Below are 72,089 nucleotides of genomic sequence, written 5' to 3'. Positions count from 1 at the left end.
CGCTTATTCCCTTCCGATGCTGACGGTGGATCAAGGAGACCAGCGCATAGGCTGCAGGCCCGGATATACTGTCTACATTGGCTGTCTCTCACCCTTTACCCATCCCTGTTGCTTGTCATGTGTTTCTTTGGTGTATTAAGAGGTTTTTTTTTCATGTGCTATGTGTTATCTTACCTCATGTGGTGCATTTTCCATTGTTATACCTCTCTGACCTGTCTTCCCCATGTGATGTTTTTGTGTAATGTATGTATGGTCGGAGGGAGGGTAAGATGGCGCTGCCATTGCGTACAATAGGTCGGCAGCCTTAACATGAAATTTCCCCTTGTGGGACTAATAAAGGTACTCTGCAAAAACAGCTATAATTGAAACAAGCCAAATATTATCAAATCTGACAAAATTTTCTTGGTTTGAGGAAAAAAATCTGCCAATGGGGTAAGCAAAAGTTGCTTGATTAGAATTCTTAAAACTAGCAAATTAATCTAACTGCTGTATGCCTTTTAACTACACAAAACTGTCTAACATGTATGCTTAATTGAAGAAAATGTGACTTTGATATTTAGAAAATCTGTACCTAAATTGAGTATTGTGCTTTCTTGAACAAGCTATTTTCAAGAATTATTTGCTTACTTTAAGATTCTACACCTAATGTAGATTTTCCACTTAACAAAAAAAAAACCCCTTACTATAGGACAATTTTTCTTAAAACTGAATTGTTTCTTTCTTGATTGAGCTAACTATTAGAAATATATTTCGCCTCTGAGAACAGTAATGTCAGCCGGTGATCGGCTGTGATCAGCTGATCACGGGGCCGGGGTTAAAAGAGAGACGCCACCCACCTGTTCGCCGCTCAGACATCAGTATCCTCGTGTCAGGAGCTCCGAAACTCTGCCGACGTCAGTCTCCGCCTGATTCAGCAACTGTGAGTTACAATCCCTTTCAATCCTTTTTCTCTTCCCGGCTCCGCTCGCTCTCTGTCTGTAACGACCGTTCCGAAGCCACGCTTCGTGCTCAGGTCATTACTAGAATAACTGCGTGTCTGCTCCAAACCCACCGCTAGCCTTCGCCGCGCTTGGGTCTAGCCAGCACGCCACACGGGCACGCCGAATTACTGTGTGCGATCCGCCCGGCCGTGACAAGTAATTAGCAAAAATTCCTGAGAATAAGACACCAACTCTTCAAAAAGCTACTAAAAATAAGGGACTTCATCTTAAATTAAGACAGCAGACGCACTCTTAGTTTTTGCGCTTTTATTGACACAGCAATGGGTCAGTAACTCAATTTTAACAGTATTGAGGTCTGTTCCAGGAGAATCATGTCTAACATTATCTACATTTCAGCAGGGTACTGTGTAACATTGTCAATATAAAAAGTGCATATTCCAGATACTCTTAACAGGAATAATATCAGTATAACACACTCATGGCTTGTATCAAAAATAAATTTAGCTGCAGCTCAAAACAATCAGCATTTGAAATCCTATATTACATAAGTTTTTAGAAGAACAAGTTGAAAGATTACACAAACAAACATGTGTTTTACATTTGAACAACTTTTCTAGAGAATAAAAACAACCTCACGGACCAACACTGAGTCTGATAAACAAGGCAGATGGAGTCTGTCATCTGAGAGACTCACTCAATGAAGGACTTCCACTCACTGAACGCCTTCCTGTAAGCTATCATGCAGTTGCCTTCAGAGACAAGCAGAACTGGACAAGCCAGGGGTCGCTGACGCAGGTTTTCAGGCCTTCAGGGTCTTCTGACGTCTACATGACAGAAAAGAAAGAAGATGAGAACAAGACCTTAAGAAACACCATTTTTTAATTTGCATTACAGTTTAAAATAGATCAAATTTCTTTGTAGGTTTTATTAACATCAACATGTTATGGGGATCGGAATTTTAAGAATATTTAGACCGACTCCACAGTGAAATATATAAAAGGAAAGCATGAGTAACTGCAAAATACAACAATATATACACATAGAATATTGCAGCCTTATCTTTAGGACATGGAAAAAGCCTCACTACAGACGCCCAGTTTGTTAGGTGGTACTGTGCTGGAAGGGAAAAGCACGGGAAGGGCTCTGAACACAGCTGCTGCATGTTCCACTGGTTTGAAAAAAGAAAAATAAGACAGGGCAAAACCATTCAGCATTGCAAATAATGTAATCTGCAAAGCATAAACGTAGACAAATCATGATACTGTAGCATTACCTCCATTCAAAGTTTTTGGCAGCTTCATAACTTTCTTCATGGCACCATAGAACTGCACCTTCGAGTAGAAGATTTCCCATCTATCTTTCATCTCAGAAATGTATTTCGAGCTGGATGGTTGAATAATTCTCTGCAGCTCATCAAGGACCTGAAAAATACAGACAGGTACCCAACTAAGAGATCTATCTAGCTCTGTGTGAGGTCTTGACAATAGGTGATAACAATTTAAACACGAGGGCCAGTATTTAAGAAATTTGAAAATCATATCAAAATGTCCCCAAAGGAATATGGTAAATGGCCTGTATTTATATAGCGCTTTACTAGTCCCTAAGGACCCCAAAGCGCTTTACATATCCAGTCATCCACCCATTCACACACTGGTGATGGCAAGCTACATTGTAGCCACAGCCACCCTGGGGCGCACTGACAGAGGCGAGGCTGCCGGACACTGGCGCCACCGGGCCCTCTGACCACCACCAGTAGGTAACGGGTGAAGTGTCTTGCCCAAGGACACAACGACCGAGACTGTCCAAGCCGGGGCTTTAACCGGCAACCTTCCAATTACAAGGCAAGCTCCCAACTCTTGAGCCACGATCGCCCAGAATAACAGAATGGCTAAAAGAAATAAGTGCTACTTACATGATTCAGTTCTCTGAAACAAAGGTAGGCCTCTAGTATCTTCACCGCTCTGTCCTGCTCCTTTACAGCATTGGTTTGGTTTGGTTTTTGGGTCTTGTATATTTCTTGAAGTGTCATGTAGTGTCTTGCCTGGGTGTTTTGGCTGTCAAAGAAGTCAGCTGAACCAGCTAAACACACAGAGCAGAGGTGTGTAAATTATTTATTGCAACAGTAAGGCTTTATATATCTGTCATTAGTGCAAAACAATAAAACAAAAATACCAAAATATATCTGTAAATTAGATCAACAAATTAACAAACCACGTTGAAGGAAAAAATGTCCATCCCGGTTTTCCCTCCAAGGCACGAGCGATAAGCAGAGTTCTGTCCTTTCCTTCTAAGATTCCTAATTATTTAAAGTAACACTCAGGTATGCCATTCAGCTGGGTTAGTTACGACGTCGGGAGCAGCTTGGGAGAACAAGGAAACACAGACTGCTTCAGGTTGTCTTCCCAAATCGACTCAAAGGTTTATTTAGTACATAACAGCTTATATAGAGGAAAAAAAGGTTCGTGTGTCAGCAAGTTCTCAGTTCAAACCGGTACAGACCAAATAAGGAAACGTCTTCCTGCCTTGTGAGCAAAGAAGTATCCTGTGTGTAGTTTATCAGTTCAGCTACAATTTATGATCATCCCAGCAAAATACACTCCTAGACATAGAATACAGAGTTCTTTCATTAGTGAATTCTGAAACAAACCACCTGGCCTTTAACGAGCCTTTTTCTAAGAGATAAAGAAAAAGGGAGGATGGGAGTAAGGAAGTGGTCTCGTCTCTGTGGTATTTTCGACCTTGGGGTACCAGCCTGTGAGTCTTACACATTAATTCTTGGGTCACAGAGAAAGAGAAAAACAACTATTAAATGGGCCTTATTGAGTAACTCTTTTCTGTATAATATCACAATAAAACAATATCCTGTAAATGCTACCATGGTATCAAAATATCACAACAGTTCTCTCCTTTTATCATGAAATGATAACATAGTATAAAGACAGAATGTAATAACATAATATAAAGACAAATCATAACTGTAACTGGTCCTTCGAGCAAGCTTAATATCAAAAATTCTGAGAGCGTATACATGGTATCACACAACAGACAATAATCATCGAAAACAAAATAATACATGCTGCAACGGTTACAAAGGCTACAATTAGTTCCTTCCATTTTCCAAACGTGTCCTGTAGCCACTTATGTAGCCACTGACCGTGACCTGCATTGGCAATTAGTTCTATCTTCAATGCTTCAAGTCTATTCATAGCTTGTGTGAATGAACCGTTAGGAGCGGTGTTATTGGGAATGAAAGTACAGCATACATCAACGGTCACTAGACCACAGGTACCGGTCCAATTAACAGGTAAAGCTAATCTAAGGGTATTATTGCACAACCAATAAGCGTTAGGGATTGCTCTAGTTAGGCGCGTGACCATATGTGATTTAACTAACTCCCCCCAGTCAGTATCATTTAAGACACCCTCTGGGGGAACAATGATCGATTCTCCGCTCGAACTTGAACTGTGTGTGTGTTCCTCCAGATATGATACAACTTCAGCCACAGAGACAGCTAGCCATGTCTCATTACAGCGTGCACCTGGGGAGTCAGAGAAAAATGTATAGTTATCCTTTGTATAATCTATGTGTGTGTCTGGGCCAGTTAACTTTAGTCTGCGCAGACATATTATACTAGTATTAAAATGGAGAGGGATCTGTCCTAAGGGCAGTGAGGGCTTTAACCTATTCTTGGGGCGTTTCATTGGGCGCAGGTCCCTGCGGTGTCATTAGATAACTTCAATAATTCGCCTAATGGAGTCTCAGGGTTAGTTGGTGTGTGTGTGTGTCTAAGTAAGCAGTCGAGAGGGCTCAGAGTCAACTGTAAAGCGTCTTTAAAGAGAGCATTATCTCCGCCGATTTTCTCTAGTCCCTCAGTGAGGGGGAAACCGGATATGGGGTATCCTACTATTACCTGTTCTGGATTAGCCTTTGAACAGACATAACAGTTACTGTTTCCTAAATCACGAGCGGCTGTTCTGGCATTTTCATACCAGGCGTTAGCTCCTGCTCTAGAGGGTGCATAAAATGGTTTATTAGTGGCGTCTATGTTGTCATTTACTGATTTTAGGGAACGTGAGGAGTGCATTAAGTAGGTGTCTTGCAAAATGGAGCATGAGGTATCGTCAGCAAAATATGACCTGCAGAAATGTGAACATGGTTGCAGTCTACAATACAAAATAGCAAAGAAAAATCCTAAAGTTAATGCGATAGATATGATAAATAACCTAAATATATAAGAAAGACAGTTCTTCAGTTGTCTCCTGGCCTGGTCCCAGGTTCGAGAGACACAGAATAAGCGTCGTATGATGACAATGGGCATTTCATTTTCTCAATTATCAGGATGGAATGAGTCTAGCTTTATCAGGTTAGACATCATGTGGTACTTTTGGCTTTCTGTTCCTGCTGGATGTTTGAGTACCTTGTTGTTGTTCTTTCAGGCGTTGTGTGTTAATCAGTGATTGTGTGTGTGTATGTACATTGGATCCTGGCGCTGGCTCGCCGGAGATGTCGTCTACCCGTGTGTTTATTTGCTCTGGTTCCGGGCGTTGGCCCGCCGGAGATGTCATCTGCTTGATCCGACGCCTGAGATGGTCCGATTGGGCTGGTCTTAACCCTGCTGGCATGAATCCACTGAGGTTGTCCGTCTGTGAGGATGCTGGTTCTTCGTCACTGCCAGTACAGTCTGGGGCTGGAACACGCGCGGCCTCCCAGAGTGTCCTTGGTTTTAGCAACTTCTCCAACACGCATCTCCTTGTCTCCACTGGTGGAACTGTGGAGGGGAAAGGCTGAGAGAGACAAACTTTCTGATAGTTATTATTCAGTGTTTCTACCAGGTTGTGAACATCAGTGGACAATGCAATATACATCACCTTCTACTAGCGGTGCCCCTCTGGAAGCTGACCATGATGTTGGAAATAGTCTTATTTCAAATGGAAATAATTTGGTTACTGCAGATGGAGTCATAATGTATGAAATGGAAAATCTGGTTGTGGTAAATGCTGATGTTTTGCTTTTGAGCTACCTACATTAGTTCGCGCACATGTTAGACAGGTTGCTAATATGCTTTTTACTGCATGTGATATTTTCTCAATTACAAATCTTGATTTTATTGCCCCTATTACCCCTCTTTGTCCGACATGACTCACACAGCGAAAATGTCGGGCAAGGACTGGCATCAGGGAATATGGGAGGGCAATCAAACCCTTAAGATTTTGTATAAGCCATCTCTGTCATCTAAGGTACAGTCATTATTCTCCCAATAGGTGTAATCACATGCAGAGGCTTGCTCTTGTATGAATTTTAAATCAACATTTGTTTCTAAATAGTCTGGGAGTGTAACAAGTGGCAGCTGTAGGGGCACAGATAATACTTCCTGCGGAGGTGGGAGCTGTGATGCAGCTGCAGCCTTGGCTGTCACGTCTGCTAAGGCATTACCTGTTGCTTCGTCTGTGTCAGCTGTACTGTGTCCTTTCGTTTTTACAACTGCAACGGCCGATGGTAGCTGTATAGCCTGAAAAAGTCTTTGAACAAAATCAGAATTTAGCAATTTATTTTCCATCAGCAGATCTAAATCCTCTCTGTCTCCACAATGTGCCAAAGTCATGCACAACGCCAAATGCATAGCGGCTGTCTGCGTAAATTGTCACATGCTTATCCAAATGTAGCTCACAGGCGCGTATTAAAGCCATGAGCTCTGCTTTTTGTGCTGAGTGAAATGGTAATGAGTGAGCCTCTAGTATGATGTCAGGCACTGTTACCACTGAATAGCCACAAAGAAATGAGTTGTCACTCGGCCTTGAACAGGACCCGTCCACATAAACCGTGGCTGAGTCTGGGATAGGTGTTTGCTCTAAATCTGGACGTGGTGCTGTGGATTCCTGTATACGTGTCATGCAGTCATGATCGTCAAGCCTGTCTGAGCCATCCTGTCGGTCATAAGAACACAGCATAGGATCAATAAATGTTCTGGCGAATTGGGTGTGCTGCTCGCTTTTATGGTGAGATTTGCATATGTTGTGTAGTTATGTTTGCTAGAATGGTCGTGACCTGGTGATTGGTGTGTAGAATAGTGTCATGTGAGAGTGTGAGCTTCTCGCAGTCCCTTATCATGATAGAGCAAGCTGCTACTGCCCTCAGGCAGGCCGGCATCCCCTGAACTACTGCTGGCAGCACCTTTGAGTGGCGGAGGTCAGCACTCCCTTTAATGCATTGAAAGAGGCAGTCATTTCTGTGGATCACAGTATTCGAGGAGGCTTCTCTTTTTTACAACAGTCACGCAGAATGTGGTCATGAAAAGAACAGTCTGGTATCCACTGTCTGCAATAGTTCACCATGCCCAGGAAGGACAACATTTCCTTCTGTGTAGTGGGACGAGGGACGGAGGTCACAGCTTTGACCCTGTCTGCAGTCATGGAACGTTTTCCGTGAGACAGTGTGAATCCCAAATATTGAACAGAAGTCTGACAGTACTGCATTTTCTTTGCTGATGCTTTGTGGCCAGTCTTTTGGAGGTGCTGGAGAAGCATGTGTGTAGCAGTTTGACATAGTTTTTCACTTTCAGCACAGAGGAGGAGGTCATCCAGTACAGCCCTGGAGGAGTGAAGCTGTCCAGGGTAGCACAGACCACCATTGAGAAAGCAGCAGGGCTGTCTACCATGCCTTGGGGCAAACGAGTCCAAGTGTACTGCTTATTTCTATGTGTGAATGCAAATAACGGCTGTGTGTCTTCATGCATAGGTACTGAGAAAAAGGAGCGGAGCATAAATCCACCACGGTAAAATGTGTATGCAATGCATGTCAATATGCTGTGAACATCTGAAACGAGAGGTGGCAGAGGAATGTTGACTGCATTAATTTGCCTTAAGTCTTGTATGAAACGCCATACGCCAGGTTTGTTAGGCTTTGGCACAGGATTGACAGGAGTGTGGGCTTTATTACTCCTGTAGTCAATAAATCTCCTATCATGACATCTAGGGCTGAGGCTTTTTCGACAGAAATGGGACATTGCCTGACATATACTGGCTTGTTGTATTTAAGGTATAAAGTCAATATAAGGTAGGTTACATCTATGTGTCGACATATTTCGTAACCTATGTCTGAGTTATGTGACAAAATCACTGTTTGACCTTCACTTGTGTGAGCAGTTATCATGTTGTTGAACAGTGTGAGAGAAACAAAAGTGTGGCTTGTTGTATTTGTACACGTTTTTTTGGCACAGTGTGTGACATAGAGTACCGGACAAAAAGGATGTTGAGTTCATTCTCTGCTGAGGGTCCAGCTGACACAGAGGATGTTCCTTCTCCATCATGTCGATGCAAAGGGCAGAGAAAACATAAGCTGTTATCAGTGTCAGCAAACATTTCACACTTTGTGTTAAATGAAATACACAAATTCATTTTTGCTCTGGGTGTCTGCGGCTGCTGGAAAACTGAGCCACAATAAAAACACATATCTCTACTTTTATCCTTCCGTCCTCTGAAACTTCCTTGCTGTGCTGGAGCGGGTAATCCTGCATACATTAGTTTCTCACTTTCCTCTGAGCCTTCTACATCAAAATTCAACTTTATCTTAACACTTTTAGCTTTCGTGGTAGTATCTGCACTGGCCTTCAGTTTTACTGACCTGTTTTCTGGCGATAATCGTTCGGGATAGGGCTCCGGAAATAAATTAGAATGCATTGAACTTACAGTCCGTAAGTTGTAAACAAAGTCAGTCACATAAGCACTTCCGCATGTTCTGGATACGTGATCATGGACGTCTTCACCGATTCGCGGACGTAGGTTACACGTAACCGGAAATGGGAGTTGTACTGAGCCGTTATTTGAGACTTTATTTTGTATTTTATTAATTTTTGGTTTTACAGGTACTTTAGATTTTTTATCGGACCTGTCTGTGGTCTTTGAATTATTCTGACCCATGTTCAGTGATTTCCAGAGGGGTTTACACGCTAGGAGGGGATGAGTTCCTGCCCCAAGTGGAGGAGTTCAAGTATCTCGGGGTCTTGTTCGCGAGTGATGGGAGAAGGGAGCTGGAGATCGACAGACGGATTGGGGCTGCGGCTGCAGTAATGCGGACGCTGCACCGGTCAGTCGTGGTGAAGAGGGAGCTGAGTGTAAAAGCGAAGCTCTCAATTTACCGGTCGATCTACGTCCCTACCCTCACCTATGGCCACGAGCTGTGGGTAGTGACCGAAAGAACGAGATCGCGGATACAAGCGGCGGAAATGAGCTTCCTCCGAAGGGTGGCTGGCCTCTCCCTTAGAGATAGGGTGAGAAGTTCGGCCATCCGGGAGGGGCTCAGAGTAGAGCAGCTGCTGCTCCACATCGAAAGGAGCCAGCTGAGGTGGTTCGGGCATCTGGCAAGGATGCCCCCTGGGCGCCTCCTGGGCGAGGTGTTCCAGGCATGTCCCACCGGGAGGAGGCCCCGGGGCAGACCCAGGACACGCTGGAGAGATTATATCTCTCGGCTGGCCTGGGAACGCCTTGGTATTCCCCCGGACAAGCTGGAGGAGGTGGCTGGGGAGAGGGAGGTCTGGACCTCTTTGCTTAGGCTGCTACCCCCGCGACCCGACCTCGGATAAGCGGATGAAGATGGATGGATGGATGGAACACAAAGATTCCAAAATAAACAGTGAAATAGATGGGTTCTATTGTTAGTGGAATTTTTAAGAAAACAAAAAAAGTATCCTTTAAACTACATTTACACTCATGGTGTATTAAGAGGGTGCATTACATCATACTTACATTCTTCATCACTGCCATCCTGGTGGTGCACTGGGATGCCCATGGATCTAACTGGTGATTTATCTAGAATAATAGTTGATGCACTGGACTCCCCACTGCTGTCACTTTTTGCAACGCTTTCATTCCCATCCTTTCTTGGCTTCTTCGCAGGAGGTTTTTTGCCCTTCTTTGGACTTTTAACATTGGAGAGTCTCTTCATTAGCTTTTTAGCAACATGCTCCTAACAGGTACAAACAGTAAGAATTAAGCGATGATAACATACATCACCCATGATTAACACAGAGTGATAGTGAGCAAATGCTACTTACCCAGTCACCCCACGTTTCTTTAAGCATTGGGTAGTACTCCATCAATCGCTTTGCCATGGCATCAACCTCATGTTTGCTGGGGTATCTGGAGTCCTCAGCTGCTCTTGCTATCGAAATCATGTTTGTCATGGTGTTTCTTATGAGTCGACAAAAGAGTTCCTTTTAAAAAGGTTCAGCACACTCTGTCCCAGCTGCTTCTGTTCAAAGTAGGAACATCGAGCTTGCTCAAGTTCACTGTTTGTGAAGACCATGTACTCTGGGTTGGACATAGTTACAAACTTAGGAGTGCTGGGTTCCTCTCTGGAGAAGTCACCATCTCCAGTGGTTGTTAGCGTGTTTTCAGCAGCAGTCTTGTTCTAAAATACAGTGTACATAGGGCTAATTTTCACATAAAATTGCACAAGAACTTTAGGTCTCTACACATGAAAGAAAATACAACACAATATCAGTATCACCAAGTGTTGAATAATAACAAATATGTATATTTAATAAATATGTAGGCCACTTGATTTAAGTCAAAACTAAAGAAGATGATCAGCATCTCTTCTACTTTCTGTTAAGTGAGTATTGGTGGAATTACTTGAAACTGCATAAAACAAGCTGGTGTGTTCTCAGTTTTGTCACACAGCGATAGGACATATCTTACCTCTTCACATTTGTGCACTGCAAGCCATAGAGCCCGACGTCTGAGGAAATGTTCAGGACCAGCATTTCCAACATTTGCTTCTGCAATAGGAGTTTCCAATTATCACTACATTGCATTATCCTCGTGTGCAAGCCAGCTGACAGCTTTGCTTGTGTAACAGACAGGATACATAGGAAACACAATTCAATATTTATCATTTAAAACCATGACTATTCCATTATTCTCCCTCCTCACTGCGCCACAGGTTCTAAATTACCTTCCTCCTATTAACTGGTAAAAGTAATATATTTGTGATACATCAATTAAATACATGTATACATATAAATGTATTTTTTTTTTTGCTTCCTGGGCTAAAGTATATAATGAAACTAGAAAGCGAAAATTTCTGAAGAACTTTTAAGTGTGCCTATGCCGCTGCCAATGAGTGTAGTTTGCCATTCATACGGCTCCAGAAAAAAATACAAATAAGGGTAGACAGGCCGTACTACTGCTGGCATACCACTAGAGTGAGCCAACACACCACAAATTAAGTTTCACTTTCGTTTCAAGTTAAGTTTCACTTTCCTTCCCATTCCTTTCAATGGGCAAAAACTTGCATTAAAATATTCATATTTAAAAAACTATAGAAGTAATAAACACCAAAAGTGATAGCACACCATTCCAGCTCCAGCCGCACAAAATGATATAACATATGTGAACCTTGTCTCAAAACTGTGGGGCGGGTTACGCGGCGAAATTTCAGGCAAATTTGCACTAAAATCTAAATATTTAAAAAACTATAAAAGTTATAAACACCAAAAGTCATAGCATACTAGTCCAGTCCCAGCCGCACAAAATGATATAACATATGTAACCCTTGTGTCAAAACTGTGCGACACATAAGCGCGGGAAAATTTTCACTAAAATATTAATATTTAAAAAACTATAAAAGTCATAAACACCAAAAGTCATACCACACCATTCCAGATCCAGCCGCACAAAATGATATAACATATATGAACCTTGTCTGAAAACTGTGGGGTGAGTTACGCGGCGAAATTTCAGGCGGAAGATGGAGAATAATAACTAGAAAAATTTGCATTTCCTGCGAAAATGCTGTGTGGATGCCTTAACGTTGAAGATGTCGGCTGAAAAAAGCTGAAAAAGTTGAAAAAACAAAAAACATTGCCCTGAGCAGGATTTGAACCTGGCCCTTCTGGTCTAAAGTCAGCGACTCACCTCACTGCACCAAACTCATTCGCATAAAGAAGAGGTGGAGAGACTGACAATTCTGGTGAAATTAGCAGAAGCTGCTTAGAATTGTGCTGATAAGAGGTGAAAAGGCTAAACATTTGGCAGAAAAGAGGTGAATCAGAAGAATTTCTGCTGAAAAGAGGTAAAGAAGCAAAAAGATGAGCTGAAAAGAGGTGTAGAAGCAGAAGTGCTTGCTGAAGATGGCTGTATGTGTAATGACACACTGGAGAGTGTCAAAAAAGCAGAGCGCATGCAAGCAGGGAACATGTGTAACAACTGTCACAGGTAGGATTTGAACCTCCGCCATGTTAGTGATGTGGCTGGGCTGGATGTGTTTGTCGCCGATGTGTTTGCTGCAGTAGGAGCGGAAGATGGCCAGCTTTTCCTTATAATCCGCTGGAAGTTGCTGCGCTACCGTAGTCCTGGATGGAAAAATGGCACCGTTTCATAAAAAGTGAAAGTGAAACTGCTTTTAGCCGAATGGTCAAAACGCTTCTCCCGCTCGTTCTTTGCTCGATGATCCACCGCTCGAGTCTTTCCTTCAACTCGGCCACACTTCACCCTCTAGCGTTCTCATGGTGTTCTCTACTACGTCCTCATTACAACACACAGGGCGCACTGCGCTATAGGGCACGCCGTACTTTTTGAAGAAAGTCTAAGACTTTTAAGTGCGCCTTATGGTCGTGAAAATACGGTATTCAGCACATATATTATAAAATAACAGAAATATTATGATTTGGCCCCAAAACAATGATTTTGCAAAAATACTATGATTTAGCAGAAATACTATGATTTGGCAAAAGTACAAAGATGTAGTAGAAGTACTTTGCTTTAGCAGAAATACTATGATTGAGGAGTTGTTAGAGTTTGTATTGTTGATTGTTATTTATGCTTAGAAATATTTAACCATAGATGCTTAGAGGTGTATAATCAATTGTGTAGTGATAAGTTGTGTGATCTTTAACAGGCTACAGAGGCTTGGTGTGCATTCCACACCTACATCCTGGGAGCATGAGAGAGGTCATACCTTCTCTTATTGTTTTATGGTAGGATTAACGTAGCTACGTCTGTTTTAGTCTAAGTGCTTTTCTGTTTAGATGAACTGCTGGACTTCCTCACCGGGGGGGGTCTAGTCTACCCTCTTCCTGACCAAGGATGTTTGACCCTTTGATCAGCAACATACACACACACACACACACACACACACACACACACACACAGGCAAGGTACTCTTTGTTTGTATGTAGACGTCGTATGTTAATGAACCTATGCATATTCATGTAACCTCAATAAAAGGATAGTGTATGGGAGGACGGACGAGAGCTACTGGGGTCAAGCGAAGGAACGGTGCCTGTCCGGTTCTCTCCCGTGCACGAGTACCATGAAGAAGTTTGCCTACTTGTGTCTTGCTTGCAGTGTAATTATATTGTCTTAACGTTCCAGCGAATAGGTTTATGCTACAAACCTAACATTAATTGGTCCTTCGATGCCGGAGCCCTGGAATCGCATTCACCGAGGGGAGGAGAGGCACGCTGAAAGACTGACGTCAGCCAGGAAGTTCCTGTGGATTTGCTGTATGTCTTTTCTCCTCGATGAATGGCGATTGGCGGGATTCGAGGCTGATATTACACGCTAAGCAACACCGAGTAAGTTTAGAGTCCAACTCTATAACTGTACGTCTTCGCCGCTCAGTGGGGCGTTGTCCGTGGCCGCTCAGTGGGGCTAAAATTCGCCGTCTAAGTGGGGCGATGTACAAAGCCGCTCAGTGGGGTTTTTTGTACAGAAGCATTAAGTCGCAGAGTTGCGCAGTTCGAACTTTTTTTGGTTCGCCGTCTTAGTGGGGCGAAATACAGACCGCTGTGTGGGGTACTGTAGTGAGTTCTCCACCGCTCAGTGGGGTGTTGAGAAGTTCCGCGGGGTCCAGATTGTGCTGGACAGTAGGCCTATTTTGTGTTGTTTTTGTTGTCGTCGTCGTCGTCGTTGTTGTTGTGTGGGTGTGTGCGGAGCAGAACATGTGGTCTGTGACACCGACTGTTGTTGTTATCATGGGTTTCTATGCAACCAAGAGTGAGTCGGAGGGAGACAGACGTTTGTGCTGGACTTTGCTCCTGGCAGCACAAAGTATTTATGTAAAAAAAAAGAGAGAGCGACTGCTCCACAGCTGCGCGGGTTCACGCGAGCGCGGTCACGCGGGTTTCACGTGGACCTGAGCCGTGCGGTTAATCGCAGGCTTATAAATGGAAGAGATTAAGATGTTAAGAAGTTTTCAGAAAACACACCAGCCTTGAAGAGCGTGTGGAGAAGGCCAGCCCACATCAGCAGCTATGCTCTGGTGGGTGGCTGTCCCCCCACCCCTTGCTGACACAAAACGTTAACTCTTCAGCCTGTGTGCCAGACCATAGATTTAATTGAGGTGGATAGTTGTTAAAAGTAATCTACATTAAACTTGTGGTTGCTTAAATTCAGTACGATGACATGTGAGGTGAAGTGATATAGGTAAATATTTAAACTCATGAAGTGCATGGAGGCACTTGACCTGTGTGGAAGACTGTCGTCTTATTATGAACCATTGTTGAGATATACAGCACACCTGTGAAAACAACTAATATGCTCAACCCTGTATGAAACATCTAAAAGTACATGATGGAGGAGCTGTGTTGAATATGAAAGTGTAAGACTTTGTCGCTGTGGGCAGAGCATGCAACTACTGTGTGATGTTGCGTTGCAGTTTTTTTTCTGAGCTGATGAGCAAGCTACACGTTATCAGATCAAGAGCTGTCTGGGAACTACTCAAAGAGGGGGAAACAGGGAGTGTGCAGCGTTTCCGTGAGCAGTTTTCCTGCATCTTGACTTGTGTGTAGAGTGTTCATAACATCAGCATCATGTTTTTGTTTATTTGTTTTGTTGGGTTGAAAATAATTAAATAAATGTGTGATCATGCCTATGGATCACCATGGCACTTATCTCCAGCCATATGATTTATTTATGCAGATGAAAAAGTGAGTGTGAATGTGTCTGACATCACAGTGTTTTTGTGCACTGTGCAAAAGTGATTGCCTCTGATTGTGAGTGAGAGCGGTGATTTTGCAGACCACCAGCTATTGTGAAGAAGAAAAAAAAAAAGAGTGAAAAAGAGACAAATTACTACATTGTAGACGAAGAGAAATAATCATAGGAAAAAGGTTTTGTGTTGATCAGCCGAAAAACAACTACAATGTCATTTTCTGCTTTTAAGAAAGGATTGTTCACACAAATACAGACAGAGAGAGAGAGAGCGAGATGTGTGTTGATTAAGCAGTGATGATAATAATGAAATGTCTTAGTTTGTCACTTTCAGGTGAAAAGCAGACCTGAATCAATTTTCCACATGCAGCGGTCGGAAGAAAGTTATAGTTTAACATCATTGGAAACATGCAGGCCAAGTTTCTGGCTGACTTATTTAAAGTGCCATGTGTTTCTCAACCTCACAAGCGAGCTCACTCCTCCCTGAAGATAAGGAATGCAGCTCCAAAGCAATAACATGATAAAGAGACAGCATCAAGTCCTGAGCAAAAAAGTCCCAACAAGCAGCAGCAATGTGGATAAACAGCAGCAGAAGAAGAAAGCAAACCCATCTTCCTGTCTGATTGGTTGAATTTCACGGAGGGGCGAGCAAGATGGCAGCGTGAAGAGGAGTTTTTGTTTGAGTTCTCAGCACGAGACACTTATTTGACGTCTTTCTGGCTTTCGGGACTTTTTTGGAGATCAGCGCGCTAAGCTTGCTGGATCTGAGGCCAGGTTCTGCGGCGGCAGCATGTCGAAATGCTCAAAAAGGACTGAGTGACTCGGGCAAGCCACATGCGGCTAGCGACATGAAAGAAATGGACCCTTCATGATGCGTTCAACGTGCCAGCGCTGTGGTGGGAAAGGCTCCATCATAAACACGCCCTGCGCCCTGCGCCGAGGTTCAGGCCAAGAAGAAGAAGACGATGACTTCCAAGCCCAAGAAGGTCGGCCTCAGCGTGGGCGAGCTGATTGTGAAAGCCGTGGCCGCTTCCAAGGAGCGCAACGGCCTGTCTGTGGCCGCTCTCAAGAAGGCTCTGGCTGCCGGAGGCTACGATGTGGACAAGAACAAGGCCTGTGTCAAGACCGCCATCAAGAGCCTGGTGGCGAAGGGCACTCTGGTGCAGACCAAGGGCACCAGGACCTCCGGATCCTTCAAGATGAACAAGGCTACTGAGAGCAAAGCCAAGAAGCCCGCCGCGGCCAAAGCCAAGAAACCGGCAGCAGCTGCTAAGAAGTCGCCCAAGAAGGCAGCAGCAGCACTTCAGCTACTAGACAGGACAAAGCTGAAGGAGAACTGCCGGGACTGTTGAAGTGGGAGAGGACAAAAGAGTGAGAGGACAACAGAGTGAGAAGACTAGGTGAGAACACATAGGAATTATTTAATGTGGGAAATCAAAATTTGGGTTAGCAAACCTGGGGAAAAGAAAACTGACTGCTTAAGTTGGAAAATTGAGACGGAGTCTGAAACATTGCGAAAATAGAAACATATACAGAATCACACACACACAAGCAGAACATGCATTAACCCTACTAACAATTCCAAACACAAAATGACTCATGAAGACTCATAGCACATTAGTTAAGAAATGATTAAATAATAGCAGAGAAATGTGTAGGAAAGGCACAAACACCCATGCAATGAAAATTAGCTTGTTATCTTTCATCAGTGTTAAAATAGTGTCAATTTAGCAGACACTTGTTCTCAAATACTGAATTTATCCAATAAAAAAAAAAAAAATTTGACTCTCCAGGTTGCAGGACAACAGTTTAACTTTTGTGGGAAAAAAGATCCTGGTTTGACCAACCAGTGATCAGACAATAAATTTAGTTGTTAATATAGTAAATTGGGAGAAGCTTCCTGCTTGATTAATGCAGCACAAGTGATTTACTGTATGAGGGAAATTCTCTTTTGTGATACTATTTTGAACATGCTTTTCTGTCGTCCTGTCAACTTAGTGGGTTAATAGCTGATATGCAAATTAGTTGATCGGTTTTAGATTAATGAAAGGTGACTGAATTCTAGTATGAGTGAATGAGATGTGTTGGAGTTGTTGTGTGTTGAGTGGAGACTCTAAAACACTGAGTTTCCTGCTTTGATGTGCGAGTGAATCCTGTATTTAGATACACAACTCTGAATACGTCAGAACAGACTGTTTTGTGAAGTGCATGACAGCATGTCACATGTTTTATGATGAATGGAAAAGGAAAATTGAATAAAATAGATCTGTGGCCTAAATGAGTGAAGAACACAGACCTGGTGATTAAACTCATAAGTTAAAGAAGACATTAGGCTTATGTTGTGAGTGGTGCAGCTGATGGTTGGTTTGGAGTGAATCTAGCTGATGATTCTTCTCCTGTTGTGAAGTTGATGAGGAGTTTGTGTCATGACTTAGCAAGGCCTTTTTATTTTGATACTTTCACAGTGCACTGAAAGTTTTGTTCGATAATCTCTGTTCTTTAAGCAGATCTGCACGTCGGGAATTAAAAGCGCTACACGTCGTCGAGAAAATTGTGCCAAGTGAGTTCTCCACATTTAAATGGACTCTGGAGAAAGCCACTTATTTGGGACAATTATTAAATGACAGTCCCAGTCCAAAAGGATTCAGCGATGTAATCCAAACTAAAGTTCTTCTTTTTCTTTTTGAAATGACGTCATTTTGCTGAGAGTGGAAACTAAATGCGACGATAGGTTCCACTATCAGCAAAGGAAGAAAGAATGAATGCATGAATGAGTGAGTGAAAGGAAAACAAACTGACTGACTGGTAAAAGCTGACAAAAGCTGACAAGACTTTACTGATGTAACACGACTGTGTGAAGTTGACCCCCGCCTGGCAGGGGTGCAGATGAGTCTGTGTGTGCTTCCCTTTACAGAAGCAGAAAGATGACAGCAACACTCGAGGTTGCGTGATGATTTAACATTTTAAATGCCATTTTCTGTGTCTGTGAATTTACTATGTGTGTGTCATTCACTAGCTTGTGTGCTCACAGAGATAACTGTGACAAAGTATGCATACGCCTGCGCAAGCGCTAACATTTGCATTTTCGTTTTTACAGCATTACGGTTCTTCATGTGTTTGATCATGTGATTTATAGGAATACTGGCTAATGTTTCTCTACTACAAGATTTCTGGGTTTATGTGTGAAGAAAACTGTAGTTACAGGCTATATGTTGATGGAGAAATTAATATAGTTTGAGACATACTGTGATGAGACCAGTGTTACTTTTTCCACAGCGAGTGTTAACTTTACGGTGTTTTATGGCACCTCTGGAATGTGGATGGCCGACGCCTGCCCACCAGGATGGTCAATGTGTATTGCTAATGTTTGTTTTTCTGAGACTGCATTTAGAAGATTCAGCTGAAGCGGACAAGTGACATGAGTAAAACAAATAAGAGATTACGGTAATTATGGAATAGTTTATTATGGGCTCATTTGCTGGCCACTTTTGAACCCATAATAATAATATATGAGTGGAGTGACTTTGCTTAAGAGAAGTCACTGATTACATTAATGTTAACAGAGTACATGGGATAATCCATGTCTGAGGTGAATTAGGGTAATAGTTGTAGTTACTGATTTGAGAAAACCTGCACATGACACTTGTCTTGCTGATGTTGAATGCTTATTACTCTTATGATACAATTGTTTACAGGTATGAAGTTTGATTTCACTTCCAGATTTTGCTTTCCAGGCCGTGATGGTGTGTATGCAGGCTCCTGGGAGAGCCAGGTGTTAAGCAAACTTAATATGCAACACACGCTAACATCTTTTATTGCAGGGTTACGGAGCTACTCCGGAGGAGGTGCCCTGATGTTGCCTGGGACATGATCTAGCTAATCTTTTTCTTTAAGACAGGGATCCAGGTTTGGTGAGTTGACGCATGGGAATGTCCATGCGTCAAGAGGTGGAGTGCAAGGATTAACATTAAACAATGTTTACTATTATTGTTGCAGTGATTTGTGTGATTAGCTGTTTATTTACAAGTATTAAACCTATGCAAGTGGTGCATCCATGTTCAGATGAGGCTTTGATGGCCTATAAGTGAAGTTCACTGAACTAAAGAATGTGGTTTGATGATTGTTGACATGCTCTCCAAATAGAAGTTTTTCTTCTTAGCAAGGAAATACAGGTGCAGCAGTAATCTCCTGAGAAATCTTCAGAGGCCCAGTGAGAAGCGTGAACCATTCCAGGCATAGCTGACAGCCAGGCAGTGGTTGAGGTCAAAGGTCAAGCTGGTTGGGGCCCATCATGAGATCAGACCTTGGAGCCACAGCAAGGACCATGAAACTGCCTGCAAAATAGAGGAGAGGATCGTCCACAAGATGGGAGCTGAGGCCAGGAGAGAGGCTTCAGGAGGATCAGAGATCATCTTCAGCACAGCAGACATCACACAGAGAGCTGTGCTACTGAGCTTCCAGGAGATTTTAAATAAAATGAAAGATTCAATATTGACGCTGAGGAAGACAACTAAGGTGTACGACGTGCTCTGCCTTAAACCTTCAGCAGCGTTGGAACATGAAAACTCGTGGGATGAGGGGAGCGTGCCAAGCTCCATCGACAGCGTAGAAGCAGTTCGAGGATGACATCATGATTCTGTGAAAAGCACAGGAACCAGAAGCTATGGTGGTGATGACAGCAGTTTCCTATGAACATCACCTAATGCTGTGCCACTATACTGTGCATACGATGACACTCTGAAGGCTGCTGGGATCATAACAGCAGTAAGACAACTGAACCCTGCACCCTTTCCACAGAGGTGTTTCTCTGCAGAGCGTGGACAATGAAGGAGTCATAAATATCCCCCTCGCAGGATGAAGGCCTGAAGTGAGGTGATGGGAGGCCATAAAACTAGAGTGCTGAGAGGTCTGCAGCTTTGGAAATAGCTGAGACCCATGTTGACAAACAACAAAACCAACTGGTATGTTTGAATGTTTATTCTACATACATTTGGACTCTGGTCCTATGGACAACGATGGAAACAACTGGAAGAGACATTCATGACGCCCTGCAGAACTCAAACCACTCTGCAGAGAGACATGTGATTTGCACACCCGGAGGAAGCATCACCAAGCTGAGATGTTTTTGAAAATGTTATCTTCTTAGTTTCACTATTAAATTAACAATTTCTTTGGTTGCTCGTAAGATGCAGTTTGCCATGAGATGAGCTCAATGAATGGGGTAACTGCTAATACATTTATTAAACTGTAACTTTTACAGTAATTTAGGGTGATTTGACATATGCTGAGTAAAAAAATGTTTGCATTGAAACTGTCAGACATGAGGTATGCATAACTGGGAACTTTCTAGCATAAAGGTCAAAAACGGGGGAATGTTAGAGTTTGTATTGTTGATTGTTATTTATGCTTAGAAATATTTAACCATAGATGCTTAGAGGTGTATAATCAATTGTGTAGTGATAAGTTGTGTGATCTTTAACAGGCTACAGAGGCTTGGTGTGCATTCCACACCTACATCCTGGGAGCATGAGAGAGGTCATACCTTCTCTTATTGTTTTATGGTAGGATTAACGTAGCTACGTCTGTTTTAGTCTAAGTGCTTTTCTGTTTAGATGAACTGCTGGACTTCCTCACCGGGGGGGGTCTAGTCTACCCTCTTCCTGACCAAGGATGTTTGACCCTTTGATCAGCAACATACACACACACACACACACACACACACACACACACACACACACACACACACACACACAGGCAAGGTACTCTTTGTTTGTATGTAGACGTCGTATGTTAATGAACCTATGCATATTCATGTAACCTCAATAAAAGGATAGTGTATGGGAGGACGGACGAGAGCTACTGGGGTCAAGCGAAGGAACGGTGCCTGTCCGGTTCTCTCCCGTGCACGAGTACCATGAAGAAGTTTGCCTACTTGTGTCTTGCTTGCAGTGTAATTATATTGTCTTAACGTTCCAGCGAATAGGTTTATGCTACAAACCTAACAGGAGTAATACTTAAACATAGGAGAAATATTGATACACAGACACACATACACAGAGAGTAAAGGGAACAGGAGCTGTGGAGAGTCTGGGCTTGGTATATGTAGGTCAGTTAGAAGCATAATTCTTTTACTGGCTAAATCAGCGGACTTTGGTGTACTTTGACTGCGATTTTCATTGCTCTTTGTACATCCGTCTCTGAGATATGACGAGAGAGGAAACGGAAGTCCTCAGATATGATTGGCTGGCTGGGAAGCCGTGCAGGCCCTGATCTGTATATTTCAATGTCTCAGTCCTCACAGAGGATTGGCTGCCTGGCAGAAATATATAGAAATAGTATGATTAAGCATAAATACTACATTTAGCAGAAATACTATATTAAGCACAAATCCTATAAAAAGCAGAAATAGTATATTAAGCACAAATCTTATGAAATAGCAGAAATAGTATGATTTAGCACAATAGTAATAAGTTAAACAGAAAAAATGGAAAAGCAAAATGGACAGCTGAAAAAATGCTGAACATGCTGAGGGTCCCTCAAATATACTTGTTAAATGAAAAAAATCGGCAAAAAAATATATAACAGGCACACAATCACAAATATGTACACATAAGGAAACACACATGCACAGAGAGACACACACACAAGATCCAATTCAGTCAACCAGTCTAAATATATTGAATTTTAATCTTAGAATGAGATCATCCCATAAAAAGGCTTTCTCTCTCTCTCTCTCTCTCTCTGTCACACACACACACACACACACACACACACACACACACACACAGGGAGAGAGAAGTAAGTTTCTAGGTCAGCCTGTGAGCTGCTGAATTTGAATCCACCAATCAGAGAGGCTGTGTACTTTTTCCCGCCAAAGCAGGTGCCTGCAGCACACAGAGAGACACAGGATTTTTACAGTCTATTTCTCATAGTGAGGACTCCCCTCAAACAAATGACCATAAGTTCCTAACCGTAGGGGCTAGAGCGGTCATTCTTACACCGTTTTGTTCAGAAGAGATGGGGGAATCTTAAAGTGTTGACAATTGATCATTAAAATATGAATTTTTAGAGATATATGACATCGATGACTTGTTGGCTTAGAAGCCACGAAGGCCCCAATATGCAAATTTGAATGCCTAAACCCACATATATGATTGGCTGGCTGGGAAGCCGTGCAGGCCCTGATCTGTATATTTGAATGTCTCAGTCCTCACAGAGGATTGGCTGCCTGGCAGAAATATATAGAGATAGTATGATTAAGCATAAATACTACATTTAGCAGAAATACTATATTAAGCACAAATCCTATAAAAAGCAGAAACACTATATTTAGCACAAATCTTATGAAATAGCAGAAATAGTATGATTTAGCACAATAGTAATAACTTAAACAGAAAAAATGGAAAAGCAAAATGGACAGCTGAAAAAATGCTGAACATGCTGAGGGTCCCTCAAATATACTTGTTAAATGAAAAAAATCGTCAAAAAAAAATATAACAGCCACACAATCACAAATATGTACACATAAGGAAACACACATGCACAGAGAGACACACACACAAGATCCAATTCAGTCACCCAGTCTAAATATATTGAATTTGAATCTTACAATGAGATTATCCCATAAAAAGGCTCTCTCTGTTAAGGAAAAAGTTATTTTGTGGTTATAAAAGATTTTTGCAGTCTATTTCTCATAGTGAGGAATCCCCTCAAACAAATGACCATAATTTCCTAACCGTAGGGGCTAGAGCGGTCATTCTTACACCGTTTTGTTCAGAAGAGATGGGGGAATCACCCAGTGTTGACAATTTATTATTAAAATATTATTATTATTATTATTTCCATAGCCCTTTTACACACAATGAAACACATAAACATAGAACCACGAAAGACCTGCAACATACCTGAGTGGTGAATTCATTGCGATCTGTCTGTCTAGTGGATTGAGGAATTTCCCTGCGAATCCTGTTGACTGTGCCGAGGATGGTGGTTTTCCGTCTAAGAAGTTTTTGCGCAAGTGAAAGCGATGTGAAAAAATTGTCCGTGGTAACATTTCTGCCCTTGTCTAGGAATGGTTCCATCAGCCTCATTACTACATTTTCAGAAAGTCTCTCCCCACTGGGACGATTGGGGTCCTTGCCAAGATATGGGAAGACATTGCAAATGTACTTGGATTTTAGGTCGCAAGCCACCCAAAATTTGATCCCAAACTTGTCAGGTTTAATTGCAATATACTGCAGGAAACAGCACCGAGTCTTTGATGGGAAAAGCTGTTCATCAACGGTGATATGTAGACCAGGGTTGTAGCACGTGATGCAGTTGGTGACAAATGATCCCCACACACTGGAAATTGCAGCGAACTTATCAGTCTTTGCTCGATTTGCTCCATTGTGGCATCAATCAGACCACTGGTATAATGTTGAAAATGTTGAAATGTACTCACTCACTTTTTATTATTATTTGTAAATATGTGTACAAATGGTTGGATTTTTGTACTGTTTTTATCAATAAATCTCAGCAACAAAGGAAATACACCCATGTGTGTTGATTTCTCCCTAAGATGGAAAACTGAAACACTCCAAGTTGGTGACTTTTGGAGATTTATTTCCCTGGATGATTGAGAATGCATCAAGACGAACACAAAAGGAGGTTCACAGCTTTTAGCAGCTCCCCCACCCCCTCATTCACACCCCCACTCCCCTCCCTCCAGAATTCCCAAGTAACAACCTAATTTACATATGAATGACTAGCCAATTTAGCTTCCACTTGGCTGAAGCTAAAGCTTAGCTAAAAGCCATTTGGCTGGTAGGAGGGTTTTAAAGGTAGAAAAGCCAAATGGCTGCTCTCCGGGAGTTTAAGTTAAATAGAACATAGTAGTGTTGGATTAAGTGCAGGAAACACTAGTATAAGGTGTCTATAATAATGGATTGGATTTATATAACGCTTTTCTAGGCACCCAAAGCACTTTACAATACCACTATTCATTCACTCTCACACACTGGTGGAGGTAGCTACAGTTGTAGCCACAGCTGCCCTGGGGCAGACTGACAGAAGCAAGGCTGCCATATCGCGCCATCGGCCCCTCTGGCCAACACCAGTAGGCAAGTAGGGTAAAGTGTCTTGCCCAAGGACACAACGACCAGGACAGAGAGCACAGGGATCGAACCGGCGACCTTCCAGTTACAGATGCGATTCCCAACCCCCTGAGCCACGGTCACCCACAATGGAACAAATCTCCTTCAACATTTGCAATGACCAAAGTGAGGACTACAGACATTTCTCTCAGTTGATTAAGGGACTCCTCAGGAACTCTCTGCTGGAGGGGGAGATACAGGAGAGGTGGAGGAAGATCTCAGCCTGGGTGTCTATTGTCTCATTAGTCTGGAAGATGAGTGGATGGTGGGGTGGGTGCAGTTTTCTCTGTGGTGGGGTTGGGTGGACTGTCCCAGGCTCTGTGGGGCCGGGGGGCGCTGCTGTGCTGGGCCCCGGTCTGGATGGGCCTGGGCCCCCTTTCCCTGGCGGGTCGCGGAGTATGGGAGTGCCTACTGGGGTCAGTGGGGGAGCTGGCCCCAGGGAGGGGTCACTGCCCCTCCCTTCCTTCCCTCCCCATCTCCAGCTGCCTCCCTCTTCCTGCTCCACCACAACCACCCACACATGCAGGGCCTTGGAGTAGGGGTATGTCACCAGGGTGCAGAGGAGGCTACCCCCCCCCCCCCCCCTTCTGGCTGCCTCTGAATCAATTTTATCCCACAACTTAGACATTCACATTACTCACACCCTCATTACACATACATATAGGATCTTGGGGGTGGGCACGATACACGGAGTCCAAGTTACCATCAGGGTGTACACCTCACCCCTGGCATCGTTGCCCACCTCTCAATTTTAAATACACGTAGACATTGAGGGCTAGCAGGAGGGACTATGCGCTTACCTGCTGCTCTCTGGCAGGTAGCTCCATGCCCTCCTGGGTTTTAATTGCACCTTAGAGCACACATGCATCAACACTACAATGAGCGGGTGGAGGGAGGTTTGGAGTCTTCTCTCACCCCCATTCTCTGCGGCCTGCTGGAGCGGGGGGGCTAGGAGGAGTTGGCCGTCCGACTGCGGTCTGGGGTGTGGGGCCTCCCTGTGATCGTGTATACAGCGTCCCTTTATGTCTGTCTCCACGTCGGTTGAGTGTGAAGTACATATGAGAGCATGAGGGTGGGAATGGATGTTTGTGTCTGTGTGTGCCTGTATGTCTGTGTCTATATGTCAGGTTGGGTATCAGACGCCACCTCTCTGGGGACATCTCAGGCCCTCCAAGGTTTGGAGGCCTATCTCCACCCACCACCACTTCCCCTGCCGGTGGCGGACTCCCTCAGGTATCGGTGCGTTGGTGGTTCTTTGTATCTGGGGGTGGGCGTCCGGGTGCACACCGGCTCACTCCTTGGCGGCCGCTTATTGGGGCTCGCTCGGGCCACTTTGGAGGTGGGGTGCCCCCGGCCTCTTGACCTGGGGCTCGGTCACTCAGGCACAGCTGGCTGTCGGCGGAGCTCACGGGCGCGTCACTGCAACTCCCCCTGGCTTCTGCTCCGCGGCTGCTGAATGAGCCCTCATCTGGGACTCTCCTTAGCTCTTACTGGGACAGTGGCGCGGCTGCCCCTCTGTGGGTCTTCCTTGGTCTCTTGTGTTCTGGGGCCCTCTGGATGTCTGGAGTTTTGATCTCCTCCATACCTGCTTGATACCATAGAGGACAGGGCTGTGGCTCCCCACACTCCCTAGCAGATCATTACATGGAGAAACCTTTGGAATGCAAGCATGCTGATCCACACAGGTATGCACACAGGTGTACACATGGGTATTCACAGACGCGGACTACAGCTTTCTTGGCTGCTGCCTCAAAGCACATTGTGCGCTGTCTATCTTGCGTGCTGCACAATATTGTTTATTATTTAGTAACTACTGATATCTACTGCTAGCTAGTTTATTGTGATGGTGCTTTTTTTTTCTTATTATGTTGCTCTTTGTTGTTTGCTTTCTCTTCTGTTTTTTTTTTCTCCATACAGGTGACCCAGGTGTTTTTTTTTTTGTTTGTTTGTTTTTTTTTCTCTCTTCCCCCCCTTCTCACCGTCTCTTCTCCCCTTTGGTTTTCTTTCTCTCCCTCTCTTTCTTTCATTCTTTCTCCCTGTCCTATCGCACAGTCATGTCTGTCCCGTTTGTAGCAACTGAAAATAAAATAAATTCATAATTATAATAAAGGTTAATCAAATGGACCAATATGGCAAGGCCATGATGATCCACTTGGTAAAATAAATCCTTTTTTTTAATTCTTTTCTTTTCTTTTTTCTTTTTTTTCTTCTCTTTGCTTTTTTTTCTTTTTCTTTTCTTCTTTTTCACTTTTTTCTTTCTTTTTCTCTCTTTTTCATCGAGGGACCCAACAAAAACAGGAGTTATTTATTTTAGGGAGGGATATAAGAAGCAGGAAAATGATGAGAGATCCCCCTTTGAAAGCCCCGAGCCAGTCGCCGCGAGTTCATCCCAGCCTTCTCACTGCTGTGCACAGCAGATACAGTACACTGCAGCCAGCAAGTGTCCAGCCTCATTGTGTATTCACACTTCTTGGCATCAAAGTGACCCCTGAAACCAGTGGGTTGTAATGAACAGAGTTTAAACAAACATGAAAGCAGAGCAATGAATGAGAGGAGGAGGAAAACAGAAATAAGTGAAGTCATGTAGAAATGACGAATGACAGGCTTGATGTTGATGAATATACTGCAAGCATCTTTTGCTGCTGAAAGGCACACTACGCTAAAACTTGTGGATGACTCTATTATATACTGTGTGTGGGCAAAAGCCAAATGCCTCCAAATAATCCACTCTTTAAATGTATTTTTAAAAAATGTATACTTTTTTGCTTCATACCCAGCTATCGCATAAAAAGGTGAACCGCAGTCCTGAAGCGCAATAATAATAATAATAAAACCATCATCCATCGTAAGATCCTACATGGCGCAGCTGTTATTATTTTATGTTACACATGGCAAACCATACATAAAATAAATCCGCTTGGCATCTTTCTTGGCCTTAAGACAACAATTCTGATGGCTATAGATCCAAACGGGACACAAAAAATACAAAAAATAAAAAATAAATTCAAATGTGTGTTTGAGAGAGGTACCGGAGCTAACACAGCTGCTCACCATTTGTTAAATCTTAAGCAGGAAAGATGGAGTATGGAGGAATACTCGAGTTCTGGACACTGGCAGAAGAGACCAGGTGGGGGCAGCCGGCATTGATAAGTACTTTGTTGAACAATGTGTGTGATGAATTAAAGGGCGAATTGTTGATGAGAGAACAACCTGAAACTCTGTCTGATGTGATAACGTTGTGTGTAAAGGTGAACGAGCATCTACGAACGCGCAGCAGTTCCCAGAAGCCCCTGGGGCGCAGCAAAACAGCGTCGGGCGGAAGCGTGAGGAGCGGCGGAAGAGATTTGGAGTAGTACAATATGGAAGGAGGGTGAGCAACCCATGCAGTTGGGGCACTACTGTCTTTCGCCCGAGGAGCGGCACCGTCGGTGGAGAGCTGGTGAGTGTTTTATGCCCACAACAGTCTCACCTCCTCAGCCACCGAAGTGTCGCCCTTCGAAATGTCTCTGCGGTACCAACTACCTCTCTTTCCGGCCGTCGAAGGTGAGCACTTTGTCCCCTCTGTCCAGCAGCATCTTCGGAGGTGTCAGCGTGTCTGAACAGCCACCCGAGCCACCCTTCTTCGCACAGCGCATCACATCAAGCGCATGGCGGATCGCCACCGGACTCCTGCACCCGCCTACACCCCTGCACAAAAGGTTTGGCTATCTTCCAAATTTGTTCCTCTCAGATCTGAGTCCAAGAAACTGTCCCCCCCTTCATTGGCCCGTTTGTAATCGACTCTCTGGTTAACCCGGTCTCTGTCCGTCTCAAGTTGCCCCGGAATATGTGGATCCATAACGTGTGCCATGTGTCTCATGTAAAACCCTGCCTGTCTAGTCCTGGGAAAATGTAGATAAGAGGGGACCTAGTGGAAAGTTACTGAGACACTGTTGTTTAGACTACAATGAGAGAGCTTCTGTAATAAAACTGTTAGGGGCACACCACCATTTTGAGATCCGCGGCAGCGTGTCATGCAGGACGCATCTCCCTTCTAGAAGTAATAAAGTGTTAAATGGTCTACTGCACAGTGTTTTGTGTTCCATTGGATGCCTCTGAGGAATCAAAAGAACTCGGTGAAGTGTTGACATTTACAGTAATTAAATCTCGTTTCCTCGTCTACAGACCTCATGGATACCTTCCCTGTGTGAATCTTTGTGTCAAGTGGGTCTGTGTTTCTGAGTTTGGAGAGTTGGAGAACGTGTGACTACCCCTTTGGATTTCCCTGGAGGCCCATCCCCTACATAGCACTGCCCTGCACTTCCTATTGTTAAGGTTCAAAATTGAGGAGGGAGAGTACAAACCACCCATGGTCCAGAAGCTCTTGGTCAAACAATGATTTTAATGACTACACACGTGTGGGAAGACACTCTGTACGCAGATCGCAAGTAGTCTTCGACTTCCTCAAAGCATACACAGATTTTATACCGTCAGGGCTTGATTTACTGACGCCCCTTCATGCATCACAGACAGGATATATACACATACGTCAAATCAAAACCACAACGACTTTTAACACAGTTTAAAAAGAACATCGTCTTCTATCTTCATGGCTGGCACTTCCTGTCTACCTTTCAGTTCTTGTCTTGTTCCTCTTTCTTGCCGAGACGACAAGGACGGTTCCTCTTTTACCGAGACACTTTCGCAGTTCCAATCCAGACATGACTAATCTCTCTCTCCTCTAAATAAATCTAACTCATGTGTGTGTGTCACGACCTCACATGCTCTCTGTGTCACCTCTTCACCTGTTGCACTTCTGACCTTTCACTAGACCAGAGGCTCACTGAGACTATGTGTATGTCTTCTACTAAATAAATGTTTTAACCAAGAACCTCTACTAAAACCTTAATATGAAATGACCTGATATATAAGTGTTTTGTAAGCATGTATTGCAATTCCTTCTATGTTCTAGTTTTCCCTCAGCATGTATCACCTGAACAGTCACGTCAGTGAAGCTTAAGACCTTTAAAGAACCTGAACATCAACTCAAATAAGCACAGATATGCATTGTGTACACAATAGTTATAACTGCATCTGAAATACAAAATTAACATCATCATAAACATCTTAAGGCCATCTTAAAGCTATCTGTTACATTGTTAAAGCCTCGTCTTAGCCTGCTGCTCAAAATAACTTCCTGCTTCTGCAAACTCTCTGCAAGCCTGTTTCCTGTCAGCCTGTGACTTTTAGCCTTTCTGAAAGACACACACTGTTCAACCCCTGAATGCAATATAAACTCCAGATTATATTATTAATGCAATGGTAATAATGATGATTATTTAACAATAGCAGTAAAATAATTTCCCTGCTCCACACTCCCTCTCTCGACCTCTGGAACACCAGAGGTCGCAATACATTGTGTCCTCGCTCAGACCCTCTCTAGCCGTCCTCTGGCTCAACCAGCTCCCATTCGAGAACACTCCATGTGTAAGCTTAGGTTTTCTCGGTCCCTCTCTGGTGGTCTCGGACCTCCCTGTGGTCGTCGAGATCTTCTGCAAAGGAAACAAAACACCTTTTCCTGCACCTCCCTAACTTATCCTATTTGGGACTCTTTAATCAAAAGCATGATCCTAATTATGCTCTTAACTTATTGACTTGTATTTATATATATTCTTCAACATTCCTCATCACTTTAAAATTCTTTAAGCGCTGGTTTCACGTCCGGTTGCTCGCTCTATTTTTCCCTTATCTGATCATCAACATCCTGTGCACAAATTGTCGCTGCTGCAAGTTCCTCTACTCTAATCTTAAGTCACCTTTTTAACAAGAAAATCATCGTAAGCGCCTATTCTACTAAAAGATCCAAAAGAAAACAACCACTTTAATCAATTAAGTTTAAGCATATAAGCAACTACTCCTGTATACATTTCATCATAGCTAAATGCTGCCTAAAAACAACTCCTATGTGTTAACTTCATTTTAACCTCACATTTCCTATGTTATAACCCGTTTTTGGTATAGCCTTTTTATTTCATTTGCTACTTTTAATTTAACAATACCTTCTAATTCTAGTTTATCAGACTTAACCAAAATATATGCTTTCCTTCCTCTTTGGTCCTTCTTTAAGTTCAGTTAAAAGCTAAATGAATTTGAGGCCTTTTGCCTGGAATCAATACTGTCATGTGTGTTTCTGTGTAATATCTGTCTGTGTAAGCCTACATTATAACCACTTCTTCTAAAGATCAAAAAAGAAATCAAACCTGTTCTCCTCCTTCAACCCTCACTAATTTTCCCCAAAGGATATCTTTTTGTCAACGTGTCCCACAATTTCCCTCTAAGATTTGTACACAGCTTTAAAACCCTGGTATTGTATCTTCTAAACAGGATTCAGTTCTTTAATCCTTTAACCTTAACATAAAAATAACAGTTTCAGTTTTACCATACCCAAATGACCAAAAACCCCAAAAAGTCCTGAAATAATCCTAAATTATTAAACCCTAAATTCCCCCTTTTATTTTTTGACACATTTCATGTGTCAAAAATACTATACATCCACAATACTATACAAAACTTAAAATGCTCAGTTTTTCCCCACTCATGATCCAATCTATGTCATACCAATAAACTTAACACAGAACAATTATCAGTCATGTGTTTCTACAATTAATGGTAACTGAGTTATATCAGAAAATGCCTCCCCCGTAACATTTGGCCTTCTCCCAACAATATACTATAATCCCATAATCTAACCCCAGTCAACAAAACAAAACAGAAATTTTCTCTGGTAAAAACAAATTGTTTGTCCACATGTATTCATCCACACCTTCATCCAGTCACACATTCACTCACATGCAGTCACACCATATATTGCTAATAATGGAGCAAGTGATCAGATTCTCCACCCTCAGCAAAATGAGCTCAGTCATTTTTTATTTTCCATAGGAAAATATTTCTTTATGCTTTTGGACTGGATTGACTCGCATAAAATCCTTTTTACAGGGACTTGTAATCTGGAAAGCCCCCTTATATTTGCTCTTCCCGAGAATTTTCAGCGCCGTTATTCACTGTTGCAGGCCTCCTTAAAACAGAACTGAAAAAATAGAGCTGATTATTAGCTCATGAGAACACAAAACAAAATCACCTGACAGGTTTTCTTTAAGTGCACTGTTACAAAATAATGGGCCCAATTTTAGACATGTCGATGTTTCCTAAAACTCCCTCTATTAAAAACAAAAACAACAACCCAAACCTAACTGACAGAATCAACCCATCACCACAACCTCAACAACCTTAAACACACAAGTCTTGCCACCACATAATTTCACCTCCTCAATACACCGAAAGTCTCATTAAAACCACACAATTTGCACACAAAAATCACCCCCTTTAACATACTTAAATTCAGCATAAAACCCCCTTACGACAACATATAATCACTAAACTATAAACTATTTCCTACCCAAATCTGTACTTCTCTTGTCTGCCATGCTTCCTCTTCTGAAAGTCACTTCCTCAGTCACACACATACAGGAAACTCCTTCGTCACCACTCACTCCAACCAATTTGCATACTGAGTCATATCTCAAGAAGTTGCTGTAACAAGAGAAACATATGTTTAAACATTATCTCCTTATTAAATTATTTTATTTCTTTCTACAGTGATCACTAGTGTTGATCACTCAGTACGAGAGCACTCCTAAGTCACTCTTTTAAAACTACTTTAACCACCGTTTGTTTTCATAACTCACTCCCTTCGTCATATAACTTCTTTGAGTTTCTCAGCTTCAAACTCAAGTGTATTTCATTAACCATTCACACCATTCTACCACTCATACAAGTAGCAAGCTGATCTTCATTGCGTATCTTTGTGTTCTAAGCCAGGTTTAATCAGTATCTATATAAATAATCATCATGAGCTTGTCTTGTCTTTATAAGGTAAATGCATTTTCTGTTTGTGTATTTTTCTTTTGCAGTGTGTCAGACTCCTTCATAATTCTCCACTTAAGCCGTCAGTTTCTTTCCCAAATTTACTAACCCTCATTTTGATTTCCCCTTAAATAACAGCATTCCTTGTCCTCAGCCAGAAGTTAGGGCTCCACTTGCCACTCTCCCCCTCTGCCTCAGCCCAGCGGCTTTACCCTTAAGGTCCCGTCTTCTTCACTTCATCTCACCAGTGAGTCTGAGCTCACAGGGACTGAGTGAGGCCGAGTAATCGTGACTGTGCCTGCCTTAGGTTGTCCCAGGGTTTCGAGGTGGGATCTTACCCGTCATGGGGTATCCAGCCTTCCATACTCGCCTGATACGGGGCCCAAGTGGGCAGGGGTGGGAACACACTGGCTCTGGAAATTAAAGGAGTGTAAGCTGCTTCCTTCATTGCATCTTATATTAAACTATCTCACTTCTGATTCCTTCCTAGAATAATTTCACATATGGCACTTTGTGTATGTGTGTTTTCTATTCATTAATGTAATTGTCAGTTATTTTCTCTCTTCATTTTACCTTCTTTTGTTTGTTTGTGACGTTCTACTTTAGTTCTACTAAACCTTGATGTAAAAACAATACTCCCTTATTTCACGCACACACTCTGCATTTTGCCTACGCACACACTTCTCTCTCAGACTTCCTCTGTTCACACACCGCCTTGCACTCACTCTACTATCAACTTTCATAGTATTATTATTATTTAGTATTTTGTACACCTCACACCCAATCCCTCAAAGCCTACTACTCACAGCATTCACACACTTAGAATCACTCAAAATATGCTTTCCTAAAAGTATTTTAGACATGCTTGTCATAATCAAAAAGAGCAAGTCAAAAACAAAAAACAATTGAAACCCCTATTAATTCTCACAGCACACACAAGAAATTGAAAAAATAAAACACACCAGCAACTATTGCTTGAGAGAAGGTACTGAAAGTAACATGTTAATCTTAAATATACACAGTGCACTCTATATTTATCTATCTACATTCAAACTCAGTCAATTACTATACATCCACTACGTCAACTCAAAACTTTATTTATAACCCTCTAATGAACATAAATGGCATTTGAAACACACACTCAACAATGTTTGCAGCAGTATTTGTAAAACCAACTGTGGTTTAAACAGTTCACTGCTTACTCATTTGCATTTTCACTCACACACACACCGTCTAAAAATAGCTCCAGCATTGCCTCAGACTCTTTTCACACAGAGATCTCTTATTTTATATTACAAAGACATCTTATATTTACAACCACTGTCAGATCTGTCAGCTTTAGCGCCTACACAATTTAGACAAATTTAAAATAACCGCCCAGCGGATAAACTCCCTGAGTTTTTTGCGACCAATTAACCAGTATCAGACTTTAACTGTTTCTGGCCTCATCTCTAAAATCCCTAACTCAATTTAAAAGCGTCAACCAACCCAAACTTTGCCTGAAGCTCTATTTTTGGCATTACACAGCCAAGGCTTACCCCGAAGTTTTAAGTTAAAGTTACACGCCCGAAGTCCAACTTCTTCTGACCAAAAAAGCGCAGGTACCGTTCCAAACGATAAGGAGACTCTAACTCCTAGCTTCATTCCAGGATGCCCTGTACCCCACAGTTAAGCCAAACTGAACTAACCCTGTTCGCCGACAGGTCAATGTCGCGCGTCCACGACAAGGAGGGAGCATAACCTCCGGGCTCTGCGCTTCCTAGCAGACTTTAACTGCCGTTCTAGAATAATTTATAATACTTTGAAACAACAATCAACACCCCAACACAAGTGTATGACTGAGGCAGATCTACCCTGATGGACAATGGGGACTCTAACCCACAAAATGACCAACCAAGGTCTGACCGAATGACCAACCGGGACTTTAACCCACAAAATGACCAAATTTCCTACCAAACTACTTGAGACTCTAACTCAATTTCTTTGGGACTTCAACCCAGTATTTAAACTTTTCCTGGCAGACTCTAACTGCTTTAGCAGACTTTAACTGCTTTCATTTCTTCTTAGCAGAACTCTAACTGCTTCAACTCATGAGATTTTCATCAAAATCAAAACAGACATCCACCAGTAACTTCAGTGAGTAGACTTAAATTTTATCATGTCCAATTTGGCACACTTTGGAAATAATTCAACAGGTAGTGCCTTACCTTTGGATCAGCCGGCTTATGTCCACTCACTTTGACCACTGGAATTCATGTCTGCCTGTCAGACCACCTAAGACCAAATTTCTCCATCTACACCTCCAATTCTCTCCCCTCAACCACCGGACGAGCCCCCAAATGTTAAGGTTCAAAATTGAGGAGGGAGAGTACAAACCACCCATGGTCCAGAAGCTCTTGGTCAAACAATGATTTTAATGACTACACACGTGTGGGAAGACACTCTGTACGCAGATCGCAAGTAGTCTTCGACTTCCTCAAAGCATACACAGATTTTATACCGTCAGGGCTTGATTTACTGACGCCCCTTCATGCGTCACAGACAGGATATATACACATACGTCAAATCAAAACCACAACGACTTTTAACACAGTTTAAAAAGAACATCGTCTTCTATCTTCATGGCTGGCACTTCCTGTCTACCTTTCAGTTCTTGTCTTGTTCCTCTTTCTTGCCGAGACGACAAGGACGGTTCCTCTTTTACCGAGACACTTTCGCAGTTCCAATCCAGACATGACTAATCTCTCTCTCCTCTAAATAAATCTAACTCATGTGTGTGTGTCACGACCTCACATGCTCTCTGTGTCACCTCTTCACCTGTTGCACTTCTGACCTTTCACTAGACCAGAGGCTCACTGAGACTATGTGTATGTCTTCTACTAAATAAATGTTTTAACCAAGAACCTCTACTAAAACCTTAATATGAAATGACCTGATATATAAGTGTTTTGTAAGCATGTATTGCAATTCCTTCTATGTTCTAGTTTTCCCTCAGCATGTATCACCTGAACAGTCACGTCAGTGAAGCTTAAGACCTTTAAAGAACCTGAACATCAACTCAAATAAGCACAGATATGCATTGTGTACACAATAGTTATAACTGCATCTGAAATACAAAATTAACATCATCATAAACATCTTAAGGCCATCTTAAAGCTATCTGCTACATTGTTAAAGCCTCGTCTTAGCCTGCTGCTCAAAATAACTTCCTGCTTCTGCAAACTCTCTGCAAGCCTGTTTCCTGTCAGCCTGTGACTTTTAGCCTTTCTGAAAGACACACACTGTTCAACCCATGAATGCAATATAAACTCCAGATTATATTATTAATGCAATGGTAATAATGATGATTATTTAACAATAGCAGTAAAATAATTTCCCTGCTCCACACTATATATATATATATATATATATATATATATATATATATATATATATACACTTGGTGGATTCTGTAAATAAATTCTTTTGTACCGCTGATTCTGAAATCCTGTGCTTGGGTCCCCCACGTTGAACCGTAAGACTTATAGTACATGTCACCCCATTAGAGCACTTTGCTCTTACACTGCAGGCTTACTTGTTGTTGTCAAAGTATTTAAAAGTAGAATGGGTGGCAGAGCCTTCAGTTTTCGGACCCCTCATCTATGGAACCAGCTTCCAGTTGGGATTCGGGAGACAGACACTATCTTAAGTTTTAAGATTAGTCTTAAAAGTAGGCTTTATTTCCAGATTTTCTGGGTTGAATTCCAGGAATAAAGCCAGTAAAAGTACTGCAAGTGTGAGCAGTTGAGGAACGTTTACAAAATCATTTGGACAAAACAAAATTTAAAAAAGATCAGGTACTGGCTTTATTCCTGGATTTCAACCCAGAAAATCTGGGAATGCATTGCACAATACATTGAGTATTAACTTTTCAGTCACCTTTTTCACTCAGTATGTGTTAATAGACCTCTGCACTGATTCATACCACTATTAATTCTTTCTCATAACAGGGAGTTTTTTCTTCCGCCAAAGCATGCATGATGAGCATGCACCTCGCCAAAGTGCATACTCATAGTGAAGTGATGACATTGTTGGGTTTTTCTTCCTATGTATTATTGTAGGGTCTACCTTAAAATATAAAGTGCTTTGAGGCGACTGTTGTTGTGAATTGGCCCTATATAAATAAAATTGAATTGAAAGAACAGCTTTCCAGTCCAATATGATTTACGTCTATTGGCTGAAGAAGCTGACTGCACTCTGTCAGCATTTGACAGCACAATTACAGTTTCTTCTGAATGCTTAAACCCTAACTGTGATTCTTACAGCACAATTTCTAAAACTATTGATACTTATAGCAAAACCACTCACTGAGTTTGCAAAACTAAAAGCACAAACACTGCTTTGCACTCAGTTTGCCATTTTGTAACACACACTTTGCAAACCTGTAGCAACAATCCACTGCACAGCACCCTTTTTGCAGAACTGTAAACACAACTCACTCCTTTACACTCAATTTCCAAATGATCATTGCACTCCTAGCAAAACTATACACATTCATGGCCATTATTCACACTATTTTTCCAACTGTCTGGCACACTGTCACATGTGAAAACTTTTTTAGATAAATAGTTCACTTTGCCTAAGCACTATAATACAGGTAAGCTGTGTGTGTGGAGTACAATGGAGGGAGCAGAAAGAGTGAGAAGTAGAGGAGGCTGAGGAAGAGGACGTGGAGGTGAAGAAGTAGGATGAAGAGGATGACAAGGACAAGGAGGACCAAGAGGAGGACGAGGAGGGGGGAGAGGAGGATGAGGAGGGGGGAGAGGAAGGGTAAGAAGAGTAGGAAATAGAATTACTGATGACATCAGAGTTACAATAGTGGACCATGTGATCAACCATGGAATGACCCTGAGGGTAGCTGGCCAACGGGTCCAACCTAACTCGAGCCGCTACACTGTAGCAAGTACCATAAGGACATTTTGAAATGAGAATCGGTGAGTACAGTCACTTTGCACAAATATTTGTAGCACTGCCATATGCCAATGAGAAACACACCAATACCATTGATGTAAAAAGACTGAAATTGTTACTTTACAGAATTGCTAGATGACCAGATGCTGGGGGCAGAGGAAGCATGTTCACTGCAGACCAAGTAACCCATATAGTCATTATGGCGATTGCAAATAATCCTATACTTGGAAATAAACACTTGTGTTTGTTTTGATGTGTTTGAATAAACACCAGTGCTTGAAGTTTGGATCCCTCTATGCTTATGGATCTATGACAGAAGTATGAGCTCAAACTGACATAGCCTACCTTGTGCACAGAGAAAGCAAAAGCCAGATGTGTTTTGTATTCATACCATCAGTGTGCAGTTGGCGCATTGTGTGCTTAGTAGATGATGGCTTGTGTGTACTGTTTGATACGGAAACACCATTTTTACGAAGGTGTGAAGAGTTAATCTAGCTGTGTTTGCTTTTGCAAGAGAACTACAATGTTTTGATGATTGGGTGACAGGTTTTCTTATTTGTGTGTAGAGTTTTTCAAAATTAGCCAATAGTTACAAAAAATGTGCTTACAGTTTTTTCTGATTGCTTAAACCCTAACTGTGATTCCTGTAGCACAATCTCTAAAACTATTCAGACTTATAGCAAAACCACTCACTGAGTTTGCAAAACTAAAAGCACAAAAACTGCTTTGCACTCAATTTGCAATTTTGTAACACACACTTTGCAAAACTGTAGGCACAATTCACTGCACAACACTCAATTACCAAATTTCCAACACACTCCTAGCAAAAGTATACACATGTATGGCTATCATTAACACTAATTTGCCAACTGTCTGGCACACTTTCACATGTGAAAACTTTTTTAGATAATCATTTCACTTTGCAATCAGCCTAAGCACTATAATACAGGTAAGCTGTGTGTGCGGAGTACAATGGAGGGAGCAGAAAGAGTGAGAAGTAGAGGAGGCCGAGGAAGAGGACGTGGAGGTGAAGAAGTAGGATGAAGAGGACGACAAGGACAAGGAGGAGCAAGAGGAACACGAGGAAGGGGGAGAGGAAGATGAGGAGGGGGGAGAGGAAGGGTAGGAAGAGTAAGAAATAGAATTGCTGATGACATCAGAGCTACAATAGTGGACCATGTAATCAACCGTGGAATGACCCTGAGGGTAGCTGGCCAACGGGTCCAGCCTAACTCGAGCCGCTACACTGTAGCAAGCACCATAAGGACATCTTGAAATAAGAATCGGTTAGTACAGTCACTTCGCACAAAGATTTGTAGCACTGCCGTATGCCAATGAGAAACACACCAATACCATTGATGTAAAAATACTGAAATTGTTACTTTACAGAGTTGCTAGATGACCAGATGCTGGGGCAGAGGAAGCATGTTCACTGCAGACCAAGTAACCCATATAGTCATTATGGCGATTGCAAATAATCCTATACTTGGAAATAACCACTTGTGTTTGTTTTGATGTGTTTGAATAAACACCAGTACTTGAAGTTTGGATCCCTCTATGCTTATGGATCTATGACAGAAGTATGAGCTCAAACTGACATAGCCTACCTTGTGCACAGAGAAAGCAAAGGCCAGATGTGTTTTGTATTCATACCATCAGTGTGCAGTTGGCGCATTGTGTGCTTAGTAGATGATGGCTTGTGTGTACTGTTTGATACGGAAACACCATTTTTATGAAGGTGTGAAGAGTTAATCTAGCTGTGTTTGCTTTTGCAAGAGAACTACAATGTTTTGATGATTGGGTGACAGGTTTTCTTATTTGTGTGAAGAGTTTTGCAAAATTAGCCAATAGTTACAAAAAATGTGCTTAAGCAATCAGAAAAAACTGTAAGCAATCAGAAAAAACTGTAAAACTGCTGCTAGTCAATGAGAGACACCCAGAAAGGGCCGGAGGGTCCTGATCCCCAAGGATCCCAAGAAAGGACAATTCCCATCCAATTACCAGCAAATAACCTCACTCAATACTACAAAGAAGCTCCTGTCAGGCGATCGTGGCTCAAGAGTTAGGAGTTCGCCTTGTAATCGGAAGGTTGCCGGTTCGAGCCCCGGCTTGGACAGTCTCGGTCGTTGTGTCCTTGGGCAAGACACTTCACCCGTTGCCTACTGGTGGGCCCGGTGGCGCCAGTGTCCGGCAGCCTCGCCTCTGTCAGTGCGCCCCAGGGTGGCTGTGGCTACAATGTAGCTTGCCATCACCAGTGTGTGAATGTGTGTGTGAATGGGTGGATGACTCGATATGTAAAGCGCTTTGGGGTCCTTAGGGACTAGAAAAGCGCTATATAAATACAGGCCATTTACCATTTACCATCATAGCAGCTAAGATCAATGGTTAAATGACTCAATACATGAGCGCGGCACAGAAAAAAATAAGCCCACATACCATAGAGGTGAAACACCAGCTGCTGGTAGAGAGAGCAGTCGCCTGAGACTGCAAGACCAGACTGACCAACAAGTACACTGCCTGTATTGATTAAAAGAAAGCCCATGACTCAATACCCAACATGTGGATCCTGGAATGCCTAGAAATATACAAGAACCCTACTCTCCCATATCCTATTCATATAACCCCATAAATGGGCCTAATGAAGCAAACCATATTAGTCAAGTCAAATTTAGTTCTGTAAACACACTGAAACAATATCTCTTGATCAAAATGAAGTACATGATAAAGTAATTACTGAGAAAATATAGAAGAGGACAGAAGTTAAGGGATAAAATAGAAGAAGATAAATAAAAATAAAAGTAGTTGGAACTCAATCTGGAAAGAACTACAAAATAGAAGTAACAGAAATCATAATGGAATTTTTTACTCCCCTAGACCATATTATAAAGTATAGCCAAATAGTCTGAGTTAAGAAAAACAATGGAGAGAATATATATAAAAAACAATGGACTAAATGTAGGTGCATGATGAAGACACTGGGATAGTGGGAGACATAATATGTGGACCGGATCGTCCAATTGCAAAAGGAGGTTTCTTAGTTTAGGCCATAAACCTTTTGCCTGCTTTGTAATGAATATAAGAGCATTGCCAGCTGAACCCATATTGCACTCTCCTGATGAGCTAGGTTGATGGCCTGTGTAGGCCCAGTAAGTATCAAAAGAAGGGTGACAGAGTATTTTCACTTTCAGAGGTTGAGGAGAGAAAAGCCATTCCTGTCCAGTATCACACCTGCAAATGATACTAATGAAGGGACATGAGACATATGCCCAGAACATTAATTTACACATAAAAAGGTGTAAAAGGAGGGATTTGATGAGGTTCTACTTTTTTAGCTACTTAATAATTTACGCATCATCTGCTCATCATTTGGTCATCCTCATATAACCAAAAATACATCTATATCATTTAATCATAGAATAGAATAGCACTTTATTGTAATTATACATGTACAATGAAACCATGATCACTGAAAAAGTGAAATATTTGGGCTGTCCCATTCTTCCTGATGATACTTTAAAACTAGATGGGATAGTTTCTTATTCTCACTGAGTTCAACTTTTTGGCGCAGTGCCAAAGATTTTCAGTATGATGTCGTGTCACCAGTTATGAAAACAGGTCCAACAAGTTGATCTAAAATAAAAAGCGAAACATCCAATGAGCAGTAGACATTGTGTTTTTCTGTTTGTTGTATGCTGAGCATAACATCAATTCTGCCGGCAGACTTGACAAGAAAACTGCATTATGAGTTGTTTCGGGTAAGATGAAAATGTCAATTATGCTACCTCTTACTTTGAATTATTCATACTATAAATTGAGGAATATTAAATTGGAGAAAAATTATTTTTGTACCACACAAATTGATATGGCACTTCAAAAACGGTACAGACAGAGTGAAAACTTACCTGTTAGCTTCTTTTTATGATATATTACCATTCATCTTGTTTTTTTCTTTGTCATTTGATGAATTAGTAATTCGGAGAAGACTGCAGTTAGTTTTTAGTGCTGAAAATCATAAAATTTACATGTAGAATACTTTTTGTCTTAAGAAAGTGTTTTGACATTTTGGATTAAAAATTTCTATGGAGTTCATGGAATCAGGATTGTGTTTTTTAACGGCTATTTGAACATGTTAAAGCTGTTCTATTATATTAAGTATTATTATTAGGGCACGAGCACTAGAGTGCGAAGGCCCTATTGGAATTGTTCCATTTATATTATTATTCATTGAAATGAATTGCCCTTTTGAAGGCTTTAAGTAAGTACATGAGTAAATTTTTATTTATATACAATGTTTCTAGATAAAAGATCACAAAGTACTTCACACAGAGATACCAAGGTTACCAAGTTAATAAAATGCAATTCTAAAAAGATGTGTTTTCTAGTTGCTTTTTAAAAGATACTACTGGGTCCACAGATCTTTAGCTTAGCTTACAGTTTCACAGTCTGGGGACCACAGTTTTAACAAGCTCAGAAACTCATGAAATTTTGCACATGTGCCCTGTCTGGTGAAAAATTATGTATTTTAATGGTTTCACATATGGGCAAAAATGGCTCTAGATCACCACTTGTCATGATTCGGCTGTGTGGCAGGCAGGAATTCGATCCAAAATGCAGGTCTCTCAGGTAGAACATGAACTTGAACATACTTTTATTGTTTAATTTAGTTAAACCTGCAAGCTTAGGAGAGACATTAATACCTAAAAACTTTATATTTCCAGATGGTAGTGGGGTAGAAGAAGAATTATGGAAGGAGCAATTAACTGGAAGAACTGTAGATTTTGACTATTTTTTGAAGTGAATAATCTGAAACTCTTGAAAACGAGTTTATTAGGGTAATTACCTCAGAAAGGTTGGTTTGTGAGCTTTGGAGAAAAAGCAATACATCATCCGCATAGAGACTGATTTTATGGTCTGAGTTCTTGCATTTTATGCCCTTAATCATTGGAGTCTGTTTGCAAACAGTGAAGGACAAAGTGGGCATCCCTGCCTGGTGCCCCTCAGGTAACAGAAGCTGGAGGATGTTTGGTCATTTGTTCTGACACAAGCTGTTGAGGAATTATATAATAGTCTTAGCCAGTTTATGAAAAAGTCGAAGCAAGAAAATTTCTGTAAAGTTACAAATAAAAATTTCTAGTTAACTCTGTCAAACGTTTTTTCTGCAACTAAAGATAATATTGTGGTTTTAATGTTTTTACTGTATGAGTAGTCTATTAAATTAAGTAATCTATGGTTATTTGTTGATGAGTTCCTACCTTTTATGATACCGGTTTTGTCAGCATGAATTAGCTCTCTCTTTTTGGGAGAGCTTTGCAGATTATTTTGAGGTCTACATTAATAAGGGATATTGGACGATAGCTTGAGGGAAATACAGGGTCTTTGCCTGGTTTTAGCAGGAGACTAATTTTGGAAGAATACATATTTGGTGGTAGTCTGCCATTTTCCTTGATTTCCTGCAACATTCCGTGGAATACTTGTGCCAAAATTGTCCAGAATTCTGGACCTGGAGTCCTATTATTGGGCATACTTGTAAGGGCTTCCTGGAATTTCCCTGGTGTCAGTGGCAAATCCAGTGCCTTTGCTTAACTGTCTAGTCATTTTGGAAGAGTTACATTGTCAAGAAACTGATCATTTTCATTTTTAGACAAGTTTATTTGTGGTGAATATAACGTTTCATAGACAACCCTATAAATGTTGTTTATTCTTTCAGGGTCATATATTGTGTTCCCAAATAAATATTTAACAGCATATATTGTTGTATTTTCCATATTTATTTTTAACTGGTTAGCTAGCAATCGACTGGATTTGTTTCTGTGTTCAAATTTCTGCAAGAAAAGTCTTTCTACTATGAATTAAAAAATTTTATTAATAATTTCATTTAATTCTAGTTTTGTATTAGATATTTTGTTCAGTATTTGCTGATCTTGGTTGGACACATAGGCTTCTTCTAAGGATTTGATGTTTTTTTTCTAGTTTCTGAATATTTTTGTTTTCTTCTTTCTTTTTATGTAATGAGAAAGAAATAATTTACCTCTCATCACAGCTTTCCCTGCTTCGCAGAGAGCAGATGCTTTTTGATAAATTCTTCATGTTTGAGCAGTGATGTATTAAATCTCCAGTTTTTACTTGGTGTAGCGTTCTCCTTATGTACAGTGGCTTGCAAAAGTATTCGGCCCCCTTGAACTTTCCCACATTTTGTCACATTACAGCCACAAACATGAATCAATTTTATTGGAATTCCACGTGAAAGACCAACACAAAGTGGTGCACACGTGAGAAGTGGAATGAAAATCATACATGATTACAAACATTTTTTACAAATAAATAACCGAAAAGTGGGGTGTGCGTAATTATTCAGCCCAATGAATGAATGGTCTGAGTGCAGTCAGTTGCTCATAGACATTGCCTGATAAGTGCTAATGACTAAATAGAGTGCACGTATGTGTATTCTAATGTCAGAACAAATACAGCTGCTCTGTGACGGCCTCAGAGGTTGTCTAAGAAAATATTGGGAGCAACAATACCATGAAGTCCAAAGAACACACCAGACAGGTCAAGGATAAAGTGATTGAGGAATTTAAAGCAGGCTTAGGCTACAAAAAGATTTCCCAAGCCTTGAACATCCCACGGAGCACTGTTCAAGCGATCATTCAGAAATGGAAGGAGTATGGCACAACTGTAAACCTACCAAGAGAAGGCCGTCCACCTAAACTCACAGGCCGAACAAGGAGAGCGCTGATCAGAAATGCAGCCAAGAGGCCCATGGTGACTCTGGACGAGCTGCAGAGATCTACAGCTCAGGTGGGGGAATCTGTCCATAGGGCAACTATTAGTCGTGCACTGCACAGAGTTGGCCTTTATGGAAGAGTGACAAGAAGAAAGCCATTGTTAACAGAAAACCATAAGAAGTCCCGTTTGCAGTTTGCCACAAGCCATGTGGGGGACACAGCAAACATGTGGAAGAAGCTGCTCTGGTCAGATGAGACCAAAATGCAAAACGCTATGTGTGGAAAACTAACACTGCACATCACTCTGAACACACCATCCCCACTGTCAAATATGGTGGTGGCAGCATCATGCTCTGGGGGTGCTTCTCTTCAGCAGGGACAGGGATGCTGGTCAGAGTTGATGGGAAGATGGATGGAGCCAAATACAGGGCAAGCTTGGAAGAAAACCTCTTGGAGTCTGCAAAAGACTTGAGACTGGGGCGGAGGTTCAGCTTCCAGCAGGACAACGACCCTAAACATAAAGCCAGGGCAACAATGGGATGGTTTAAAACAAAACACATCCATGTGTTAGACTGGCCCAGTCAAAGTCCAGATCTAAATCCAATCGAGAATCTGTGGCAAGATCTGAAAACTGCTGTTCACAAACGCTGTCCATCTAATCTGACTGAGCTGGAGCTGTTTCACAAAGAAGAATGGGCAAAGATTTCATTCTCTAGATGTGCAAAGCTGGTAGAGACAGACCCTACAAGACTGGCAGCTGGAACTGCAGCAAAAGGTGGTTCTACAAAGTATTGACTCAGGGGCTGAATAATTACGCACACCCCACTTTTCAGGTATTTATTTGTAAAAAAAAAATGTTTGGAATCATGTATGATTTTCGTTCCACTTCTCACGTGTGCACCACTTTGTGTTGGTCTTTCACGTGGAATTCCAATAAAATTGATTCATGTTTGTGGCTGTAATGTGACAAAATGTCGGAAAGTTCAAGGGGGCCGAATAGTCAACAAGGTCCGCGTCAGGTGTTGAGGAACCAGGGCACCCTGACGACAAGTGGGCTACTGGAACAAGAAGGCATCGGTGGGCAAGAGACGAAAACAGGGCGTTGTTGGAATGCTACTACGCAAGTAACCCTGGCGGAAGGGGCTACATGAATAGGATGAGGGACCTATGGATTCTTCGATACCCAACATCCACAATGACGGCGAAACAACTAGTAGCTCAGTGTTCCAACATTCGAAAGAAGGGACTGCTATCACAGCTAGAGATTGACGAGGTACAACATAAATGCTACAGCAAGGAGGAGTCAGGAAGCCAGGTCAGGGGGGAGATATCATCACCCCCACCCGAGATTGGGTACATAGCCCCAAGTGTGATAGGAGAAGGATCGTTGAGTGCGAGAGGAACTGACCTCAAAAATAGGATCATGGCCAAGCTGGAAACCTGCATCCCCCGTAGCCGGTTACCAAGATTACGTGAAGTACCCTCAGAAGGTCTGCTAGATGATGTTAATGCAGCACTACGGACGATACCTACAACCACGATTACCGACACTAACAAGCTGATCTACAATACGGCAGCAGTGATCAGTGAGATGCTTAGCTACAAGTTGAACAGCCACAAGAGGCAGTACCCTCCATGGAGAAGGAGGCTAGAGAGCAAGATCAAAGTAGCACGGAGGGAGGTCAGCCAACTAACGGAGTTGCAGAAAGGTGCGACAAAGAAGGTGCATAAGAAATACAGCAAACTGTCCATACCTGAGGCCTTGGAAACTGCCAAGCAAAGACTCACAGCCTTGGCCAGCCGCTTGAGGAGGTACACCAGAGAGATAGAAGGCAGGAGAATAAACCAGCTGTTCTCCACAGAACCAGCAAAGGTGTACTCTCAGTGGCAAGGGAACAATAATAATAAGAGAACAGCACCACCAAGGCTGGAGACGGAGCAATACTGGAAGAGCATATGGGAGAAGGACGCAACCCATAACGGCAATGCTCAGTGGCTAGTGGATCTGAGGGCAGACCACAGCCACCTCCCTGAACAGGGTCCAGTAACCATCACAGTGGCATATATCCAAGAAAGGGTCTCCAGTATGAAGAGTCGGACAGCACCAGGGCCCGACATGGTTCACGCCTACTGGCTAAAGAAGCTGACTGCACTCCACGAGTGTCTGGTAGCACAAATGAACCAGCTGCTAGTTAACGAGAGACACCCGGAATGGCTAACCGAAGGTCGGACGGTCCTGATCCCCAAGGACCCCAAGAAGGTACCGGTCCCCTCCAACTACCGACCAATAACCTGCATCAGTACTACATGGAAGCTCCTGTCAGGCATCATATCGGCTAAGATGAACAGGCACATGGGTCAATACATGAGTGGGGCACAGAAAGGGATTGGCAAGAATACCAGAGGCGCAAAACACCAGCTACTGGTAGACAGAACAGTCAGCCGAGTCTGCAAGACCAGACTGACCAACCTGTGCACTGCCTGGATTGATTACAAGAAGGCCTATGACTCAATGCCCCACAGCTGGATACTGGAATGCCTAGAATTGTACAAGATCAACAGGACCCTAAGAGCCTTGGTAAATGGTAAATGGCCTGCATTTGTATAGCGCTTTTCTAGTCCATAGGACCCCAAAGCGCTTTACACTACATTCAGTCATTCACCCATTCACACACACATTCACACTGGCGATGGCAAGCTACATTGTAGCCACAGCTGCCCTGGGGCGCACTGACAGATGCGAGGCTGCCGGACACAGGCGCCACTGGGCCCTCTGACCACCACCACTAGGCAAACATGGGGTTAGTATCTTGCCCAAGGATATTTGGCATGCAACCAGGAGGCAGCCATCATCAGGAACTCAATGGGGATGTGGCGTACAACACTAGAGGCCAACTCCAAGCCCATAGCACAAGTCACCATCAAGTGCGGGATCTACCAAGGAGATGCTCTGTCCCCACTGCTGTTCTGCATAGGCCTGAACCCCCTCAGTGAGATCATTAACAAGACTGGCTACGGATACCGACTACGGAACGGAGCAGTTGTCAGCCACCTCCTGTACATGGATGACATCAAGCTGTATGCCAAGAGTGAACGAGACATCGATTCACTGATCCACACTACCAGACTATACAGCAATGACATTGGAATGTCGTTGGGACTGGAGAAGTGTAGTCGAATGGTAACAAAGAGAGGGAAGGTAGTCAGAACTGAGGGGATTGAACTACCAGAAGGCAACATTGCAGACATAGAGGACTGTTACAAGTACCTGGGGATCCCGCAGGCGAATGGGAACCATGAAGAGGCCGCTAGAAAGTCTGCAACCACCAAGTACCTGCAGAGGGTCAGGCAAGTCCTGAGGAGTCAGCTGAATGGTAAGAACAAGATCCGGGCCATCAACACCTACGCCCTGCCCATGATCAGGTACCCTGCCGGGGTAATAGGCTGGCCAAAGGAGGAGATAGAAGCCACTGACATAAAGACAAGAAAGCTCCTTACCATGCATGGAGGGTTTCACCCCAAGTCCAGCACCCTGAGACTGTACGCTAAGGGGAAGGAAGGGGGCCGGGAACTGGTGAGTGTCGGCACCACAGTCCAGGATGAGACAACGAACATCCAAGAATACATTGGGAAGATGGCCCCAACTGACCGAGTGCTCAGTGAATACCTCAGGCAGCAGAAACCTAAGAAAGAGCCAAACAGGACAGGCAAAAAAAAAAAAAAAAAAAAAAAAGAAAGAGGAGGGAGACGAGGAACCATCATGAAAGGACAGGCCCCTGCACGGTATGTACCACCGGCAGATAGAGGAGGTGGCTGATACCCAGAAATCCTACCAGTGGCTGGACAAAGCTGGACTGAAAGACAGCACAGAGGCACTAATCATGGCAGCACAAGAACAAGCTCTGAGTACAAGATCCATAGAGGCTGGGGTCTATCACACCAGGCAAGACCCCAGGTGCAGGCTGTGTAAAGATGCCCCAGAGACAATCCAGCACATAACAGCAGGGTGCAAGATGCTAGCAGGCAAGGCATACATGGAACGCCATAACCAGGTGGCTGGCATAGTGTACAGGAACATCTGTGCCGAGTATAACCTGGAAGTCCCGAGGTCAAAATGGGAGATTCCCTCAAGGGTGGTGGAGAATGACCGAGCTAAGATCCTGTGGGACTTCCAGATACAGACGGACAAAATGGTAGTGGCTAACCAACCGGACATAGTGGTGGTAGACAAACAGAAGAAGACGGCCGTAGTGATCGATGTAGCGGTTCCGAATGACAGCAATATCAGGAAGAAGGAACATGAGAAGCTGGAGAAATACCAAGGGCTCAGAGAAGAGCTCGAGAGGATGTGGAGGGTGAAGGTAACGGTGGTCCCCGTGGTAATCGGAGCACTAGGTGCAGTGACTCCCAAACTAGGCGAGTGGCTCCAGCAGATGCTGGGAACAACATCGGAGATCTCTGTCCAGATGAGCGCAGTCCTGGGAACAGCTAAGATACTGCGCAGAACCCTCAAGCTCCCAGGCCTCTGGTAGAGGACCCGAGCTTGAAAGATAAACCACCTGCAGGGGCGTGCTGGGTGTTTATATATATATATAATTATATTAATTATAATGTCGAGGCTGCTTCCTCTAATCTCATGGTACACAAGGGCACACAGAATCTTATCAGACCTAATAAGGATATGATTTTTATCAGCATACAAATGATTTTATATTTCTAAGCATACATGACAATATAAAACATATCATCCTTACAACCACCAGCACTCCCCTTTATACTGGCGGGAACAATCTTTTGGCCATGCGGGCAAACCATTACATAGTGTTTACGGAGTGTAAAGGGAAGGGAGATTCGTCCTGCAAGACACGTTGCCGCGGATCTCAAAATGATGACGGGCACCTGACAGTTTTATTACCGGGCACCCTATTCTAGTCTAAACAACAGCATTTCAGTAGCTTTCCACTACAAGATGGTTCCCTCTTATCTTACTGCTCTACAGGCAAACGTGGGTGAGAGTCCTCGACTGAAGGAGGCCTATTCTAATGCCTGTATTATTCAGGGCTGTGGCCACTTAACACTACTTCTATATGATTACATGGCAGTTTGATTAATATGAGATTAATATAAGGCACAGTAATAAAGAACTTCAGGTAAGATCATTCCAACTGGAGGCAGGAATGTCTTTCAGCCAGCGTTAGCTGTGAGCAACTGAGTTGCATCAGCTACTCTCCCTCATCCTCACCATTCCCTCGAAATGATTCAGGCTCCCAGGACTTCACCGGAGGCTACTCCAAGCCGAAGCGATCACGCAGCAGCTACACAAAGTAGGTGATCATTGCCCCATCATTTTATTTTCTGCCAAGCCGGAACTCGTTGTGCTGGTGCGGCCTGAAGAGAAGTGGGAGGGGGAGAGTTTGTTAAAGTTGATGGGCTTTACCAAGGGTATCTATTAAACACCCGCCTGGGTGAGGCTGTCAATTTCTTCTTGCATGTGAGTGAAAACCTGCTTGTCAGCAGCACTTCCTGAGCAGTGAGAATCCACTAAACCGGGTCTGATCCCGCTGAGTCCATGGTGTGGCTGGATCGTTCTGTCACAAGGCGGGTGCAGACTCAGGACTAAGAAAAACATTTCATTTACAAAAAAAACACCAGTTGCTATATACAAGAATGTGCAGGGAAAAACCGGCTGGAATAGGCCTGGGGAAATGAGCTCCTCCGGCAGCCAGCTGCGCCAGAGTGACCGAGCCCCAGGTCGAGAGGCCAAGGGCACCCCACCCCCGAAGTGGCCCGAGCGAGCCCCAGGCTCCAGGCCCCGATAAGCAGCCACCAAGGAGTGAGCCGGTGTGTACCTGGACGCCCACCCCCGGACACAAAGAACCACCAACGCACCGATGTCTGAGGGCATCTGTCACTGACAGGGGAAGTGGTGGTGGGAGATAGGCCTCCATACCTTGGAGGGTCTAAGATGTCCCTAGAGGAGTGGCGTCTGACACCCAACCTGATATATAGGCACAGACATACAGGCACACACAGATGCAAACATCCATTCCCACCTTCCAGAAAGTTTAGAGAAACACTGCTCCACCATCTTAAATAGATGCCAGAACGTCAAGGTAATGAGCAGCAGGTTAGTGATGATTTGCAGGTGTGTCAGCAGGAAGTAGAAACCTGTGATTAGTCCTGCCTCGGCAGAAAACAATAAACAAACAATGATGTGTATCTAGCTCTGAGAGATGCCGGAGAAGCATAAGAACATGACAGAATCTAATCTGTGCAATGAATATAATGAAACTCCTGTTTATTTACAGTGGGGCAAAAAAGTATTTAGTCAGCCACCGATTGTGGAAGTTCCCCCACTTAAAATGATGACAGAGGTCAGTAATTTGCACCAGAGGTACACTTCAACTGTGAGAGACAGAATGTGAAAAAAAAATCCATGAATTCACATGGTAGGATTTGTAAAGAATTTATTCGTAAATCAGGGTGGAAAATAAGTATTTGGTCACCTCAAACATGGAAACTCTCTGGCTCTCACAGACCTGTAACGTCTTCCGTAAGACGCTTTTCTGTCCCCTACTCGTTACCTGTATGAATGGCACCTGTTTGAACTCATCATCTGTATAAAAGACACCTGTCCACAGCCTCAAACAGTCAGACTCCAAACTCCGCCATGGCCAAGACCAAAGAGCTTTCGAAGGACACCAGGAAAAGTATTGTAGACCTGCACCAGACTGGGAAGAGTGAATCTACAACAGGCAAGCAGCTTGGTGTGAAAAAATCAACTGTGGGAGCAATCATCAGAAAATGGAAGACATACAAGACCACTGATAATCTCCCACGATCTGGGGCTCCACGCAAGATCTCATCCCGTGGGGTCAAAATGATCATGAGAACGGTGAGCAAAGATCCCAGAACCACACGGGGGGACCTGGTGAATGACCTGCAGAGAGCTGGGACCAAAGTAACAAAGGTCACCATCAGTAACACACTACAACGGCAGGGAATCAAATCCCGCAGTGCCAGACGTGTTCCGCTGCTGAAGCCAGTGCATGTCCAGGCCCGTCTGAAGTTTGCCAGAGAGCACATGGATGATACAGCAGAGGATTGGGAGAATGTCATGTGGTCAGATGAAACCAAAGTAGAACTTTTTGGTATAAACTCAACTCGTCGTGTTTGGAGGACGAAGAATACTGAGTTGCATCCCAAGAACACCATACCTACTGTGAAGCATGGGGGTGGAAACATCATGCTATGGGGCTGTTTTTCTGCCAAGGAGAAAGGACCACTCATCCGTGTTAAGGACAGAATGAATGGGGCCATGTATCGTGAGATTTTGAGCCAAAACCTCCTTCCATCAGTGAGAACTTTGAAGATGAAACGAGGCTGGGTCTTCCAACATGACAATGATCCAAAACACACCACCCGGGCAACAAAGGAGTGGCTCCGTAAGAAGCATTTGAAAGTCCTGGAGTGGCCTAGCCAGTCTCCAGACCTCAACCCCATAGAAAATCTGTGGCGGGAGTTGAAAGTCCGTGTTGCTCGGCGACAGCCCCAAAACATCACTGCTCTCGAGAAGATCTGCATGGAGGAATGGGCCAAAATACCAGCTACTGTGTGTGCAAACCTGGTAAAGACCTATAGTAAACGTTTGACCTCTGTTATTGCCAACAAAGGTTATGTTACAAAGTATTGAGTTGTATTTTTGTTATTGACCAAATACTTATTTTCCACCCTGATTTACGAATAAATTCTTTACAAATCCTACCATGTGAATTCATGGATTTTTTTTTCACATTCTGTCTCTCACAGTTGAAGTGTACCTCTGGTGCAAATTACTGACCTCTGTCATCATTTTAAGTGGGGGAACTTGCACAATCGGTGGCTGACTAAATACTTTTTTTTTATTATCTTTTTTGGTTACTTGTTAATCCTTTTACCTTTTTACCAGTTAAGTGTTTGGTCATTTGCTTTGTTTTGTTTTGGGGTTGTTTCAGAATCAGAATCAGAATACTTTATTGATCCCTGGGGGAAATTATTTTTTGTTACAGTGCTCCATTTTAAACCAACATTAAGACAAGACAGACAATACGCTAACTAAGAATAGTACAATATATACATATATATACATACATACATACATACATAAGTCACTTATAAATAAATATTTGGAAAAGAAACATGTGTAGTTGTAGCAGCAAACAGTGTGTTAAGTGGATGCGTTGTACAGGGAGATGGCCACAGGCAGGAATGATTTCCTGTGTCGTTCAGTGGTGCTTTTCGGTAATCTCAGTCTCTCACTGAACGAGCTCCTGTGACTGACCAACATGTCATGGAGTGGGTGGGAGGTGTTATCCAACATTGTCTTTATCTTGGACAGCATCCGCCTCTCCGACACCACCTTGAGGGAGTCCAGCTCCATCCCCACAACATTGCTGGCCTTACGGATCAGTTTATTAAGTCTGTTGGCATCTGCGACCCTCAGCCTGCTCCCCCAGCATGCAACAGCATAGAGGATTGCTGTTGTTTTGAAATATTGCACCAAATGTTTTTAGCATTACACAATGATTTCAGTTTCATTACAATTGATTCAACTTTACTGCATCATACTTAAGGGAAGTGAAAGAAAAACAAGAAAATTTCTCACTGTCTTTGTGTGATTGTAGGTGATTCAGATTCAAAATCACTGGACGTTGCGCAAAGCCGAAATATCTTCAATGATTGTATAAATGATAATGTAGATGAATGTATTATTTTTTATTAACTTACTTTATAGCAGTAAATATAATCTCTTTGCTTGCTTTTCTTTGCAGATTCAGAATGAAGCGTTCCAAAAAGTCAGAATCACAAAGGTATGTAAACTTTTACATGAACTTTCAGGTTGATCCTATAATAGGTCATTAGGGCCTAAAGACCAAACCATATAAAGGTCTATGTTATCTGTTGTTATTATTATTATTATTATTATTATTATTATACAAGATAAATCACATTACGAGCGTCTAATGATATTCAAAAATGCGTGACATGTTGCACACATATCAGGTCTGATGAAAATATATGTATTTTATGGATCGCAAACATTGGTGAGGTTTGCTGCAGGTTTGCTGCTTTGCTACACAAAGTATGCATTTTTCAGTCTGTCCCAAATCTCACATATTTAATGAGAGTCCAAGTATGGACACAGCTATATGCCAATATTAGATACCAGTCATAGCACCATCTAGTTGCAACAGGAAATGTGAACTTAGCGTGAATGAGGCACAGCGAGTCCACATGTCGGATTTCAGAGTCATTTTATTTGACTCAGCGGCAGCTCGTGAGCTACCAGCCACACATACTTCACACCACCACAACAACACCAAAAACCCTAATTCCTCTTATTTAAGTTGGCAGGCGTAATTGCGGATGCCACGCAGGTGCACCCACCTTCCCTGCAGAGCACCACAAACCACACCCCACCACAATGAAGTTGGTTGCAGGGTTGGGGGGCCATCTGCAGTTACTGGTTGAGGTTGAAGAAACAGTAATAATAACTGATGATTAAATGCCGAAAGGTGTATAAACACCATCAGGGTCACCTGATCCAGCTCTAACTATATGCTTTATCTAAAAGGAAAGTTTTAAGCTTAATCTTAAAATTAGATAAGTGCTCTATTGGCGTGATATGTTACTATAAGCTCATTAACTTAAGATGTTGCCTGACTATTCATTCCTGTATGTGGTGATACGCATTTTAATTTTGACACTGTATTTCTAAGAATTTTTTGGCCCAATACAACAATTTACTAAATTATGAATTTCATTAATATAGTAGCAGTAAAGTAGAGGTCATCCAGGTCTTTAAGATGTCTTGATGCATGTTCAATCACCAAAAGTTGAGTCTTTTCATCTGGGTGTAGCGTTTTCAGTGGGAGAAACATTTTGTACCTCATCCAAGTGACTTCTTCAGTGTTAGCTGACTGAAGGTTTCCCCGATTTTATAAACAGTATATTTGTATAATGACTGAGACTAGCACCACTGAAAGAACAATGGGTTGGGAGGTCAGTTCCTTCATCATAATTATGCAGATTCTACACTACATTATACAACCATTGATCAACAACCACTGATCAAAGACCACTGATCAAAGCTCCCTGACCAATGGCCATGAGTACCATTCACAAAGAGTTGGGGAATGGCTGCAATCACAGCATTGTAAGATGGCAAAAGATGTACCCCTCGGCCGCCTCCTCGATTCGGAGATGATCTTTCCCTTTTCACGTAAATGGCCTCCTTGACTCCGCGCTCAAACCAGCATATCTCACTGTCCAGGATGTGTACATCCTCATCATTGAAAGAGTGTCCACTGGCCTGTGGGTGTAAATTGATTCTGGAGTCCTGGCCTGACGAGGTAGCTATTCTGGGTTGTGCCATCCGCTTCACCAGAGGTTGTTTGGTTTCCCCGATGTATAAGTCCTTGCAATCCTCTTGCTCTGCTTATGTCGGGGGACCCGATCCTTGGGATGGACCAAGTTTTTGGCGCAGCGTGTTTTGCGGTTTAAAAGCCACAGAGATGTGGTGTTTAGAAAAAATGCGTCTCACCTGTTCCGATACTTCTGAGACATACGGGATCACTACGGGTTTTCGCTTAGGCAGCGGTTGTCCTTTTCTCCTAGATCGGCTGGAGCTTTCTTTAGGCGCCTTCCCAGCTTTGACAAAAGTCCAGATGAGATAACCACATTTACTCAGGACCTTGTTGATGTGATGTTCTTCTGCTTCCCTGGCCGCTGTGTCTGTGGGGATGGTGTTTGCTCTGTGTTGTAGTGTCCTGATGACAACCAGTTTATGCTCCAGTGGATCTTAAATACTGACCCATATGTGTAGATTTACGCATGTCCCCCATTACTGATGGAATTCTCACAGCCTAAGAAGACAAACCTGCCACTTTTCATATCCTCCCTCGTGAAATTGATGTGTTGGTCCACCGAGTTCGAGTTAATGTGGTCCGTGAATTGAGTTATGTCCTGAGATTTGATTGTCACCAGGGTGTCATCCACATACCTGAACCAATGACTTGTTGGTGTTCCAGGGTAGGAAAACAAAGCCCTCGTTTCCACTTGTTCCATGTAAAAATTGACCACAATGGGTGAAACTGAGGAGCCCATGGCACATCCATGTTTCTGCCTGTAGAACTGACGCTTGTATGTGAAGTAGGTGGAATGAAGACACAGTTCAAACACACTTGGTCGATGCTGAGAGTGGTCCTATTGCTGAGGTTGGGGTCCTCCTGTAATCTCTTACGAACTACCTCCAACGCTTCCGTGACTGGGATGTAAGTGAAGAGAGATTTAACATCATACGAGACCATGGTTTCATCTGCCTCCATAATGACATCTCTCACCTTCTCAACAAAATCCAAGGTGTTCTGGATGTGGTGTTCAGAGCTGCCTATCAGCAGGTTGAGGATTGAGGCCAGAAACTTTAAAAAGTTACAGGTGACCGATTTGTCTTAAAGGTGCACCCTGTTTATGTATCTTCGGTAAACCATACAGACTTGCTGTGGATTCTTCTGGGTATAGCCTTTGGTATGATTTCCGGTCAACAGCATTATCTTGTTCTAACTGCTTCAGACAGTCTATCACCCACTTCCTGTAACAGCTTCCTGGGTCTCGTTTCAGGGGCTCATAAGTATTTTCATCACTGAGTAGTGACACAATCTTCTCATGATAGTCTTTCTGGTTTAGCAATACTGTGCACCTACCCTTGTCTGCCGGAAGGATGATAATGTTGTTGTCATTACTAAGTGATGTGAGTGCATTGCACTGCTCCATGCTGCTGTTGGATGTTGGGGGCTTTGTGCTTATGAGACAGGCCTAAACTTTTGTCTATAGTTGCTTTGCTTCCACGTCTGTTCTTTCAAATTGCTGTTTCTGTGGCTTGCCACAAAGACAGAATAACTAGAGAAAGATATTGCCTTACTTGTACTGAGGAAGTGAAGAGCAGCGAGTGGGGAAGATAGCTCTGGGGGTGTCAGCAGATCATGGGGAAAGGAGATGAGTCTTCTCACCTTCACACATGCAGACGAGATGGTTAGCGTTGCCGAGCTCCAATTGCATGTATACAGTAGCTCCCGGGGGCCCAAAACCCGGCACATCAGTAAACACAGTCACTAACCTCATGCTGTTGTGCGGTGCAACAGCGACGCAGACGCCTCTTTTTCTTGGCAACAGTAGCAAGAGAAACCAGTGCCGCCAGAGCAGAAGCTGACGTGGTGGTGGACTCCTTGTCATCTGCCCACATGCCTCCCAGAAGTGAAGCAGGCGAAGGGAGATCCAACTGAGATGGTGGGGGAGAGCAGCTCGTCTGTAGCGACTGAGACAGTGACGGACAGCAGCTTGTCTGTGGTGGGGGCACAATGTTTATCCCCAGCAGCCAGTAGAAAGCTTGAGCAATTGTGAGGTAGTGGTGCTCTGCTTCAATCCATTTCTCATGATGGCGATGCGAACACCAACTCCTCCTGAAAGCCTTGGTAATCGAAGCCAGAACTGCTACGGCTGAGGTGAAAGTGGCACTGGAAGCATTCACCGGCTGTGGTGAGGAAAACACAGCACTCGTCCGCTGCTGTGGCAACATGGGCATTGAAACAAGCAAGAAACTTAAAGTGCAGACTCCTACTCCTGTAGCCAGCAAACTGGAAAACTCAGCTAAATAGTCCAAAAGTCTCGGGTTGGTTGTGGCTATCGGCGCCAGCCGAGCCCAAATAGACTCCTTTTCCTCCTCTTGTTTCCTTGTGCAGGAAATAATCCAGAGTTCGTGGAGTTGCGTAACACAAACATTGAACTCAAAAAAGTCTCTGAAATGAATGTCCGCTGGGTCCAACATGGTCAGGTCGTTCTGTCACAGTCTGGCTGCGAAGCTGACTTTGTGGAGTGAGGAAGAGGACCCAAATTCAAACACACAGAATGAAAACTTGATTTTTAACAGAAAGCGAGATAATTATCGTGGCTGATTAACGAATACAAAACAAAAGACAAAATCAAAATGTAACGTTAAACAAAAACCTAAACTCGGGGAAACTAGAAAGTAAACATGAAAAACCCTTAACATGGAAACCTGGCAAGAATACATAAATACCTGGATAGTGTGAAACCTTGAAAAAATGGTATGTACATCACAGACGACGTGACTGAATTAAAACACACAGATTAAGTGCACAGAGGAGGCGATCAGGGAAAGTGGAAACAAATGGGGAAAAAAGGTGACACGAATGAACATAACATCACAGGGGAAAAGTAAAACTAATCACATTCTAAAAGGAAGGAAGCCCACGCCTCTCTATTACCAATCACCTTATCCAGCTTATCTGGGAGAACCCCACAGTGTTCCTTCTGTTTTTATGTTCAAAGTGTTAAGAAATGGATGGATGAGGCAGAATTGGATGCTCTTCTATCGGGTTCTCTGGTACACCAAAACTGTTTTACTTTGAAAAATCACTAATCAAAAAATAAAAAGCTACGATATGATTTAATTCATATGACTTCATTATGAAGAGATTGACTGTAAATATTAGGTGTGCACCGACCCAAATTGGTAGGATGAGGGTTTAAGTTTTCCCATTGTTGCTTTAGTCTGTTTCATTTTTGTTGGGTATTGCAGGCAACTGTGTACTGTTATGTGTTTGATTTGTTGTAACTCACCCATGACGTACAATAAGCTGACGCAAATGTTTTCTTCTAGTCACAACAGACTTCGGAAAGAAACGGCTCATAGGTCCAGCTGCTGTCCGTCTTTTGTTTTATACATAGATGTATATTAAAATCACCAACAATAAGAACACAGTCATAGTTGGGCTGTCATAGTCAGTCATAGTCACATCCCAGCTAAAAAATCTGAAAAATAGTTTATGAAGTTCTTATTGTGTTTCGGGAGATGATAAATGATCGCGCAGAAGACCGGGTTTATTCGACTCACCTCAAACAAGGTAAGTTTGAAGCTGGAGAATGAAGGCTGTAGAAAACACTGCTCACATTTATAATCCTTTTTTAAACAGTTGCTGTGCCTCCACCTCCGCCTGCCGTCCGTGGCGAGTTAAACAAGCAACCACCCACTGGTAGAAGTTCAGATAGAGCACTGGACTCGCCAACACTCAGCCACGTCTCAGTCACACACAGAAAATTCAGAAATTTGGGAACTGAAAAAGTTCCGAAGAATAAAATTTTGTTTGAAAGTGATCTGGCGCTCACCAGGCCAATCCTGGCAGGAGCTGGATCTGGCGCTCGGAATTCAGGAGGTCCAGACACCCTACGCACCGATCTCACCAGCCAACCGCTTCATTTACCATGGCGACGATAACGCTTTCGCCGGGAACGTAGCGTTGGAACCCAGTACAGGTAACCCGGGATTTTCGATGCAAATGGGGGCAGAAGTTATTGCCCACCAGCTCCAAAGAACACAATATTTTGGACCACAGGTATGAGGTCCAGTAGAGTTTGGCAATCATACCTCCGCAGAGACTTCGTTTCGTGGATGACACAAGTTAGAATTAATATAAATCAAATGATGTGGAAAGATGGCCCCAGAGTGCATGGCTCGCCGTCCACAGTTGTCGGATCCACTTTTGTTCTGCGTGTTTATATTGTTTTTTTCACTTTTATTGAACAACGCTGACTCTCTACTGACCTACAATCGTGAAACTCTTAAATATTCGACTTGTCACAGAGAAACTTGTAAGGACAAGCGCTTATGGATAGGACTTTTTTTCCACCTCCGCTACTATCTGGAGTACCAGCTCACCTGGGTTACACCCCTACCCCATCTCATAAGAAGAAACGCTTTAAAAATTGGGGAAAACACAGTTAGTGAAATTGAAATCATATTTTGCTCTTTCATCTGGCAGAGACAGAATAGTTTCCCAATGCACTCTGGCGGAAATCCAAGCTTTCCACCATCGTTTAGTCTCCCGTCGCTTCCTGGAACCCATTGCCACCTGGCTGGTACCTGTTGTCAGCTCGGCTGAGGAGATCCTGCGTCACCACCTTCTCTTACCTCTTCTTCGCAGCAGTGAAGTAAATCCGCAGAAACTCTGGCCATTGAAACAGGGGCCTTGGATGACTGTCACTGCTTCAATGGACCCTACCAGGATTGCTCTGTTTAACGCTAGGTTGTTAGCAAATAAAACGTTCATATTGAAGGATTTCTTCACTTCTCATAATCTGGATTTCCTCTGTGTGACAGAAACCTGGCTAAGTGACAGTGAGTTAAGGGCTTTCTCAGAACTATTACCGCCATAGTTTAACTCACCGAGGACTACGGGCCGAGGTAGAGGAGTAGCAACAGTTGAGAAAAATACTTTTCAATGTCGCCAACTGTCACCTGTCACTTTCTCCAGTTTCGAACTGAATATGTTTGAGCTTGGTAGCAGTCATCCTGTTCTTTGTGTGGTGATTTACTATCCACCCAAATATAACAGGGACTTCATTAATGACTTCTCTGAGTTCTTGGCTGAAATAATGCTAAAGTATGACAAGGTTTTAATCCTGGGTGATATGAATATTCATGCGTGTTGTCCTACTAAACCACTGGCAAAGGACTTTTTAAACCTACTTGATGTTTTTTTATGTTTTGCAGTCTGTCACTGGTCCCACACATAAACATGGACACACTCTGGATCTGGTTTTGCCATATGGTTTACCTGTTTTTAACATTCAAATTTATGATGCTGTCTTTCTGATCATATGCCTGTATTGTTTGTAACTTCTCTTCCCTGTAATATTACTACTTGTGGTCCTCCTACTGCTTCTTGCATGTTTAAACCATTAAGTGCAGCTCAGTTTTCTACCACCTTTAATAAGGCCTTTAATGTTGATTCAGACCTCTCAGCTTGTGCTGACAATGAGGAGCTGACACATTTTCACGTGTCAAACAGAAAGAAAATGCTTCACCACATCTACGAAATTAAAAGAAAAAGGTTAATCATATTATTTCCGAGAAAACCTCAGCAATTCTCCTCTCGAGTATATTTGCTCGGGGCCTGCAAACCTGTGTTGAGAAATGACCTTGTATTTGCTCTCACGAAAATTTTTTACAGCGCTGTTAATTCAATCTTGCAGACTTGCTTAGAACAAAAATGAGAGAGAGAGAGAGAGAGAGAGAGAGAGAGAGAGAGAGAGAGAGAGAGCTGATTATTAAATCATCAAAACATGAAACATCATCACCATAAGGGTGACACCTGACAGATTTTCTCTAAGAGCACTGTTACAAAAATATAATATATATAATATGAATGCCGTATCCAGGCCTGACATGATGCCTGGTCTCCACATGCCTCCTCCACTGCCTGTAAAAGGGCTACCTGTTGATGAGGATGACGGTCGTACACTTTCCAGCACCAGGCAGAGAAGAACTCCTCGATGGGATTTAAGAATGGAGAGTATGGAGGGAGGTTGAGTGCCATAAAGGATGGATGGTCTGTAAACCAGTTGCGGACCAAAGCAGCCCTATGGAAACTAACATTCTCCGATATGATGACATATCGGGTCTGCTCTGGTCTCTGAACAGTGAGCATGTCATGCAAGGTGTCCAGGAATGCAATAATGTGTGCAGTGTTGTATGGGCCTATGGTTGCATGATGGTGAACAACACCATTTTGGTTTATAGCTGCACACATGGTTATGTTACCACCACGTTGTCCTGGGACATTGATGATGGCACGGTGTCCAATAATGTTCCTGCCACGTCTCCTGGTTTTACTGAGGTTAAAACCGGCCTCATCTACAAAAAGTAGCTCATGTCCCATTGCATCTGCTTCTAGTTCCATCACTCTCTGGACAAGACAAAACAAATGCAACACATCAGGCCCATGCACAGCACTACAGTATGCACTTCCAAATTCAGAACCAATGACACTAGCTTACCTGCACATAGTCACATTGCAGTTGCTTTACACGTTCTGTGTTTCTCTCGAAAGGAACTCTGTAAAGTTGCTTCATTCTTATTCTGTGGCGCGCAAGTACACGACTTAGTGCAGAAATGCTTGCACTGTGTATATTTTGAAAGATGGTGTCATTATCAGTTATGCGCTGCTGTATTTCACGCAGTCTTATTGCATTATTGGCAATCACCATGTTCACTATATGGGTCTCTTGCTCTGAAGTGAACATTCTGCATCTGCCCCCAACATCTGGACGTCTAGCAATTCTGTAAAGTAGCAATTTCAGTATTTTTGCATGTATGGTACTGTTGTGTTTCTCATTAGAGTATTGGCAGTGCTACAAAGTACTTACCGATTCTCATTTCAAAATGTCCTAATGATGCTTGCTACAGTGTAGTGGCTCAGTTTAGGCTGAACCCGTTGGCCAGCTTCCCTCAGGGTCATCCCATGGTTGATGATGTGGTCCACTATTGTAGCTCTGGTGTCATCAGTTATTCTGTTTCTTACTCTTCTTACTCTTCCTCTTTCCCCTCCTCATCCTCTTCTTGCTCCTCCACGTCCTCTTCCTCCAACTTCTTCACCTCCACGTCCTCTCCCTCGGCCTCCTCTGATTCTCACTCTTCTCACTCTTCCTGCTCCTTCCATTGTACTCCACATAGACAGCTTACCTGTGGCCTGTTTATAGTGCTTAGGCTGATTGCAAAGTGGACTAATTATCTAAAACAGTTTTCACATGTGAAAGTGTGCCAGACAGTTGGCAAATTAGTGTTAATGATAGCCATACATGTGTATACTTTTGCTAGGAGTGTGTTGGAAATTTGGTAATTGAGTGTTGTGCAGTGAGTTGTGCCTACAGGTCTGCAAAGTGTGTGTTACAAAATTGCAAACTGAGTGCAAAGCAGTTTTTGTGCTTTTAGTTTTGCAAACTCAGTGAGTGGTTTTGCTATACGTCTGAATGGTTTTAGAAATTGTGCTAAAGGAATAACAGTTAGGGTTTAAGCATTCAGAAAAAACTGTAAGCATTCAGAAAAAACTGTATGATGCCTGCTACAGTGTAGCGGCTCGAGTTAGGCTGGACCCGTTGGCCAGCTACCCTCAGGGTCATTCCACGGTTGATGACATGGTCCACTATTGTAGCTCTGATGTCATCAGCAATTCTATTTCTTACTCTTCTTACCCTTCCTCTCCCCCCTCCTCGTCCTCTCCCGCTTCCTCGCCCTCCTCTTGGTCCTCCTTGTCCTTGTCGTCCTCTTCGTCCTACTTCTTCACCTCCACGTCCTCTTGCTTGGCCTCCTCTACTTCTCACTCTTCCTGCTCCCTCCATTGTGCTCCGCACACACAGCTTACCTGTATCATAGTGCTTAGGCTGATTGCAAAGTGGACTAATTATCTAAAACAGTTTTCACATGTGACAGTGTGCCAGACAGTTAGCAAAATAGTGTAAATAATGGCCATGAATGTGTATAGTTTTGCTAGGAGTGCGTTGATCATTTGGAAATTGAGTGTAAAGCACTGAGTTGTGTTTACAGTTCTGCAAAAATATTGCTGTGCAGTGGATTGTAGCTACAGGTTTGCAAAGTGTGTGTTACAAAATGGCAAACTGAGTGCAAAGCAGTGTTTGTGCTTTTAGTTTTGCAAACTCAGTGAGTGGTTTTGCTATAAGTATTAATAGTTTTAGAAATTGTGCGCTAAGAATCACAGTTAGGGTTTAAACATTCAGAAAAAACAGTAATTACGGTATCTTAGCTAACAACCCCAACTACCAGATTCAACTTGTAATTGGCTAAAAATCACTTAGCCTACCGGTGAGAGGGATGTTGCTAGCTGGCAGTTTTTTCAAGCGATGTTGAAATTTCCACATTCCCACATATGGGCAGAAATCTGTGCCATCAGAAACTGAATTTGAATGAGTTCAATTTGAATTTGAATTGCTCAGATTGAATCTGAATTGTAACTTGAATAAATGCTTTTGAAAACTGAATTTGAATTAGTATCATTTGAAATTGAATTTATGGTTTGAAAATGATCATCACTAAATTGAAATTGAATTTATATTTTGAAAATGAATTGATTTGCTTTGAAACTGCATTTTATCCTTTAAAAATTCAGCTTTCGAATAATTTCAGATTCACTTCTCACCATTCAGTTTCACTTCTACAATTCAATTTCAGTTCCAAAATTCAGTTTTTTGGAACTTAAATCCGGTTCCGGTTCAAGCTCAGATCAATAGAACTACGTTTTACTAGCGGACCGAAAGTGTTACTGATGGGAATCTACAGCGTCTTGAGCTGAATTAAGACTTCAGAAGTCATTCGTCATGTCGAATGACCAGCGGATGAACTCTCAGGTTGGTAATAAATGTATTACATGTATAAGAACAAGCGTCATGTTAACAAATGATAGCCGTAAGGTAACTTTTATGCTTATTGTAGCTGTTAGCTAAAAACGCTAATTTAGCGTAGTTTGCCCTGAATTCAGCTTTGACAAACAAATATGATCGACTGTTTCTAGTAGAATTCCAAAGTTGTCATCTTGGACCCTCTCAGAGTACCCCCTCTGTATGCTTGCAGAGACCCCTACAGTAGGGAAACATGCAAAACGGTGTCCAAACCTTTGTATTTTAGCTTTATTTATGCCTTACACAGCATCCCAACTCTTTAGCTGACTTAATAACTTTAGCTAACGTGAATAGTTAGTCTAATTCATTAGTGCAGCATTACTGGATCATCTCTGTTTGAAGTGATATAATATGATATACAACTATCACTGTGTTTAACTACCATAATAATTCTTAGGGTACTGAGTGCATGCTTAATTAGATTTTTTTTTAAAGCATACTGCTCCATTACTATGTTTGACAGGCTGAAGTTGTCGGGTCACCTCCTAAATTGACCATCATTCGACATGACGAATGACTTCTGAAGTCTTAATTCAGCTCAAGACGCTGTAGATTCCCATCAGTAACACTTTCGGTCCGCTAGTAAAACGTAGTTCTATTAATCTGCGCTTGAACCGGAACCGGATTTAAGTTCCAAAAAACTGAATTTTGGAACTGAAATTGAATTGTAGAAGTGAAACTGAATGGTGAGAAGTGAATCTGAAATTATTCGAAAGCTGAATTTTTAAAGGATAAAATGCAGTTTCAAAGCAAATCAATTCATTTTCAAAATATAAATTCAATTTCAATTTAGTGATGATCATTTTCAAACCATAAATTCAATTTCAAATGAGACTAATTCAAATTCAGTTTTCAAAAGCATTTATTCAAGTTACAATTCAGATTCAATCTGAGCAATTCAAATTCAAATTGAACTCATTCAAATTCAGTTTCTGATGGCACAGATTTCTGCCCATACACCCACACTTGAAATGCTTCAGGAGCTGTCCGCTCAGCGCAGCATCAATACCGTGGAAATACACGGATACATCCGAAGACTTGAGACAGAATTCACAATGAGTTTTTTTGACTTTCAGGTGTTTGGACCAATGTTTTCTTTTCTGATTAAACCAGAAAGCTTTAATGAGCAGCTGGATTTTCCTCGCATTAACTGGCTGAGTTAATGCCAGTTAATGCAACATTGAAGCAGCTGGAATCCACAGCTGTGCGTGTTCATGGAGCTGCATGTTCACCTGCTGGACGTCACTACCCGACAAGTTTAACTGTCTTCAGAAGATTGCAGAGGCCTTATTGACAGTATTTGGGTCTACATATCTGTATGAGCAGATTTTCTCTCACATGAGTCCTCAGGTCTGAATGCTGGACACTGGGAGACCTGTGTCTCTGAGTGGGAGACCAGAGATCACATTAACATGTGTGTCTCTGTATTAACAAACATGCCATATTGGCCCAGTTTATTTTTCTTATCATTGTTGTGAGGAGACCATAAATAGTATTTGCATTTACTGTTGTACAGTTCATTTGCTGTTATAGAGTTCTTGTTATGGATAAAATGTGTCCTTTTTTTTGTTTCAAAATAGCTGACAACTATTCGCTGATAGCTGCCAACATCTGCGAACAAATATAATTCTATAAAGTTGTTCTATATAGTGTGTAACTGTTAATATAGAGCGTTATTAAATTTATTGCTAATGCAATCATATGGCACATTGACTTCTGAGGAAATTTTAGATGGCACTCACCATAAGAAAGGTTGCCGACCCTGCTTTAGAGGATGCCAATGTTCACATTTTGGACAGAGAGGACAGATGGTTTGAAAGAGGAGTGAAAGAAGCATCTATGTCCACTGTGAGCGACCATCTTTGAACATAGGTGGTTGCTTACGACACCAACGTGGTTTATGACAGCAACTTTCTGCCAACTATAATCCAGTTCTGAGATCCCTTCCCAGAACCCCTAACGCACTCTCACATCCTGGGACATCTTAACTCAGGAAATCACATGATAGGGTGGGGTTAGGTTTCACGATGAGCTCACCCGAAACCTTGGCTCATTGTGACCTACACCCATTTTTTTTTGTTTTTTTTTTGTCCCGTTTGGATCTATAGCCATCAGAATTGTTGTCTTAAGGCCAAGAAAGATGCCAAGCGGATTTATTTTACCAAGTGGATCATCATGGCCTTGCCATATTGGTCCATTTGATTGACATTTATTATAATTATGAATTTATTTTATTTTCAGTTGCTACAAGCGGGACAGACATGACTGTGGGATAGGACAGGGGGAAAGAATGAAAGAAAGAGAGGGAGAGAAAGAAAGAAAACCAAAGGGGAGAAGAGACAGTGAGAAGGGGGGGAAGAGAGAAAAAAACAAACAAAAAAAAAAACACCTGGGTCACCTGTATGGAGAAAAAAAAACAGAAGAGAAAGCAAACAACAAAGAGCAACATAATAAAAAAACAGCAACATCACAATAAACTAGCTAGCAGTAGATATCAATAGTTACTAAATAATAAATGATATTGTGCAGCACGCAAGATAGACAGCGCACAGTGTGCTTTGAGGCAGCAGCCAAGAAAGCTGTAGTCCGCGTCTGTGAATACCCATGCGTACACCTGTGTGCATACCTGTGTGGATCAGCATGCTTGCATTCCAAAGGTTTCTCCATGTAATGATCTGCTAGGGAGTGTGGGGAGCCACAGCCCTGTCCTCCATGGTATCAAGCAGGTATGGAGGAGATCAAAACTCCAGACATCCAGAAACCCCCAGAACACAAGAGACCAAGGAAGACCCACAGAGGGGCAGCCGCGCCACTGTCCCAGTAAGACCTACACCCGTTTTCACACCTTGGCTCATGTGATTAGGTAGAGGATCACAAAGGGGTCCATTGTCCCTCTTGGGGTAACAATCCCTCAGGGCTTAAATCTGGGACTCTCCACTATTTGACCTTAGAACTGAAGAATCTTCTCGAATGAGAGGTGAAACATCTTCAAGCAACTTAAAGAAGTACAGATGTTTTTCTTTCCAAGCCCCTTAGACAGCTGAATCGATACTTTTCACTGTGATGCATGTGTGAAGTTGCAAAACTGAAAGATTTTGAAGGAGAATTCCAATTTGAAATAATGTCTCTGTTTTGAAAGCTTCCAGTCAGATAACTGCTTATAATGTTTTAACACAGCATTGCAGAGATGGAGACATTTTACGAAGACAAACTCAAACAGGAAAGGTAAAGATGTTTCTCACATTTACTGTAGCACATAAAATTTTATCTTTTTGCTTTCTTTTTTATTTTTAGCGAGTGCTGTCAAAATAGAAACTGTTGGATATATTCATTAAAGTCTTTAAAAAACGATTGATGCTGCATACTAAAGCAACATTACATCACAGGAATCAAAGACAGATCTGCACCTGGGGAATTTGATACTGAACAAACATGAAGCTTTTTCATCTCTATTTTCTTCCCACAGGTCTGCTCTGAAAGATAAAGTTGAAGAACTGAAATCAGTCAATGAAAGGTAAAATGAAACAAATATGTTCTTAGAATAGAAAATCAAAAAAACAAACAAAAACAAAACAACACCATATGGTTCTCACAGTTTGTGGACTTTTGGAGTGTTCTTTATCATATAATAAGAATAAACATACTAAGTCCAAATTAAACCAGAGCCAAGCCTGGAGTAACAGCACATGGTACATCACCTCTTTGCTGGTGAAGGGGCTTGAGCCGGTAGGTGATGTCTGGAGATACAGATGAGGTATAGTCACACCCACCTTAATGCTTAGCTCAGGCCGTTGAACCAGTGTCTTGGAGAGGGGTTAAACTCTGTCCCACTCTACAGTCGCCCTTAGAGGTGGCGGGAAGGGGTGTCTAATCTTGTATGCACACCTCTGTTTGCTACCTCTACAGTGGGGTTTTCCCCAGTGGAAGAAAGGGTTCCTTCCCTGTGACTTCAGTGTACCGCCTCTGTCAGTGCGCCCCAGGGTGGCTGTGGCTACAATGTAGCTGCCATCACCAGTGTGTGAATGTGTGTGTGAATGGGTGGATGACTGGATATGTAAAGCGCTTTGGGGTCCTTAGGGACTAGTAAAGCGCTATATAAATACAGGCCATTTACCATTTACCATTTACCTAGTCTTCTTGGAGTGACTAGGTGGTGCGCTTGATAGTTCCCAATCTAGAGACTTCATTGTTCTGCTGGGCCAGTTCGATGCTCATGTGGTTAACAACACTGTGACCTGTTAGGATGAGCTGTGGCCGCAAGATCATTGGCAACTGCCGTGGTGGTAATTCCAAAACCACATGGTGGGCACCACAGCTGACAGAAGCTATCAAGCTTAAGGTACAATTTTGCAATTCTTGATTAGCTGGTGATACTCCACAGACAGCTTATACTGTATGTACCAATTGAATTCAATTCAATCATATTTATATAGCGACAAATCACATCAACAGTCGCCTCAAGGGGCTTCAGCAGGTGATGTGGTGTATGGCTCTGGTCGTGGCTGATGCAAAAACTGTGGTGTGGAAGAAGTTCAATGAAACCATGGAGTAAGACTCTCGCTTGGCCTCAATATGATTCTGGCAAACAGTCAGAGGACTCAGAAGGGGTCTCAGGTGCCCTCCTCACACTGTATAGATTGGTATTGGTACGCTGCTGACCTCAATTGATGATATTATCAGGCAGTGGAAGGAACACTGACGGCCTCCTCAATGTTACTGTTACGCCCTTTGTAATGGACCCAGAGCCTGGAGTTGAGGGGGAAAACTCATATATCACTGGTTATGAGGTCACTGACATGGTTGAACAACTGCTCAATGTCGTGCTCCTGGGGTGGATAAGATTCTCCCTGAGTTACTTGAGTCTTTGGATTTTCTAGAGTTGTCCTGGATGGCACACCTCTACAATGTTGCATGGAGGTTGGGAGTGGTTGTGAAGCGCAGCCTTGGGTGTTGAATCCACTGTTTGAAAAAGGGGACTGGAGGTTGTGCTCTAATTATCCTGGGATTACTTTCCCCAGGGATGTTAGGGTTCCTGGGTCGGTGACCCAGTGTTTTTGTGTTTTTGGTTATTTGATTTTGTTATTTCATTATATTCTAGCTTTGCTTTATGGGTTTTTCTTAGTTAAGGTCCTCTGGGTGGGGTTTGGTTAGAGTTTTAGTGTTTTGGTTTTCTGTCTGTGTTCCTTTGTTGCTGTCTCCCCTGTCTGCTGTATTTCCACGTCCAGTCAGTGTCTGTGTCTGCCCTGGTCCCACGTCTCTGTTCCCTCTGTAGTGCCTGCATGTGAGTCTGTGTCTTTGTTCAGTCTGTGTTTTGTGTTTCCTGTTTTACTTTGAAGGTCTCTGTCTTATCTCAGTGTGTTCAGGTTACGCTTCTTTGGTCTCGTCAGTTCTGATTTGTCCCAGCTGTGTTTCCCTCCTGTTACTCATTCCCTGATTGCTCCCTCTGTGTATTTAAGCCCTGTGTTTCTCTGTGTCTGTGTCGTGATCTACCGGTTATTTTGCTGTGTGTTTTGCCCATCCACCGGTGTTAGTTTATTTTGAGTTTTTTCTAGTTATGTGATGTTTGCGTTCAGCATTAAAGCTGTTTTGGTTTAAGTTCTGTCTCCAGAGTCTGCACCTTGGGTCCTATTACTGTCTGCACACAGCCGTCACCTAACAAGGGAAGTCTATGCCAGGGAACTGACCAGGTTGCTCAGGACATCCTGTGGGTGTTTGTAGAAGTATGGGGCACCTGACCCTTGGATACAAGCCATTAGATCCCCGTACAACTGCAGAAACACCTTAGTTCACATTGACTGCAGACCAGTACTCACTTGAACTAAGTACTCCGCGAAGTCTACCCTTTGTCCATAAAAAAAATGACTAGAACTGATAATACAATACCTAGGCATTGTCAGCGACTCGGGGGTTCCCAAAACAGTGTTAGTTTGATAAAATCACTAATCAAAGTAGAAATAGAAAAGTACCAAATCATATTATTAAGAACAGATAGTTCTGTCATTCCAGTTTTTAATTACTTTTTCAGTCAAAAACAACAGTAAATATTAGGTGTGCATGGACCTAAATTCGTAGGATGAAAGTTAAAATTTTTCCATTATTGCTTTAGTCTGTTTCACTTTTGTTGGGTCTTAAAGGACGACTGTGTAGTCTTATGTGTTTAATTTGCTGTAATTCACTCATAAAGTACAATAAGCTGACATGAAATGTTTTTCTTCTTGTCACAGCAGACTTCAGAAAGAAACAGCTCAGAGGTCCAGTGTCCGGCAGTGTAATGAACACAAACAAAGGTTTGTTCATAAAATTATAATTATTTTTGAACATGACTGAGAATTTCCAGACAATGTGTAATCAGTGGGTGACACGCTGCTGAGCACTGTTGCCTCAGAGCAACAAGGTCCTGAGTTCACTTCCACCATCTGTTCTCTCTTTGCATGTTCCGCCCCTGTTTGCGTGGGTTCTCCCCGAGTACTCCGGCTTCACCTCGCAGTCCAAAGACATGCACTTAGTGGGGATAGAATAATGGCAAACTCTGAATTGCCCATAGGTGTGAATGGTTGTTTCTGTCTATGTGTTAGCCCTGCAACAGACTGGCGACCTCTCCAGGGTGTACCCCGCCTCTCGCCCTGAGACAGCTGAAATAGGCTACAGCCTCTCCCTACCTAAAAAAGAATAAGCAGAAGTGAATGGATGGATGGAGTCATCAGTGTTCACAGACCCTCCAGAGCAGCCACTGCTCAAGAGTTTGTAGGGTGGACTTTTGACAGTACTCCTCTGTTGATGAGCCTTGAATTGCATGTGTGTTTGTTGTCGCTGCCTTTATTTGTAGCCTGTCTTCTTGTAACATAGAGAATTTCTCCTACCTAACGGCCTGTGAGGATACTGGCATCACTTTCTATATCTCTAGTCTTTTCGACACCCAGAAACAAACACTTGAATAAAGAATCTGTGTCCTGAAGGACATAATTAGACCAAACTAATCATACGTGTTGTTGTTACACAGCTTAACTGACATGGAGAGAAAACTTGCTGCAGAGAGGTAAGTTTTGTTTCTTTGTTGTTAATGAAGTTTACCAATGAGACATGAAATGCACCTTAACTTTAAGGAAGCTTGAACACAGACTGTGGACTTAGTAGAGGTTTATGGACGCTCGAAAGAAGTTTGCAACTATGAAAGCGTTGCAGTCTGATGCAAATGTACCTTTGTCTGGCTACTTTTTGGAAAGTTGAGAAGGTTCTGAACCCCTGGGTTTTAAAAAGAATTAACCCTGTATTCAACAAGGAGTTAGAGATTTTACCATGAAGTAAAGTACATCAAATATGGAAATAAAAACTCCAAGGTGCAACATTCTGAAACATACAAAAGATAACTACTGGTTCTGACACTGTACATCAGATCACTGATGGAAACCATAACTCTTGCCTTCATATCGTACAGTATATGTTGAGACATGAAGCTTTTCCTCAAGCTGCATTTTCTCCACACAGATCTGCTCTGAAAGATAAAGATGAAGAACTCAAATCAATCAAACAAAGGTAGCGTGCATGCAGAGAGCTGAATCAATACATTTCACTGTGATGCATGTGTGAAGTTGCAAAACTGAAAAATTGTTGAAGGAGTTTTCCAATATGAAATAATGTCTCGTCAGATAACTGCTTAAAATGTTTTAACACAGCATTGCAGAGATGGAGACATTTTACAAAGACAAACTCAAACAGGAAAGGTAAAGATGTTTCTCACATTTACAGTAGCACATAGAATATTATCTCTTTGCTTTCTTTTTTATTTTTAGCGAGTGCTGTCAAAATAGAAACTGTTGGATATATTCATTAAAGTCTTTAAAAAACGATTGATGCTGCATACTAAAGCAACATTACATCACAGGAATCAAAGACAGATCTGCACCTGGGGAATTTGATACTGAACAAACGTGAAGCTTTTTCATCTCTATTTTCTTCCCACAGGTCTGCTCTGAAAGATAAAGTTGAAGAACTGAAATCAGTCAATGAAAGGTAAAATGAAACAAATATGTTCTTAGAATAGAAAATCAAAAAAACAAACAAAAACAAAACAACACCATATGGTTCTCACAGTTTGTGGACTTTTGGAGTGTTCTTTATCATATAATAAGAATAAACATACTAAGTCCAAATTAAACCAGAGCCAAGCCTGGAGTAACAGCACATGGTACATCACCTCTTTGCTGGTGAAGGGGCTTGAGCCGGTAGGTGATGTCTGGAGATACAGATGAGGTATAGTCACACCCACCTTAATGCTTAGCTCAGGCCGTTGAACCAGTGTCTTGGAGAGGGGTTATACTCTGTCCCACTCTACAGTCGCCCTTAGAGGTGGCGGGCAGGGGTGTCTAATCTTGTATGCACACCTCTGTTTGCTACCTCTACAGTGGGGTTTTCCCCAGTGGAAGAAAGGGTTCCTTCCCTGTGACTTCAGTGTACCGCCTCTGTCAGTGCGCCCCAGGGTGGCTGTGGCTACAATGTAGCTGCCATCACCAGTGTGTGAATGTGTGTGAATGGGTGGATGACTGGATATGTAAAGCGCTTTGGGGTCCTTAGGGACTAGTAAAGCGCTATATAAATACAGGCCATTTACCATTTACCATTTACCTAGTCTTCTTGGAGTGACTAGGTGGTGCGCTTGATAGTCCCCAATCTAGGGACTTCATTGTTCTGCTGGGCCAGTTCGATGCTCCTGTGGTTAACAACACTGTGACCTGTTAGGATGAGCTGTGGCCGCAAGATCATTGGCAACTGCCGTGGTGGTAATTCCAAAACCACATGGTGGGCACCACAGCTGACAGAAGCTATCAAGCTTAAGGTACAATTTTGCAATTCTTGATTAGCTGGTGATACTCCACAGACAGCTTATACTGTATGTACCAATTGAATTCAATTCAATCATATTTATATAGCGACAAATCACATCAACAGTCGCCTCAAGGGGCTTCAGCAGGTGATGTGGTGTATGGCTCTGGTCGTGGCTGATGCAAAAACTGTGGTGTGGAAGAAGTTCGATGAGACCATGGAGTAAGACTCTCGCTTGGCCTCAATATGATTCTGGCAAACAGTCAGAGGACTCAGAAGGGGTCTCAGGTGCCCTCCTCACACTGTATAGATTGGTATTGGTACGCTGCTGACCTCAATTGATGATATTATCAGGCAGTGGAAGGAACACTGACG

General features: G+C 42.6%; 1 protein-coding gene and 1 pseudogene across 2 annotated transcripts; both read left to right on the top strand.

Annotated features, from left to right (window-relative positions):
• Positions 1 to 15,454: 15,454 nt before the first annotated feature.
• On the top strand, positions 15,455 to 16,525 carry LOC147310735 (histone H1 pseudogene; annotated as a pseudogene).
• Positions 16,526 to 40,538: 24,013 nt separating this feature from the next.
• Positions 40,539 to 71,090, top strand: LOC147310734 (uncharacterized). Of its 2 annotated transcripts, none has more exons than XR_015125409.1 (9): positions 40,539 to 40,616; positions 52,397 to 52,435; positions 65,577 to 65,714; positions 66,072 to 66,119; positions 66,361 to 66,408; positions 69,119 to 69,181; positions 69,895 to 69,930; positions 70,380 to 70,615; positions 70,857 to 71,090. XR_015125409.1 is itself a non-coding variant. In XM_086267063.1 (9 exons), exons 1-9 carry the CDS (start codon positions 40,603 to 40,605, stop codon positions 70,617 to 70,619), a joined length of 486 nt encoding a protein of 161 aa, XP_086123189.1. In that variant the 5' UTR covers positions 40,539 to 40,602; the 3' UTR covers positions 70,620 to 71,090. The 2 variants fall into 2 exon arrangements, 1 of the variants encoding a protein (XP_086123189.1); XM_086267063.1 differs by having other exon boundaries at positions 70,380 to 70,427; positions 70,568 to 71,090.
• The last annotated feature ends 999 nt before the right edge of the window (positions 71,091 to 72,089 follow it).

Source organism: Aulonocara sp. 'chitande type north' Nkhata Bay, linkage group LG16, assembly GCF_057382095.1.
Source record: "Aulonocara sp. 'chitande type north' Nkhata Bay isolate Kocher_YH1m ecotype deep benthic linkage group LG16, A_spYH_male_GT1.1, whole genome shotgun sequence".
Taxonomy (NCBI): Eukaryota; Metazoa; Chordata; class Actinopteri; order Cichliformes; family Cichlidae; genus Aulonocara; species Aulonocara sp. 'chitande type north' Nkhata Bay.
This window is presented reverse-complemented; position numbering and strand designations above follow the sequence as displayed.

What these genes read in the sequence shown, in the direction of transcription:
- LOC147310734 (XM_086267063.1), top strand. An exon ending in CTGAAATCAGTCAATGAAAG is followed by an intron (nt 66,409 to 69,118) that starts GTAAAATGAAAC and finishes TTCTTGTCACAG; the next exon opens with CAGACTTCAGAAAGAAACAG. An exon ending in CTCAAATCAATCAAACAAAG is followed by an intron (nt 70,428 to 70,567) that starts GTAGCGTGCATG and finishes GTTTTAACACAG; the next exon opens with CATTGCAGAGATGGAGACAT.